Raw genomic sequence first — 72,089 nt, 5'->3', positions numbered from 1 at the left:
TAAAATATACATACTAAATTTTGTAGAACGTGTATAGTAGCTTGTGGTGGATATGTTACAGCGCAGCAAGGTGAAATTACTTCACCTAACTGGCCATCCGATTATCCAATTAACAAACAATGTACTTGGCAAGTTGTTGCTCCATTTCAACACAAAATAACAATTGAATTCGAAGAATTTAAACTTGAAGGAGACGGAGTTAGACATTTTTCTATCCTGATTTTTGAGCAATTTAAACAGCAGATAAATTATTAGTTTACAAAAAAATAGTTTAAAATATAAACAACTTAAAACTAACTTAAATTAATACAAATGATAGTTCATACAAAAAAAAATTAAGGAAACTTGTAAGTACGACTATCTTGAGATTCAAAGTGGCCTTAACTCAGGGGCTAACCTGCATGGAAAGTTTTGCGGGGAAGAAAAACCGTCTTCAATCACGTCTACTGTGAACGAAATGAGAATAACTTTTGTTTCGGATGACACTGTCGCCAGTCATGGTAACTTTGTTTTTGTAAACAGAAGGAAATATACATGCATGACTTATATTTTATTGTTCTGATTAGTTTTATTATCTTATGGTAATATTTTTTTTAAGTCGTTTTATGTAGTCTACCTTTTTAGGTAAAATTTTTGTCTATGTTTTTGATTGTTCTTAGTTGTTTAAATATATTAATTTTGAAAACGAAGGTTACTAAGTTTGTAGATAGTTTTGTAAAGTTAAGTATTAAGAAAAAAAACTGCTTTTCAAACTTAAAGCCGGTTAAAAGTAGAGCTAAAAACTAAAAAAAAATTGTTTGTAAAAAGTTATAAAAGTAACAAAACAAGTAATGTCATACTTTCTTTAAACATGAACTTTTTTATTATTTTTATTTAGAAGTGCTTAAAACTGAATATTTTAATACTTTATTAATTTTTTAATTTTTTATCTAAACAAAAAAAAAACACAAAAAATATCCAATTCAGTTTATTTTTAGTTTGTACTAAATCATTTCACGTTATTATTTATAAACTTTACAATAGTTGAACAAATGAAATTGATACTAAGCTGTCATTGCATGTTGTTCTTCAATTTAAAAAAACTATCTACAGGGTTTAGAATCTTGTACCATTTTGACAAAGACGAGTGTGCAAGCAATAACGGAGGATGCAACCATATTTGCACAAACACGATAGGAGACTACTACTGCAAATGCCAAGCTGGCTACCTGCTACAAGTAGACCGACATACATGCGCTGAAGGTTCGTAAGTCAAAAGTAAAATAAGGTATTCACTTTTTTATACAATGTTTGTATATACGTTTTGTTCAATTTACTTTAAAGTAGTTACTTAAAAACTATAGAATAGGAGAAACTTAAAATGATATTAACTACTACTACTAATTAGGTAAATGTATGAATTTTACAATAACTGTTTCACAATACATGAATCTTCATCTTAAATTAATTCCTTTGTTAAGGATGTTTTAACCACATGATCAATAGTACTAACTTCTTATAATGTTTACATATGCAATCTTTAAAGTTTGACCGCATAAATAATTATTTTACACCATAAAACTGAGAACAAGTATACTCTTTTTATATGAATAAGTTTTAAAAGGTATGAATAAAAAAATACTTATATTATTGAAATTAGTTTTTATTTAAATTAAATTTTTCTCGTTTATGATGTTTTCTAAATAGGCAGTTAAGACATATAGTATAGTCTAAGCATTACTGCTTTTGAGTTAATATAATAAAGTATAATCTAAGCTAAACGAAAATATAATTTATTTTTTTATAATACTTTGTGTACTTTGTTGCAGAATAAAAAAAGCTATAAAGTTTTTACAAAACTAAAACACCAAAAAAACACTGTATACAAATATTGTATTTTTCCCCAGCAACTTGTGAGCACGAGATAACTAATCATGTAGGAACATTGTCGAGTCCTAATTGGCCTAACAGATACTCAAGTGGTGAAGACTGTACTTGGCACATATCAACAGTAAAAGGTCATCGCATAAAAGTTGTCAGTTTTTGTTTGTTTACTTTTTTTACACATTACTTTAATTATACATTACTGTGTATAAAGGCATATGTAAGTACAGGCTTAGGCTCTATAAGACTTTCGACGATGTTTTCTTTTTTTTACAGCCATAACTTTGGCAAGTTTTTTAGTACATTTTAGTATTTAGAATAGGGTAGGCAAGTTGCGGTCTTCGGGCAAAGTCCGATCCGATAAGCAGAACTCTCTAGTCTTCAACATATTTTTAGATTGAAAATAACAATTGCAATGTAACCAGTTTTTGAATTTTTAGAATATATAACTTTAAATTTGCTTTAATTTTAATTGTGAGAAAACAGTCAAGCTTATCTAAAAATAGTTCAACTACTAATTTGCTTCTAAGTATTTTTTGTTATTACTTCTTTAAAATTTACAATTTTCGCAGAAAGACTTTTCTCTAAAAAATTTGTCCTACGACTTTTTTTTGTAAATCTGGCCCGCTACTTGTAAAGGGTTGTCAACTCCTAACTGAGACATAAGTTTTTACAAAATAAAAATAGGAAAAACGTCAATTGAAATATCTTATTGTAGCTTTTCAGAGTTAACTTTTTCTTTGTGTTAAAAAGGAAACTGAAATATAAAAGTTTTTGACATCATTTAAAAAAAAAAATTACTTAATCTTTGTACCATTTTTAACTACAAAAACTGTTTTCATTAAAAATAAACGTGTTACTTTTTTCAGAGGCCTAAATTTTACAAACGTTTTAGGTCATTCGAATAATAAAAAATAACTGCGCAAAAAGTTTATAACTATGTAAAAATTAAATATTTCTATAAAAAATACACTATATGAAAGACTATTAGAAGTTATATAACATGCTTGAAAACAAAAAAAAAAGAATACTGTTCAATTCTTAATCTAATTACTAAGCTGACTGATAAATACTTTGAAGTCGTATTGCAACAAACTAAAAGTTCATAATAGTTAAACAGACAAAAAAGCTTTCTTATTAGGTAATTAACTTATTCTAATATGCAAATAAATTCAAAATATACTGCATGTTTTTAAATTACATTATACTGCATTTTAAAAATACTATATTTATTTTTAAAACGTTTTAAATTTGCCGAGATACTCATAATTATCTTATACCACACACGGGAAGTATAAAAGTTAAAGATATCTTATCTATCTCATTTATTTTCTTCAAAGTATACAGTGACTAAATATGCAATATGCGCTTTTGATTTTAAATTTAAGTAAAGCTTTTAGACATAATTATGTGTTTTTATAGCTGAACTGAGTAAAAATAGAATATTTAATATTCACAATCTAATTTCAAAAAGCAAAAAAAAAATAGAGGATATTGAAATATTTATCAGACCTAAAGTTTATACTGGGAATATAAGATATAAATAGGAATAGAGACTTAAATGTTATTTTAACAAAACTATTTTCGATTTTTTTTTGGTTAAGGATACCAAAACAAATACCGTAGCAAGCTAGTTTAAATGAAGACTGGCGAGTGACGCATTATGCCGTAGTAATAAACACCTGAGGCGTTCAAAATGAATTAAGGTTTTTTTCTCACCTTGAACGTTAACAACAGATGTTTGACGAGTTTGACCTGGAAAGCCAACCAGAATGCGATTATGATCACGTTGATGTTTATGACGGGCGCAATGTCAGTGCCGATAGAATCGGTCGTTTTTGTGGTAGTCAACGGCCTCAAGAGATGATTACCAGCGGCAACGAAATATTCATTAAGTTCGAATCGGACAAATCAGTTGAAAAGCTTGGATTTCGCGCCTCTCATACGACAAGTCCGTATATTTTTTTGTTTTGGTGATACACTTTATACGTTTTCGTACATTTTAAATTTGATAGTAGTAAAATTTTGAAAGCACTTATTTCAAACTTAATCTATCTTATCTGAAACACATTTCAAATTTTTTACAGTAACTACTTAAAGGCTCACATGAAACTTATCGATTATTATGTGATTATCTTATAATAACTTAAATTAAAAGAATTTTTATAAAATCTTTGCTTGCGGCATTGATGTGTATGACAAGATAATGGTTTTTGTCAAAAGTTTTATACAAAAAAATATAATAATTGCAAAAAAAAACAGTATTAAAACAAACACAGACAACAACGAAACTGTTTAGTTTTTAATTTATAACTAAACGGGACGTAGAATAATTTTAAAAATCTATAAATATTCATACTGAAGTTTGTTTAGAAATTTTGTATGACGTAATGCTAATTTTAAAGTTTAAAATGTAGCAGTGATCCAAATCAAAAATACCCTGTTGAGAATACTAGTTTGAAACTTTATGACAAAAAATGTTCCTAGTAGTTTTTGGATTTAATAACGCCTGAACTTTTATTTCTTCCTCTAAATATTATTAGCTATTCAACTCATATTTTAAGTCAAATTAAAAATTTGTCTATACTTTGCTATGCACATTTTTTTTCAACTTCTCAAAATTTATAATAATTTTGTGTGCGAAACTTTTCTTCAAGGTCAACACAAACAGTTTTAAACACCATGTAAAAATCACTTATTAAACATTGATTTACAAATTTAACAATAACTCGAAATTGAAAAGTCTTTCTAAAACAGTAAACAAAAATTTACCAGTATGCGGTGGAAATCTTACAGCGAGCAAACAGGAGAAAAGCTTGTTTTCCCATCCTCAGTTTGGTTCAACTAACTATAATGATGGGCACGACTGCAAGTGGATCATATCAGCAGAAGAAAACAAAGAAGTCGTACTCACTTCACAAAGCTTTCATGTAGGTTTAACTTTTTTTAATCTGAGTTTTTTTTATTAAGACGGGATAAAAGTAATAATTGAAAATTTTAAATTGTTTTAGGACTTTGTGTATTTAAATATTACAATTTTAATTAAACTTAAAAATTATACGGTACAAATTATCGTGTTCATTCTACTTTAGTTAAATTTTTAATAGATTGAAGATGAAAAAGATTGTAGTTATGATTATGTCGAACTTTTTGACGGAAAAACTACAGACTCTACTCGTATTGGGAGATATTGCGGTAAAAAGGTTAAAATATTAATTTTTATTAGTTTTTAACTGTCTAAACAAATTTCTAATAAATTTCAGGTTATCAAAACAGTCCGTTCGAACGGAGCCGATTTGCTTATTCGTTTTCGCTCAGATGACACTATAAATAACAAAGGTTTTAATTTCACATACAACACCATTGATGAGTCTAAACCTCGACGCAAAAATCGATCAAAAACTTCCGAAAGATCAAGCAGAAGAAGAAGAAGAAAACGTCGTAGAAGAAGACTTACGTGAACTTTGCACCTTCAAGTTGAATAGCAAAACGCTGCCTCTTGTTTTTACCAAACTTTGTGCTTATTGATACATTCTAATCAATAAAGCAAAAGAGCTCCGAACACCAAATTTTGTTAAATATTAACACTGTTTTTAGTAGTAAACATTTTTACTGCGCTGAGCGCTTTTTAACGTCATAATTTAATTTCTTTTTCTTTTTTAGTTAAATTTTAAAGTGTTTTCAGCTAAATTCATCGCACTTAAGTTTTGATACAAATTAAATGTATTTTTTAAATACTACTTTACACTTTAAACAGATTATATCAATTTTATGCTAAATTACTAACTTTTTTATTTTTCATATTAATTCAAAATTTTATTTAGGTTTTACAAGCATTTTTCAACAGCAATTTTATTATTTTACTACTCAAATACTAATAAGATACGATGAAAATTAAATCCCTTAAAAAACTGTAAAAGTGTAAAAACAAAATAAAAAATGTGGTAGTTTGAATACATAAACGCATTTTAAAAACAAACTTACTTTACACTTGTTTATATCCATAATAACTTCCAAACTTTCTTAAGTATTCTTATGTATATAAAGAGCAATTAACTTATACAACTTCGCTTAATTGAATACATTTAAGCCTACAATACTTGTTTTTACAGCTGCTTGTATTTGCAAACTTATTATGCCAGTAAGGCGTGGGCACAACTTTTATGAAGTCATGAACCCTGCTACTGCTAATTTATTGGCGGTGAGTGTACAGGTGTTTTTGAGCTAATTACCAGATGTTTGTTGCCGGCTGTCGCATTTTCATTTTTTTTAACCACTCGCTTATAGATGTGGTGCACGTTTTTCTTTTGTGTTTGCACCTAATTAAATTAGTTAATGGTCAGCCATAGTTTTTGCTCTTGAAATATTTTTAATGCTTTTATAACAAAAAATTCTTAAGTAGCAAACTTTACAAATTAATAACATTTGTTATTAAAGAAAAAAAAAGTTATCATTTTAACTTCAAAATTTTCTAGACAATTACTAACAATTATAAAACATCATAACATTAATATCGTGTTTTTTGTTATTCACTAACACTTTTTTTTTTGAATTTTAAGTCTAAGAACCAGTAACAAAAAAAAATAATACTCAAATCTTCTTAAATAGCTAAAGTTTATTTAATCTTTAAAAATAACGAAGTAATCATAGCTTTATTTGTATAGAGTTTAACAAAAATTTAGATTCCTACTTTAATATTAACATAATCTTGTAAATTTAACAACTTACTATGAATTTACCTAACGCTAAATATCAGTCAAAACTCTCTATTTTTTTAATTTCCCACAATAGTATACATCTAAATTTAAAATATATGTTACAATAAATCGTTGTCTTTTCAAATGAATTTGTTAATATCAGAGACGTTTAAACATCAAAACACTTTCACCAAGGTATGTACTTTACATAAAAAAATTACTTGGAAATCTATGTTGATGTAAAACTACACTAACTTATTATTAGTAATAAACTTAAATAAAACATCATAAGTTAACTGTATTATTCAAATAAAAGACTTTTGACATTAGTCTTTAATTCTAATCTGGGTAATGAATAAACAAGTTTATTGTTCAATCATCAATATTGAACATCAATTATATCATTAACTTTTAATGTAAACATGGTTTTTTCTTATCTTGTATAATTTTGTATGCCTATGCAGGTACTTTAAATTTTTTAATTATTTTTATATTTAGAATATTAGGCTAAAAAGAGATTAATAGGTTAAAAACATATCTTCATATAGTAAAAGTTTTAGAAAAATAAAGGCTTTAACTTATAATTTAAATCAATTACATATAAATCAATAAAATCAATTACATATGTTAAAGTTGTTGAGGTTAAAAAAAGTAATAATATATAAAATTTATACTGTTTGGATAATTATATTTTGAAAAACTACTAGCTTATCAAGGTAGTAAACTTTGGACAGACTTATCTACTAAGTTAAAAGACCAAGGCCATCTTGTAAAGTTCCAGGTTGAACTAAAGGATAATTTATTAAATGATCAACTAATTCAATGGAGTTTACATAAGATGAACAGTAACTTTTTATTTATTTATAAATAGTAGATTAATATTCATTTTTCATTTATATTAGGTATTTATACTTTTTTTGAGTATATTAGTTGGGTTTCTATAGCATTGGTCCAGCCTAGTTTGTAGAGAGTTGTTTTTTTTTTTCTGTTTGTAGTTTGTTAATGTGTTAGTAAACAATTTCATTTTATAGTCTACATTTTAGCTGTGTAAATAAAATTATAAGTCTCTAAATATATTTTTGCCAGTAAAACAAAGAAAGTTAAATACTTAAATCATGAGCTGAAATCACTGATAAAATTTAAAACTAGTAACAGGTTGACTTATTTTATGACTATTAGTGTTTTTTATTTTTTTTTTTTTTTTAATCTAGAAAAAGCTTATTTACTATTTTAAGTGTTTTTTGTTGTTGTTTACATTATTATTTTGGTATAGTTAAGCTCCTATATTTAGACTGTTGTTCAAGTTTGTAAAAACTGATGATTTTAGTAAAAAGGATATATTTATTTTATACTTTTTATCTAACTTAGCAATTTTTTTTTCTTCTCGGAAACAGCTTTATTTTACTTTTTTTTTTTTTTGAATATTGCAGCTTTATTTTATATACTTTTTTTTAATGTTATAGCTTTAGTTTATTTTTTGCTTATTTTTTACTAAGTTGAAATAAGTTGATAGTAAAGTCTAAATTTTTAAACATACCTTGAAGAAAAATTTCAAATTTATTTATAAAAAAAAAAATCTATTTATTTTTTTCTCTTCTTTAACTCATATAAAAGGTTAAATTATTTGCTAAAATGTTGAAAATTGTTAAAATAAAAGACGTTTCAAATAGAAACTTTACCTTTTGACGTAGAGTTCAATATAATTTATGTGTATATAATGTTAGAGATATGTGTGTTTTAAATATTTTTTTTTAGAAAAATGTTTATTGTTGTAAATTTTAATACTTTAATTTTTCATTTAATTTTTCGTTTTAGAGTTTAGATTTCGACTGTAAAGGTTTTTTTTCATTTGTAGCTCATTATAATTTTGATTAAGTTGGGTATGCAACTCGATGACCGAGAGGTCTTTTTGCGTATCCAGGTCCTTGAACCAAAAAATTTTTGAGCAATTTTTTGTTTTTGTTCAATAAACCACTACTGTTTTATAATTCTACAGGTCATGTCATCTATAACTGTAACCAAGTACACATAACAAACTTAAAGAGTTTAAATGAAACTATTGTTTATTTAAAATAAAAAAAATATTATTAAAACTTTGTAGACAATAATGTTAGTTCTTAAAAAGTATATGTAAATTGTTTTTATATCATAAATCCAGATCAATAAATAAAAAAAACAATTTATGAATGTTTTTCGTTTTTCTTTTTGTTTAAGTTTTAATGTTATCATTTTAAGTCTAAGTGGTATTACCTAATATTTAAAGTAAAAATGTTTTGTTTATTTTTTTTGTTTATGTTTATACCTATGTTTAAATTTGTTTAAACTTTAGTTTAAAAAAAAAAAAATTAAAATCACTATTTTTAGCATTTTGAACTAGTTTTCATTAAAAAAGAATTATATCATATGGTGTCTTTAGTAATTTCAAACATTTGCTTTTATATAAGCTTAGATAGTTATATAAATTTAATTTTTTATGAGTTTTGCTAAAAAAAGATTTAGTAGTGTAAACTTAATTGATATTTAACTATTATTTTTCATAGTAGCAAGATTATATTACATTTTAGACGTTGTATAACTCTGAAACTATTGAAATCGTTTGTTTTCAAACATATAATATAATAGTAGGTAACAGTAATATCTACAAAAAAACAAAAAAAAAAATGATAAAAGTTAATAAAAAAATTCAACTCGTGCGAAAGTGTCATCTTGCAAATTTTCACTTTGTGCATATTTGATAACTACCGCTTTTATTTACCTGATCTTAGCGCAGTGAACTCGTTGCGGCAAAGATCTTTCTGCTAAAGGCTTGCCTTTTATGATTTTCAACTTAACTTGTGTTGGTATTGTGAACTTGCTAAATTAAGCTGATACAAGTCGTCTTTCAAATGAATGTCTCTGGACAAAAAACTTTGTGTAGTTTAAAATTTTTTGCTCTCTTTCTTCTTTACTTAATGAACTTAATAGCCTAAACTGCTTGTTACTTAGATCAATCCAAATTTTTATCTTGTCAAACGCCCAATAATCAAGTTGACCAGCCAAATGCCACAATTGGCTTTTCTAAGTTTTTCTTGCTTCCTTAATATGTTATTATATAATTAAAATGTTTTTTGTTTAGTTTATTGTTATACTAATAAGCGTTTTCTGTGGAAATAGACAATGTAGTTGAGGTTCATAAAGTAAGTTTAATTAAGCTAAAATTAGCACAAGTTTACAACGTAAAGTTCATGAGTTAATGAAAATATATATTTTTTTAACTAAATGAAATATAATTTTAAAATAAAAAAAAAGGTCCTAAATAAATATAAGGGTAGTTTTAAAGCTTATACTTGATATTACAAAAAAAATCAGCAGTTTATGGGGCCATAAGATTTAAAAAGGGGGCACAAAGCCATAATTTTAAACGTACACTAGATATTCTTGAGTTGATGATGAACAGCATAAAACAAAGGGTCTTAGGTGTATTAAAGAGTAGTTTTTTTGAAAGTTCTTGTCAGAGGGGGCGTAGCTTTTATAACTTCTTAAAAGGGGGCCTTAGGAGAAAAAAAAATTGGGAAACCGTAGTTCAAAAAGTAAGTTTTAACTAACAAAGAAAAAAATTTGAAAAATTACTGTTACTGAAATCAATAACTTTTGTAAAACTAGTTTAAATTTCTTTTATGACTAAAAGCACAAATAATTCACAGTCACCTCTCGAGAATCTACGCTTTCGTTTAGTTACGCACTCTCGTTTAATTACGCATTTTAGAACTATCAAGAAATAAAAAAAAAAACTCTTAATATCGTAAATTTAGTGCAAAGTCACCAAAATTTCGCTAAAAATAAAATAAATAAATTTCATATAAGGTATGCAATTTTTGAGGAAATCAAGTTTTAATATCTATTAAAATGAAAATTAATCAACGCATTAAACAATAAAACTGATCTTTTGTTAACTAAGTTCGATCTTATAATTTTGATTGAGTTATATTATCTTTTAAGTGCAAAGCTATTTACAATGTATTAGTTAGCGCCAAAAAAAAGCTCTCATCTTAATTTAAGCGCGTAGTTAATATGTTACATTACTTTTTTATTTTATAGTAAGCATTTATGCTTAGCAAACAGTTTTAGAAGCTTATAAAATATTTTTTGTTTCCCTTTTCGAATAATATACACAATTGACTTTAGTATTTTTAACTAAATCAAGTCGTGACCTCACACTCCAAACAACAAGCAAAACCGAAAAACAAAGTCAAGCGCAATTTACAACTGTACAAAGTAGTACTTGTTAATAAAATATAAGAAACAGACAATACAAAAGGTATATTTGATACCTTTAGTTACGATCTCTCGTTTAGTTACGCACTTTTGCTGTTGACACAATGTGTGAAGATTCACGAGAGATGACTGTACTGAGAAAAATTAAAGAAATCTATTACTTAAACTTCATTTAAGTTTAAAACTACAATATAAGTGTAAACTTACACAAAAAATAGACTAGTACTTTTGAGTTATACAAAAAAATACTCTAGAAAAACTTAAAATAACGTCGCGGTTTCACGCGACTATGCCTGCCTGATGAGTCCTAATTAGGACGAAACCGGTCGTAGGTTGTCCCGGATGCTGTTGTTGATCTTGCGATAAAGTTCATTAATTAATATTGGTGGCGCGAAATATCTCAACTTAGTTTATGATGGCCGTAATAACTACTGGTTAAAACTGATCAAACGAGCACAGACTATAATCTCACATTAAGCTGACAATGTCTGAGACGTTGGGCTGTAAATTATTTAGCTGTGTCAATTTTTCCAATTTTACTCACAAACGGTCGCTTCAGTACTTTCTACTTAACCCCGCTTTGTTAGATCCCAACAGCGGTTTCTCGCAACAAAGCCTGTCTGATAAGTCCTAATTAGGACGAAACCGGTCGTAGAATTTCTCGGATGCTGTTGTTGTTAATCTTGCGGTACAATAGTTGTTACAGAATAACTTAGCTGAAGCAGATTTAGTAAATATATCAAACCAATTTAAGATTAGATATTATCAAAGTAAAAAGCTTATACAAGCAGAACTCTATTTGAATAAGCTTTTTATTTTGTTTGATAATCCGTTAAACGGAGAAACCTGGAAACTATTTAAGCAACAAATAAATCTTAGACACAATTACAAAGTATCATAATACATAAAAAGGTTTTTATAAAAATTGTTTTACTTGTATTACATTTTTGTACATTAAAAAAACATTATACGTGAATTTCGCATAGGCATAGCCAACGTATATTTTTGTTTGCAAAATTAAAATTTTTAAAACTAATCACAATAAAAGTATGTGTATATTTTTGAAAAAATTGCTGTAATTATTTTACCCATAAGAAGTTACCTATAACAATTCATACAGTTAGTCAAGTTAGATATTTTATTTGTTCACAATGAACTCATATTTGATGGTTTACTTTGGTTCACAACGACAACAGAAAGGTTTTTTTTTTTGTACACCAGGTCCTAGGACCAATTGCTTTGAGCTTTGTCGTTAAATAAAGATTCTCCTTTGTTTAAGATAATACTATTGTTGGCTTACCTTAAAATTGATTTTCTACATATAAACACCTCAAAGAGACCATAGAAAGCTTAAGCCATAAAATTTTGACTTTTACTTAATAATAAATATACAATGTAAAACTAAAAAAAGTAAAAAAATTATACAACTACGTTACAATATTATATAACTCCTAGCAGGGGCGTCTCGTGGGGTGTTGCACTGCAGCAATTGCACCACCTTAAAATTTTGTAAGAAAAAAATAAGTATCTATAAAGTTTTATTTATTTTTTGAAATAAAATCTCTTATAAAACTTTAATTTAGACAACAACCATTTTGCTCACTACACTACCGCAAACTCTTAGCTACCTGCCGCGAATGAACTCAAAAAAGCAAAGTTTCTTCAAGAGTTACCGCAAAATCAATATCTTAATATCTTGCGGTAAGTAAACTAAATTGAAAATTCCCTAAAACAGTACAGGCTTAAGTATTATTCCACAAGCTATTGTAAACAAAAAAATAAAACAAAGCTAAGCAGAGTAGAGGCAACTCAAGTAGAGGCGACTTGAGCAAGGGCAACTCGAGCACCGGCAACTCGAGCACTGGCAACTCGAGCACTGGCAACTCGAGCAGAGGCAACTCAAGCACCGGCAACTTAAGCATGGGCGACTCGGTAATTTTTTTTTTAATTTTTTGCACCACCTAAGAAAAATACCACGCAACGCCTTCGAGTTTTATGTTAAAAACTATCTGAAACATGCTACTAAAAATCGTGTTAATATCAAAGGAAAATATTATCACCAAAACTCTACATACAAGCTTATTGTATTTGGCGAACCGGTAATATTAAGAAGGCTATGTGAGCGTGATTGCGATTATGTATATGTCTTCTATATCTTCAAAAATTTTGGTGCATAAAATCGTACTTTTGTGAATATTTTGTAGTCGAGAATTTGAAAACTGTAGGAAAGTAGACAAATAAGTTTAGACTGCCAACCATAATAATAAGAGAAAATAACAAACATTTAATCCATGATTAATTATTTAACTTTATTAAGACTGGCAGAAAAGGTACTAAATACAAGTGTAATGGTGATATATAAGTAAACCCAGTTTTAATAATTACAAGTTGTTAGCATAAGAACTTAATTTTAGTAAATGCGTCACATCCTTATGGCAAATGTATAGTATGTGACCGAGGCAGAGAAGGGGAGAAGTTAAAAAATTGAACAAAAGAAATGATTTAAAAAAACATTTGTTTTTTAAACAAAAAATTTTTAAATGAATATACAAAAAAAAAGATAATAATTAAGTTGCTAAATCTTTGGAATTTGTGCAGCATTGTGTAACGAATGTGATAAGTATTATGTTGGCAGAAATTTACGCCCTTATTAAAAAGGTGGTGCTCTCATAGACATAGCAGGAAAAATATGATCTTTAGTGAAATATACTTTAAATTACACTAAGCTAAAAATTAAAAAAGTAACAGGAAGATACTTTAAAGAAGCTTTTTCAATTACGTTTATACAAACAATATAAAAAATTGTTCAATTAAAACTTTTTAGAATACAATTGGGTAAATAAGCAGTAGGAAACAATAAATATGGGAACGGATCACTTTTGCACGAGCGTCACTTTTGCACGAGGGGACTTTTTTGCACGAAGACACTTTTGCACGAGTGGACACTTTTGCACGGCGTCACTTTTGCACGAGGGGACACTTTTGCACACAGAGTCACTTGTGAATGGCGACATTTTTGCACAAGGGAAGTTTTTCACTGCAGCATTTTTGCACTACGATACTTTTGGATGACGTCACATTTTTATGGTGACATTTTGCCCAGCGAAATTTTTGGCATGATGACTTTTTTGCACGGAACATCACTTTTGCATGCAGGCCGATTAAATGTTATTTAGCTAGTACCGAATCTGTAACATAAAAAAAAAAAAATTATAACAGACTCATATCAAAGACAAAAAACCAAAGATTTAAAATATAAAACAGTAAAAATTAATGTTAGAAACAAAAAAAAATAAAAGATAAACTAAAATTATTTATTAAAGATTCATAGCAGGGACTAAAAACTTGATTTACTTAAACACTAAAACAAAAAATACTAATGGTTTAAGTCTATTTTGAATTCTAATTTATTAATTAACAACTATGCCTTTTTATACTTTTTATTTTACTATTACAAATTTATTGTCCATTTGATGGACCTAGGCATTAAAGCCTAGGTCACTTAAACTGAAAGACACGTAACAAAAAAATAAAAACAGCACAAACATTTTATTTATTAAAACAAACATAAAAACATTATTTAATATAAAATTTAAAGATTAACATAAAAAGCAAAATTTTCAACCAAAAACTTATACTTATTTACGCTTTGATGTATAACGATCAACATCAAATATTTAAATGCATTGACTAACAACAAAAATAAAAACCTAACGCCTCAAAGACATTAACATTAGACTGGCCAGATAAATAATAACTAAACACATTGGAAAAGGACTCATTATTAATAATGTAAAGGTGCTGCTAACAAAGTACAACTATAAACTAAGCTTAAAATTTAATTCACGGTTGATAAAAATTACTTTTAATTTTAATAACAATAATTTAATTCAAATCAAACTTTTTTAACTTTAATCGAAATTCTTTAATTTTTTTGCAATAAACTAATTCATTTGGAAATTTTTTCCATATTTCAACTGACCGATAAAAAAAAAATTATGCCAAGTTTTATTATTGAAATAATGTTTGCATGTAATTTTTTTGCTATTTTCTCTCAGTAAGTAATTAGTTCTACAATGTTCAAAAAATTTTTTTATATTAATTGTAGTTTCACCGTTAAGTAGTTTATAAAAAGTAATGAGGTCAAATCCAAGTCTCCTGTGTTCTAATGATTTAATACTAAGTTTTGTTAGTCTATTAAGGTAAGAAATGTTGCAGCAGTTGAAGACTAATCTGGGATGTTTTCTATGAACAGATTCTATATGGTTAATATCTTTTTTTATAATTATGAAACAAGATTGGTGTGTTAAAAGTTCACGAAATTCAGTTTATTTTTTTTAAACTATTCAAAATTGTTATAAATCTAAGTTAAAAAAACTGTACTTATCTAGTTTATTTAAACTAAAATTATAAATATGTTTAAAATGAATTATAGTACGTTATTATATTGCTCTATTTAAAACTTCAAATAAAAACTTTACAATAAAGTTTCATTAAAAAACTATCACATTCTATTCATTCAAAATAATTTGCGTTTAAAAGCAAGTTTTATTTAAGTTGATGAAAATAAAATCTTATACTGAATTTGTTTAAAAGTTTTATTTAATTAAAATAGAAATTAGAAGCGTGCAAAAATGAAGCTCCGTTCAAAATTGAACGATTAATTAAAATTTTTGCAGTGCATAGATATTTCCGTGAAAATATAACGCTATGCAAAAGTGACGCATTGCAAAAATGTCGCCATTTAGATTTAACGTCGTGCAATAAATGACGCCGTGCAAAAATGACCTTGCATGCAAAAGAGTCGCCGTGCAAAAGTGACCCTGCGTGCAAAAGTGTCCCTTCGTGCAAAAGAATCTCCGTGCAAAAGTGTCCCCTCGTGCAAAAGTGACACCCAACCATATATATAGATAAAACAATATTACTGTTTCACACATAAATAATTTTATTTTGAAGAATAGCTTTTATTAATGCGACACTAAAGTTATTCTTATATTTTTTAAGAATTTTCAAGTTGTTTTACGGATAAAAAGTCTAAACTTTTAAAATAATCCTAGTATTTAGCATTTTATGTAAAAGGCAGGTTTTCATATCATTTTTAAGTTTTTCTTCGTTAATCAAAAGTAAAGTGGTACAATAGTGCATTTTTTCAAGTTTTATACTTTCTTAAACTTATTATAGCTTCTGAATAATATTTTTTTCTTTGATTTTAAAGTTTTAAATTGAATATTAAAAACTGACTACATACAGCAAGCTAAAAACTGAGTTATCATCTATTAATAATTGAACGACAAAAAACGACGCTAACAATTATTAAGTTTAGACCTTTAATTCAAGAAATTACTGAACCATAATTAAAAAAATTAGAATATTAACAATTTATTCTCTTAAAAAAAATATTTAGACTTGAGACTAAAATTTTGTATAAATATTGATAAAGTTTTTTTGTTTATTTTGCTTAATTTTTAGACACGATAAAGTCTAAATTCTACAATTTAATATTTGTCTAGTCCAGGGTTTCCCAAAGTGGGGCAAAATGTGCAAAGGGGCCATGAGGCCGAATTTGAAACTTACACTAGATGTTCTGGAGTTGATGATGAAGAACAAAAAAAAAGGTGTCAGGCGTATTTAAAGGTAGTTTTAAAACTTATACTAGATACTATGGGATGTTTAAGAAATTTAGGGTCCATAAGCTGTAAAAGGGGGGAAAGGCCACAAGGCCATAATTTTAAGTTTATACTAGATATTTTAGAGTTGATGATTAAAAGCAAAAAAAGGTCTCAGGCGTATTTAAAGGCAGTTTTGAAACTTATACGAGATATTATGTAAATTTTCAGAAATTTAGGGGCCATAAGCTGCAAAAGAAGGGGCACGAGGCCATATTTTGAAACTTAGACAATGGAGTTGATAATGAAGACCAATGGTAGTTTTTTTTAGAAATCTTTTCAAAGGGGACCATAGCTAGCTCTTTTAATTCCTTTAAAGGGGGGCCTATAAAAAAAATTGGGAAACTCTGATTTAATCTAATAAGTGATGATATAAAGTTTTTATAACTATTACTTCTATTAATTATCTATTTTAATTTTGTTTATTAAGTTTTTATAGGTGTTCATGATACTTAAACTTTAATATTTTCTACGTATTGATGTTTATTTTATTTTTTAAACTTATTTTGTTTCATTTCTTTGTATTTACTTTCTATTTTTTGCTTGTTTTTTTAAATTGATTGTTATTTCATTTATTTTTAATTTTTAATTTTAGGTTTTGCGTGAAATTTGTATATTTTATCAATAAATTTATTTTGTTTGCTTTTTTGTTTCTAAATATAACATTCTTAATTTGAACTTTAGTAACCTTTTAATTAGCTAACCACAGAAATCTGCAAAATTGTGGTCTTGAAAATTGTAATCAACAAAAATGTGATCTAGAAAAAAGTGATCCAAAAAGTTTTACCTTAGAAAACCATTGGGTTGTAACTGGTATTTTTGATGCGAAGTACTAGCAACTTGGTTCACTGAAGAAGTAATCCTAAGCCTGCTGGCGGAAGATGAAATTTCTAAAAAGTGGTTTCTAGCGAGATCAGATGGCGGATGCACCATCTGATCTCGCTAGAATTTGTTTCTTCTCAACAGCGTTCTTTATTTTTTGCCTCGTGTTGAAAAACTGCTACACTTTTCTGTAATCACACTTCAGCTTGTTGAAAATCCAAATTATTGTGGTCTTTTCAAGAAAGGTATTGTTGAAGAAATATTCTTCCAAAAGAACTAAGTTTTGCCTCGTAAAACTCTTATTGTTTTCTGTAGCATACACTGCAAAATCATTTTTCCAACAAAAAAATTCTTTGTTTATTACTAGGTTGCTTTTTCTAACCAATTTATTTTTTGACTGTCTCCGTTGCTTGCACGGTTTCTCTAATGTTTTAAAATCACTCGACAGCAGTTGGTAAATAAATAGTCAATTATCAACTCGGCAATTGACTCGCTTTGCGCTCGATTTCAAAGTTTAAACGTTTTTATTACTTCACTTTACATTGCGATCAATGTCTCGCCCAACTGCAATGGGAAAGCACATTTTGTATTCAATTTTTCTGTTCTTTTAAAGAACCTTCCATTTCGTGGATTCTGAAATGCCCATGAGTCTTGGTTTTAAATCAGTTTTTTTATTATTTTCGGTTGAACTCAAATGGCTCTGCTTTCTTGAAAAAAGTCTTCAGTGTTGGGAGACCGACAAGTTCTATAAAATACCAGATGCTTATTTCGTAAAAGTCAAGCCCGGATACAGATCCACCAAGTTTTTAACGTTGAAGCAAACTTGTTCGTTGAAACATTTCAATAATTAAAATGAATTGTTCAGCAGCCTTCCAAAGTCATTTATTTGTTTGACATACTTTACATCATTTGTTAACTGAACCAGGATTCCTGTTTCTGAGCTGTTTCATGAAATTATCAGGGTGATTGTTTTGTTTGTAGCATGGACTACTGAACGAAATGGTATCAATCAAGAATATTTTTGTCAGTCTCTTAAAATATAAAGGTCTTTCAAAAGTTTTAACAGCAAATTTTTTTTTGGTCATTTTGAATAATAACAAGACGACTAGCTATCATTATTATCGTCTGATATAGCAGTTACATATTCACATCTATGAATGCGTTTTCAAAGAACTTGTTGTTGTTGTACCTCGATTATTGGGATAGTGACGTTTTCTATGGTTTTTCTTAGGGTATAAACCTTTTTGTCTCCTAACGTTACCTTTTAGCTTTATAATATTTAATACGTAAAAAGCACTGTTTTTATATTAACCAAACTTTCATTCTTTTCTAAACAAAAATGAACAAAAATAAATCTATTTTAGATATTTTAAAGTCTAAAGTTCAAATTTGAACTTTTTTGTCTTATCTAAATTTATAACTAGTTATATCGTTAAGGTATAAAAAAAACTATCAAAGTGCTTTATAAAATACAAATTTAATTTTAGCGACGTACTTTTTCTGGTTTTAATATTTAACAAATGAGTTGTTTATAAAAATCTGAACCTGGCGATTAACGTTGTAAAGCTTGTGTGTTTTTTACAGTTGCTGTGTAAATAATTCAGTAAAAACAGTTATTGTATATTTGTTATAATTTTTTAAAAACGTAACAAAGTGCTCAACTATATTTTATAAGTTACTTGTTAAAAATAGTATATATAAAATGAAATATAAATACTATAAAGTTTTAAGTTATATTTTAATAATATGCTTTTTTATATTAATTTTTTCTAATAAAAAAAGTTTTATAAGCTTTTACAATCTTGATTTAAATTTAAAAAATATATGTTAATTATTGTGACTAAAAAGGTTATTTAAAACTTATCAAACTAGTTTGAATATTACTTAATTTAAAAAAATCATTATTATTAAAAATTAATTTTAGAACCTCTTTTCTTTCACTCAAAAGTAAAACAAAATAAAAAATGTAGATAAAGTAAATAAAGTATGACAAAAATCAAACCTTTTTTTAATGTGAAATCAGCATGAGACTTAAATTTATAATCAAATAAGTTACACACATTTTACTGTTCTTTAAGTCATTAAGAACATCTTTGTTTTGGCTTAATCATACTCAAGATTTAAGATAACATTGTCTATTTAATCCATTTTTAATAAAAAACGCTAAAAATAATGTTATTAAATACTTAGATTTAAATAAATATAAACCAAGTTTTTTTTTTGTTTAATTAGTAGTAAACTTACTTTTTTTTTTACACAAAAGATCTATTATAAATAAGTAGTATAAAAACTAATAAGAAAACTAAATATAATCTAGCTATAGATAGACTGTGTTCTACAAAGGTTTGTTATAAAATACTTAGACGTAGAACTGTAACAAAGTAAATAAAAAAAGTCGAGTTTCCAAAACTTAAACACCTAAAAGACTTAAAATTTATATTTTTTACTAAACATTAATTTTAGCTTGTAAATAATTTGTGTAAAAAGAATAAAACTGAAACTTTTCATAACTAATATTTTCAGCATAACATTTTTGTACACAGTACAGTACTCTCACTATTTTACTCTTCATAGTAATAGCCATTTTAGTAACTACAGGTCAAACTAGTAAATATGTAACTACATAAAATTGTTGAAAATATTACAATCAATTTATATTTAAGTTATGAAAATTCTAAATGCAATCAATAATTTTAAGCTAAATATTTTCATTCATAGTGTTGTGTCATCTTAGTTATCTTTCTGATCATCTTAGTTTAAAATATGAATTTAAATAGAATAAACTTTAAAAAACCTAGAATTTTTTGCAATTTTTACATGTAAATATATGTAGTTTTGATAAGATCGAAACAAATTCTAAATTTAAAGAATATAAACTTTTTTTCAAAAATAAAAGAAAAGAAGAACAATTGTTTCACATACATGCTTTTGCATATAATATTCAGCTGTTAAATTCCAAATGAACTGAATGTACAAATTACATTGATAAACAAATTATACAATAAAAGAAAACATGAAATTTTGTACACAGGGTTGCCACTTTACCTGGAAACCTGGAAAAACCTTGAAAAACCTGGAATTTGACAATTTGGCAAAAATAACCTGGAATTTGAGAACCTGGAAAAACCTGGAATTTTGATCAAAAAACCTGGAAAAACCTGGAATTTTTAACATTTTCAGTAGTAAAGTTTAGATTTGACACAAAATATCTATTGTATGAATAAGATTTTTTTGTAATCATCAAAAAAAAATTTTATTAAAAAACACATTTAAAGTAGTTTTTCAGTGTCTTTATAGTTTTTATACTATTTAACACAGTTTCTTATGTAAAAATTAACTTAAAACTTAAAATAGACATAAAAATGTGTACTTTTGAAAAACCTGGAAGAAATTTGGAAAACCTGGAAAAAATTTGGAAAAAACGAGTGGCAACCCTGTGTACAAGAAGCATTTTAGTAGAAAAATTAAGCTTCCTCTTAAACCAACAACTAAAAATAACAAAACTACAAATAACTTATTATAAAATAAAATATTTTAAAACTTATTGAACTTAAGAGAAGCTTTATCATATGTCCACATGAAGATATAAATTCACTTCTCTTATTCAAGCAACGCTCTTACTTCAACACATATACAAAGCAGGAACAGGTCAAAATTGCTAAAAGACAAAATTGCATGAAGGACTAAATTGCACGAAGACAAAATTGCATTAGGGCAAAAAAATGTAAGATACTTTTACACAAAAAGACAAAATTGCCCCAAGACAAATTTGCACCAAGGGTCAATTTTGCACAAGATACAATTTTGCATGGAGGGTCATTTTTACATGAGAGTAAAAAAAGATTTAAAAATAAAAAAGATAAATGTGTAAGGGTTAGGGGTACCAGTGATAGTAAAAAAAACCAGAAACAATTTATTAGAAAAAAAAACGTTACCAACAAAAGGTTAGGGGTAACTAACAGTGATAGTAAAAAAAATATTAACTAACAAAGTTAATAAAATATTAATAAAAAAATCAACCCATGCAAAAATGTCTCTGTGCAAAGTTGTCTGCTCGTGCAAAAGATAGCTGCAAATGTGTGCCCTCATGCAATTTTGTCTCTATGTGCAATTTTTTAAGCTTGTGCAAATTTGACAGCTACTCATACAAAACGACTGTTATTTCTTTTAAGCAGAGTATACCTACTGGATTATTACAAATGTCTATAGTCTGTGCTCTTTCTTCCCAAGTTATTCTAAAATTCATGTTATTGTGCTTAAGGTCACAAGTGTACTTTAAAAGCTCAGTCTCCTTTTCATATCAACCACCTTTAAAAGATTTGAGCTTTTAGAGTACATTTATGACCTAGAGCACAAGAACATTGATTCTAGAATAATTTTAGAGGTGATAGTTAATGGTAATAACTCTGTGTGTAGGCTGTGCTTAAAAGAAACAACAGCTGTTTTGTATATGCCCTGAAACAAGAGGGTTGCTTAAATAAGAGAAGTGATTTTATATTCTTATGTCTACATATGAAAAAGATTCTAAATAAGTTATAAAGTTTTTTATTCTATGGTCAGTTATTTGTAGTTTTGTTATATTTAGTAGTTTGTTTAGGATAAAGCTTAATTTTTTTACTAAAATGCGTCTTGTAAAAAATTACCTAATTATTTCATGTTTTCTTTTTTTGTTAAAAGGCGTAGGGGGTCCACATTTATTTTACAAGTTGATCTTATTTTATAGAGTTTTATTTGAAATAGCAGTCATTTTTAATGCTTGAAAAATTCAAAGTAACTTTTAAGATATGAGCAATCAAAGTTGGTGACATCAATAGGTTCCTAATGGAAAGAGCAAACTAAATACCTGAAAATAGATCATTTCACTAAAAATCTATCTTCTTCATTTTTTAAACAATCTTCTTCAAATTTTCACAAAAAAGATCAAATGTAGAAATTTTTCAATTTTGAAAATTAAAAAAAAAAAAAAACACTTTAACAATCATTTTTAATATTTTATAAATTCCAACATTCAAAGTTTTTTAAACTCTATAAAAAATGTTTCCTGAAAATTTGAGGTCTCTAGCTCAAAAAATGAATGAGAAGATAGATTTTTAGTGAATTTTTAAAATTACAAGAAATTTAATCTCCAAAAATTTGAGGTCCATATGTTTGTATTGGTAGGGGTAGGGAGTACTTGGGTGATGTTTGCTAGACTTTTTTTTCTTTTTGATTTAGATGTGTTTTAGCATTTTTAAGAAGAATTTGATATTAAAAAAAAAAAAATTCCCAAAAAAAAAATTCCGAACCCAAAAATTGATTTTGACCCCAAAAATCACTTATTTTCATGATTTTTGACTTAAATAGTAATAAAATCACTTATACATGTCCTATACTTATAATTTTTATCTTAAATTAAAGTTTACAGTTATAGGCAAACATTTAAAGGCATTTTAACAAAAATTATCTTGCCTATAATACATTATAATTTTTTAATGTTTGGTTATTTATTTTGTTGTTATACTAATTGAATAATTATCTAAGAGTTTTTTAAACACTTATGACTAAATGAATTATGACATCAAACATCACGCTAATATACATACCAGTACCACATCATTTAAATCTTTAAAGGTAAGTAAGAAGTTTGTTTAAAATGTTAAAGTAACTGTTACTTTTGGAATAAAAAATTTTAAATAGAGCTATGCTTATTAAATTTTTAAAAAGTACTATTTTATCGAAAACATTTACATATTTTGTGTGATTATGACATCATAATGTAACAAAAACAGTTGAAATGTCTTTAAATGTTTGCCTATAACTGTAAACTTTAATTTAAGATAAAAACTATAAGTATAGGACATGTATAAGTGACTTTATTACTATTTAAGTCAAAAATAATGAAAATAAGTGATTTTTGGGTTCGGAATTTTTTTTTTTGGCAATTTTTTTTTTTTTAATATCAAATTCTTCTTAATGATGCTAAAACACATCTAAATCAAAAAGAAAAATAAAAATTTTACAACATGACCAAAAAAATGTGGTGTACTCCCTACCCCTAGATTGGAAACTTTTTATAAAAATCACAATGTCTCAAAATTTAAATATGATTTTTTAATTCTATGGAAACTGGCTTGTATTTTGTACTTTAAGCTTTCATATAAGATCTCATGTTATTTTTAGTAAAAATAAAATGCTGGACCCCCCTGTTCCTTTAATTTGTTTATTAATGCAATTTGTACATTCATTTCATTTTGAATTTTAAGCTGAAGATTATATGCAAAAGCATATACATGAAACATCTGTACTGTTTGTATTTTTTATTTATTTTACAATTTGTGATAATTTATTTAAAAGCTCTTTAAGTTGGCTCTCTAAAAAGTGATTTATTTAATCAAAATTATTTTTTTAATCTATATATATGTATTCTTTAGAATTTTTTATATGTATATAACTCATTTAAAGAAATATTACAGTTTCTTTTTAGTCATTCTATTTTCAATTTAACAAATTTTCTAGGTTGCCCCACACTAGAGACAACTTTGGATGTTTTGAAATTAGAAAAATATCAGAATAACTTGAGAAAATATGAACTTTTTTTTAGAAACCTGGCTAATTCGGGTAAGCTTAAACTTTTTGAAGTCTCAGGAGATTTTTTTTCTAGATCTTGAATGAGATATAGTTGATCCAATTGCAATAATTTGTTCTTTTATATAATTATATTTGTTTAAACGTAAAATGTAGAAGCATATATACATCTTTTCTTTTTAGCATATATACATCTTTTCTTTTTATCATTTAGGAGAAAAATATACAAATATAACATATAAGTAGTTTATGTCACATGTAAAAGTTTATTAAGGATTTCAAAAACTCAAGATGGCTTAATATAGTTTAAGCTCAGGACAACTTTTGGTCACTCAGTGTTATAATTATGACTCAAAGAATAGCAACATTGGAATTTCTAACAATAAATTTATTTTATACTTATAAACGATCAACAAAAAACATCGGCAAAAATCAGCAGAGCAGAAGCTTGGACTTTTGTTTGCAGTGAGACAAGCTCAGGTTAAACAATAGGGTTGGTCATGCCAATTTAATCATCAGACCACAAGTTTTGTTAGACTGAGACCAGTTTTGTCCTAATGTACCAGATGTCTTGCCTAGTGGACAATGTTTTAAACGTTGCACGGCAAATGACAATGCTGACGTCACTTATTATTGCCAGAAAATGGTTGCTTCATGTGAAAGCATGATAAACAGTCTGTAGATTGACAATTACAAGTTTTTTTGGTTATGACTGAAGGACAGAACCGGTCTCAGTCTACCAAAACTTGTGGTCTGATGATCAAATTGGCATGATCAACCCTATTGTTATACTTATAAAAGACAATAAAATTTAAACTTATAAGAACCTAGAAAAAAATAAGTAAACCTTAATAAAAATTTAAAATTAACATTGGCCACCTTACCAGGAAAAGAAATTGTAAATTTTATGATTAATATGGTTGTTTAGTATATTGAGCTGAATGATAACAAACTTGTGTCTAAAAGATTAAGTTATTTTTGAAATAATTTGTCAATGATTTCTGCTTTACTTTCTATTAATACTACTCTATATATATTGTATTACTACTAAGGAATTAAGTGATATATAAAAATAATTGTGTTTTATAATAATGAATAATTCAAGAATATATTTTGCTCATTAATCTGTTAAGCATAGTTTTCAAGGTTGCAAAAAAAAAGAAGAGTGCTGTGAAGCCTGGAATTTGACAATTTAGACTAAAAGAACCTGGAATAAGAGAAATTGAAAAAAAAAACCTGGAATTTTGAACAAAAATCACTAAAAAACCTGGCATTTTAAACACAGTTTAAATGTTAAGTAGTAAAACTTCAATTTAACAGAAATTTTTTGTCATCATCAAAATTTTTATTTTATTAAAAAACACATATGAAGAAGCTTAAAGATATCTTTTCAGTTTAGTTATAGTATTTAACACAGTTTTTGAACTTTGTTTCCCTGTGAGTTTGGTTTATTTTTAATCTATAGTGTGTATAAAATTCTTTAAAAGATAATATAAATACAGTGCTTCCTTACTTATCCGTTTCCTTATTTAATTATCTTTAATAAATATTTTTGTGTTCTTTTAACACCTAAGATTTCAATAAAAATTATATTGAGATTTTGTTGAGGTTTGGCCTGCAGAATGTCAAAATTTGCGGTAAGAAATTAAGTTTAGACAGCTCATCTGCTGATCAACTTGTTAATAAATTTTTAAGCATAACCAAAGGCTACTCAGAACATTAAATTGCTAATTGAGATGAAACAGGATTGTACTTTAGAATGTTCCTGGATATACCTTAGCATCAGTACACAACCAGCTTGAACAAAAGAAAAGCTAAAGATAAGGTGACAATAAATGCCTGTGCAAATATAATAAACTTACCCTTAAAAATCCCTGTTGTTTTTACAATCTGAACAAAGAGGCACTACCAATTCCAAGATTGGTTTTTTAACTGTTTTGTTCATGAAAAAAAAAGACTGAGAGAACTTTGATAAAAAGAAAAGTCAGTTTTGTTCTTTGACAGTTGCTCTGCTTGTCCAAGTGTGGAGGGTACATTTTGGCTGATGGCAAAATTACTGTCAAGTTTTTGCCTCCAAATGTAACTGCACTCCTGTAAATGTAACACAACCAATGGGTCAAGGCATGCTTAAATCTTTTAAAAGGCTCTAGAAAGTTTATTCTAATAGATCTTGTATTGCAATCAACCTTCAGCATACAATTTTTATAATTAAATTGACATGATAAATATTGTTGATACCATGGCATCCGCTTAGGATATGGTAACATCTTCTGCAAAAAGGAACTCATAGAAGAAACTGTTGCCATTACCAAACTCTTCTATGCAATAAAATGACCCTTTAAAAGAAAGTTTGATTTTATTTTATAGAGTTTTATCTGAGCTCTCAAACATTTTAATCGCTTAAAAAAATTAAAGTAATTTTTGATATATAATCCTTCAAAGTCAGTGATCTCCATAGGTTCCTCATGGAAGGTGCAAACTAAAAACACAAAACTAGATTAATTCACTAAATATCCTACTTTTCCTTCATTTTTTAACCAATTTTCTTCAAATTTTCACAGGAAATACATTATTAAATTTATAAAAGATTTGCTTTAATTTAAAAAATAAAAATTTTATGAACAAAAAATAATCTTTTTTTTATTTTCTTATATGAAATTTTTATTTCTTAATATTTTTAAAATTTCAACATTAAAAGTCTTTTAAACTAGTTTAAGGCCTCTAGTTCAAAAAATATGAAGGAGAAGAGAGATTTTAAATGATTTTTTAACCTTCTGAGAAAATTAACCTCAAAATATTTGCAGTCCATACATTTGTATTGAATTTTTTTTTCAAAAATGTCAATATCTCAAAAATTAAATAATTATTTTTTTATTCTACAAAATTAGCATGTAGTTTGTACTTCCAAAGCTTTCATGAAAGAGCCAAAGTTATTTTTAGTAAAAAAAATAGTTGACTCCCATATGCACTTAAAGTTATTAAAATGTTGTTTTAACCAAAATTGATAAACTTTGTTATAGTTTTTTTGAGCCAAGTTATAAATGTTAAACAAATTAAAAAAGTAATAGTATTAAGTTGAAATGTTGCTTGAGTAATATTTTGGTGATAAGAAGTCATATAGTAGGACTCATATAGTAATATGTCAGGCTAAATGCTCTTTTTTGAAAAATTTTCAAAATTTTAGTTTTTTTAGTTCAAATGAAATAAAATTTCATTCAAAAAGAGAACCTGTTTTTAGAATTTAGTAAACTATGATTTTGTTTTTTAAATAAGCATTTAACTTTACTAAGTATGGGAATATGTCAGTTTTGTTCAATTTAAATTCTTGAAAATTTCCAAATTTCTAAAAACCAATTTAAGAATGTACTTTTTTTTTTCAGTAGACCTTTAAGTTTGGAAATATCTAATGGAAAATTGAACTTTTTTTGCTTTATCAACTTCCTCACCAGTAATGTACTTTTTAATTGACAAGCTCAAGGATTGTTTGCAAAAATTCAAGAATACTTTTTATTGAAAGTGGTTTCATAAAGTGGATGTATCTGTATTAGAATAGTTTAAGATATTAAAAAATTTAGAAAAAATGAGCTAGCACTTGAAAAATAAAGTGCTTAATGTTACATAACAATTCAAGTTCTGAAAGCTAAATTTTTGTGATGTATTCCTGCAGCCATATCTAATTAAATAACTCAAGTTGAAAAACAAAATCTAAAATTCTAAAAAGAAGGCTACACAGTTACAACTAGTTGTTTACATCATTTCATCTGGCTATTTGCTTACCTGAGAGCCGACCCAACAAAAGTTTGTGAAAATGTAAGTTTTAATTGGTCTTATTCAAGGAATGTCAGTTTAAATTTGTAGATTTTTGTGAATGAACCCAAATAGGGTTGCCACCTATTCAGGTATTTCAGACTAACTCACTAAAAATTCCTTTGTTTTTTGATCAATTAACCTCAATTTTTTAGGAAATGTTCCTTGCATAAACAAACAAATTCTATTTTAAGAATTATAAAAAAAAATTAAATTCAAGAATTTAATGACCAAAAAAAGTTATTCTTTTTTCAATTAAAAATTTTCAGGAAATGTTCCTTGCATAAACAAACAAATTCTATTGTTAGAATTAAAAAAAAAATTGAATTTTAGAATCTAATGACCAAAAAAAAGTTGTTCTTTTTTCAATAAAATTTTTTTTGTCAAAATTAAGGCCATAGGGGGGGGGGGGGGTAGGCCATGTTTTTTACAAGTTGATCTTATTTTATAGAGTTTTTACTAAGCTTCAAGTTGCTTTTTACCGTTTTTAAAAATTCGAATTAGTTTTAGGTTTTAGTTTGAGTTCCTTATGGGGAAGCAAAAACTAAAACGGCGAAAAAAGACTAATGCATTCAAAATCTATCTCCTCCTTCATTTTTTAAGTAATCTTCTTCAAACTTTTACAGTCTATTCTTTATACAATAACAAAACAACGTTATTTGTGACTTTAAAAAATTTCAAGTAAAAATACCTTTTTTTTGAAAAAAAAAAACTTTTGATAAAAATTCACTTTTTTTTTTTAATTTTTGTCATAAAATTTTTATTTTTCAAAATTATTAAAATTCACAAATAACGTTTTTTTCTCATAATGTAAGGAACATTTCCTGAAATTTTGAAGAAGATTGCTTAAAAAATGAAGGAGAAGATAGATTTTAAAGCCCATTTTTAAAAACTCGAGAAAAACGGCTTTAAAGTTACCCTTTATATACCCTTTATAAAGACAACCCTTTATATAACCGGTCATAAAAAAAAAAGTTACTTAATATTTTTAAAATCTAAAAAAAGCAACTGAAAGATTATGGAATTTACTATAATATAAGTCTATATGTTATTTTTGGTCAAAAAATGGCTTCTACCCCCCTATGGCCTTAAAAATAAACATTCAATAGAAATGTTTACTATTTAGTTAAAATTAAATTAAGAAAGTTTCAGAAAGATTGGTTAAAAACCGTAGGAAAAATGGATTTTTAATAAAATACTCTTTTTTGCCTCTTTACTTTGGTACTTTCATAAAGAACCTATTTCTGATTTCTGATTTTGTACTCTCATATCTTTAGAATAAATTTGAATTCTACAAAACGGTAAAAATTAATTGCTAGCTTAGTTGAAGATATTTAAAATAAGATAACCATGTAAAAAAGTTGTCTGACCCCCATATGCCCTTAGTTAAGACCAAAGACTTTGACTATTAGAAGTTGGTTTTATTTGTAGAGTTTTATCTTAGCTATCAAAAATTATTAAGGCCATAGGGGGGGGGGGGTAAACCATGTTTTTTACAAGTTGATCTTATTTCATAGAGTTTTTTCTAAGCTTCAAGATGCTTTTTATCGTTTAAAAAAATTCAAATTACTTTTTGAGATATGACCAGTCAATGCGGACCGCATAACAGGTTCCCTATGGGAAGGGAAAACTAAAACAACAAAAAAAGACTATTTCATTTGAAATCTATCTCCTCCTACATTTTTCAAGCAATCTTCTTCAAACTTTCACAGTCTAATCTTTATACAATAACAAAAAAACGTTACTTTGGAAATAAAAAAAAAAATTGTAAAAATGAATTTTTTTTGAAAAAAAAAAAACTTTTTTATTTAATTTTTATTTTTTTGAATTATTAAAATTCTAAAGTAACATTTTTTCCTTTTATTATAAGGAATGTTTCCTGAAAATTTGAAAAAGATTGCTTAAAAAATAAAGGAGGAGATAGATTTTTAGTGAATTTTAAAATTTCCAAGAAAATTGACCCCAAAAAATTTGCGGTTCATACGTTTATATTGGAAAATTTTTACAAAAAAATAATTATCTCAAAAGTTAAATGATGTTTTTGAATTCTATAAAAACTGGATTGTAGTTTGTACTTAAAACTTTCATATAAAAGCTAATTTTATTTTTTGTAAAAAAAAATGTTGGATCCCCCCCTCTATGGCCTTCACTACTTATCATAATTCAAAGTAACTTTTGATATATAAGGGATCAAAGTTGTGATCTCAAAAGGTTTCTTATAGAGGGAGCAAACCAAAAATTCATTTGCACTAAAACTACGTTTTATACTTCATTTTTGACCATTCTTCTAAAAGTTTTACAATAGGTTCATTAATAAAATTTAAGTCTTTTTAATGCAGGATATTTTGTTCATTGTGAAAATAAAACTTTAATAAACAATATACACCTATTTTTTGGTGTTTATCTAAAATTTTTGTTATTAACCTTTAAAAAATTCCGACATTTAAAGTTGTTCAAACTGTTTAAGGAGTATCTTTTTAATTTTTGGTCTATAGCAGAAGGTAGATTTTTATAAAATTTTTTCTATTTTGTTAAAATCAGGGTTGCCACAAGGTCAGGAAAAGTCAGGAAATTTGACAAAATTTAAAAAAAAGTCAGATTTTGTCAGTTTAAATTTACAAAATTCCTTATCTTCCAAAGCCTTCAAATGGTACAAAATTAATTAAAAATCTTATAAAGTCAGATAAAAATTGCAAAATTTTCCTAGAAATTTACAAAATTGTTTAATTTTCAATGCTTAATCTGGTATAAATTAATAAAATATCCTTTTTAAAACTGCAAAATTTTTCTATTAACATGTTGAACAAGTACCCTACTTGAACAAGCAGTTTTTGTAAGCTTTTTAGTATTGATGATCTGTAGCAAGGACACTTCTATAGTGAAACTGATATATCTACAAAAGTTTATCTAGCTTAATTTTAGAATCCAAGTATTTATTTCAAGTAAATAATTGTGTTCTTTATATTTAAAAAGTACTTTACTTCTTACTAGTTTTTTCAAAGTTATTTAAATTTGTAAAATAAGTTAAAAGAGAGGTATATGCAATGTACAAGTTTACTTATTATTGTAAAATTTCCATATATGTAGTCTTGTTATTTAAATACATTTATGTTAGGAAATGCTAAAAAAATTGTGTCTTTTTTCAGACAAACTGTGTTTATAAGTTAATATTACAAGTATTTTGCTGATAGAGCTGTTTATTGCAAATACATCAATCATACACAGATGGTTCAAGTGATTTAATGGAAGTTTGATGATTGAATTTAGCTAAAAAACTGTTGTTTCAACTTGTATTAAAACTAGATTGAAAGCTTTATATAGTTTTAAGTGTTAGATTATGTATTTAGAAAAAGTTTAAATTAACAGTTGGATTTAGAAAAGTCTGGAAAAATTTAGTAAAAAGTCAGGAAATTTTTCTCACCTTTATTTGTGGCAACCTTGTAAAATTAACATTGAGTACTTTTTGGTCCATTTGTTGCATTAGAAACTTTTTATAAACATTACAATATCACAAAAAAAATCAGTTATAGCTCATAAAATTTTTTTATTTCTAATTTTCTAATAAATTCAGGTCAATTTAGGCTAGCTTGATTTAACTTAGCTGACACTTTAGTCTGTTATAAGATCAAAAAAAAAAGACAAAAGTTATCAGAGCCAAAGCATTGAGTATCATTCACTGGAGACAAGCTAAATACTTGTTAAGGGCATGGGGGTCTAATATTCTTTTACTAACATTTATCTTTCACTAAAATTAAGGGCATAGGGGAGGGGGGGGGGTAAACACCCTTTTTTGGTTTTTGATCTTATTTTATATAGTTTTTACTAAGCTACAAGATGCTTTTTACAGATTTAAAAAATTCAAAATAATTTTTGAGATATAGCTGGCCAAAGTCGGAGGCAACAAGAGGATCCTTATGGGAGGCGCAAACTAAAACGGCAAATAACTAAAAATCACTAAAAATCTATCTCCTCCTACGTTTTTTGAGATAACTACCTCAAATTTTCAGGAAATGTTCCTTGCAGTATTTAGAAAATTCTGTCGGAAGGAATTTTAAAAAAATTATTAAAAAAAATTTTATAATAAAAAAACAAAAAAAAAAACTTTTTTTTGTTTATTTATTATATAATTTATTTATTTTTTTTTTTAAATTCCTTCCTACAGAATTTTCTAAATATATCAAGGAACACTTCCTGAAAGTTTGAGGTAGTTATCTCAAAAAACGTAGGAGAAGATAGATTTTTAGTGAAATAGTCTATTTTTGCCGTTTTAGTTTGCGCCTTCCATAAGGAAGCTATTGTTGGCTCTGAATTTGACCGGCTATATCTCAAAAACTGTTTTGAATTTTTTAAATCTGTAAAAAGCATCTTGTAGCTTAGTAAAAACTATATAAAATAAGATCAAAAACCAAAAAAGGGTGTTTACCCCCCCCTATGCCCTTAACATTGACAAGATCTTAAAGTTTCAAATTTATTTTTATAGGTACATGAAATTTTTTTTTTTGATATTTTTCGTAAAAAGTTTCTTATTCAAACTTATGAACAGCAATTTTTATCAACAATTTTTCTAGGAAACTTAAGAATTTTAATAAAAGTCATCTTTATATATATATATATAGCTAGAGACTTTGCATTTTCAAGAAGTTTGCAATATTTGAATGAAAAAGTCAGAACAACATAAAAAATAAATTAGGTATATGTAGTATTCCTTTAGCACTAAAGTTCTAGACAAAACTTATTTTGGAGACAATATTTACAAATTCAGGTCTGTAAAATAAAAAAAAAAGACAATGGATAATTTAATTGTTAGTGCAAAACAATTAATATATTCAAATTTATAAAATTTACAAAAATCAATACGTCAATTTAACATTATCATTAAATTAACAAAAATAAAAATTTTAAATAGCAATCTTTATAATTACAAGTATTGATATGTTTTATATAGTTTTAAATATAACTTATAACAACACAAATCAAAAATGGCATTTATTAAATAACAAATAAAAGTATGTTAAAAATTAACAAGCAGAAATGAAAATAATAGCTATAAATACTCTAAGTTTTAAAGTAGAATTTTCTAAAATGCGGACAGGTGTAAAAAATTTCTTGTCATTTAAATACATTTTTTTTTTGTCAGCAAGTACTATCTCAATTTTTTCTAGGTTGCAGGTTTTACAGAACTTACCTACATTCTTTAATTCTCCAATCTTATGCAAAATATTCCATTTAAGTTTGTAGCATGTATTATTATTTTTTAATTTCCAAATGTACTTGAAAATTTCTTTTCTTTTGTTTTTTTTCTAATGTCACTAAAATTTGTGTACCATCTCTTTTTGAATAGACCTCCTGTAGATCCTATGTACTCCTTGATTCTGTTCTGACTAGTGATTGTTGCCTTGTATAACACATTTTCCTGCAAACACTTACTATTTAACAGGCAGGAATCTTTATTGCGACAGTTGCACATATTTTTCTCTATCTTTCTTATTGATCATTTTACTTTGTACCTTCTTATTGTGACAACTTATTAATGATTTAACTTTTTCCATACAACAGTACAATACTTTGCAGTTGTTTCTGTTAAAAATCTTTATCATGCTCTTGCTTTTAAAATATTTATTAATTAGCTCCAAGAATTTTTTCCAATGTTAGTTTTAACTGATTGGCAGTATGGGGGATTAAAGAACATAACTTTTCTTGTTCGTTTTTTTTCTTTTTGTCTACAGGGTTGGTTTTGTTTTCATAGACAAGTTAGTGTTTGTAGTTAATTGGTGTAAAGCAACTTAGTAGCTATGCTTTGCATTATCAAAGGTTTGCGGGTCTGTAGACAGCCTATTCAATCTTTTCTCTATCATTTTAGATAGGTTTTTCCTGATTATTGTTGGGTGGTTGGAGTTATTGCTGATGTATTAGATTGATGATTTTTATTTTCTGTATGGCATATAACAACTGTTAGCTAGATCTAAGGTAATGTCCAAGAAGTTGCATCTTGTCATTTCCATATCTATTGTGATGCTATAACCGATTTCTTTAAAGATCATTATTGTTTGCTTTTTTATATTCTCAAGATGCTGGTTGTTTTTGTATTTGATGATTGCTAAACCATCATCCCTTTTAGGCATATTTTGTTTGACATGTATGTTTTTCCCAATCTATCAAGTATGTATAGGCCAACTAGGTCGCATATTTCAGCACCAAAATATGACCCCATAGGGATGTAAAAAGATGAGAGTTGATCTTTCTTAGTCTTAGTTGATTTTTATAAATTTGATAAGTTTGAATATATTAATTGTTTTGCACTATTTATTAAGTTATCCATCGCCTTATTTTTTATTTTACAGGCCTGAAGATCCCTGTTGTGTGAAACGACGTTGCCTTTGTATAAATAAATTTAATATTAAAAATAACTTAAGAGATAAATATTTACAAGTAAAATCAAGTTTAATTAAGTTTATACTGAGAAAATTAAAGAAATTTTGCACAAAAATTGTCCAAAGGAGTAGATTTATACTTTAGTGAAGTAGTCTTCTCACCTTTTTGGTATGCACGATCTATAAGGAACCCATTAACTCTCTAGATTAAAGCTTATTATTTTTTAATAACTATTATGTTTTTGTTGTAATTTTTTTATATTGTATTAAATTTATAATCTCATGTTTCAATCTTGCAAGAAATGTATATTGAAAAAAGTATAATTTGTTAGCTTTTGAAATTAAAAAAAAAAGTAAAAGTTAATAACAGGTATACATTTAAAAAATAAAATTATCAAAAAGTATAATAGTTGTAAATGAGGATAATTTTTTTCTAACAGTTTTTTTTTGCAATCTAAGTATTAAATAAATTTTTGCTTAGAAATAAGTAGTAAGAATTTGACAAAGCAACTTAGTTATATCTAACTTAAGATACTTATGTTTTTATAACAATAAAGCTTACAGTTTTGTTTGAAATAGAAAGTTATTTGAGTGTTTTTGAATATAATATTTTTATTTATAATGTTTTGTTTACCCAAATTTTGTCTTGAGTTTCTATATATTTTATAAAGCTAGCTGCAAAATTTTATATAAAATGATTTATTTTTATTTTTTTACAAATTTTTTATTTCTTAAATCTTATCCAAATTAATTAATGAAAAAAGCTACATGTATTTAAAAACTCAGCTTTAAAATATTTACAGGGTTTATTCAGGATAACTCACAATATTTTGAAGTTTTTGAAAAGATCAGGGTAATTCAGGGTAGTGTTATTTCATTTAAATCTCAAGATAGATTTATTTGATAAACCTATTTGAGGTTTAGTTGATCTATTTTTATAAATTTTGTAATTTTAAACAATTATGTTTATTTAGTCATCAAATGCATCGGTATATATAGCAAAATTTCTTTTTATTATTTATAAGAAAGTTTAACGTAAGGTATAAGCAGTTTTTGTCAGAGTCAATTTTTTTTTTTAAATCAGGATGACTCAAGGTAGGTCAAGGTCACTTGACAGTTTTAAGGGCATAGGGGGCCACACCTTGATTTTTTATAAGTTGATCTTATTTTGTAGACTTAAATCTGAGCTGTCATACACTTTTTACTGCTTAAAAAAATTCAAAGTAACTTTTGAGATATAAGCCTTCAAAGTCAGTGACGTCAATAGGTTCCTCATGTAAGGCACAAACTAAAAACACAAGTAAAAAGATTATTTCTCTAAAAATCTAACTACTCCTTTGTTTTTTAACCAATCTTCTTTGAATTTTCACAGTAAATCTATTATTAATATTAAAATTGATTTAATGCAGTAATTTTTTTAATTAAAAAAATTAAAACTTTATTAACAAAAAACCACCTATTTATTTTGTTTTTCATCTTAAGTTTTTATTTTTTAACTTTCTTAAAATCGCAACATTAAAAGTATTTTAAACTTTAAAGGAATGTTTTCATGGAACTTTGAGGTCTCTTTAGCTTGAAAAATGAAGGAGAAGTTATATTTATAGTGAAATTTTAAATTTACAAGAACATTTACCCTGAAAATTTTGTGCTCCATACATTTGTATCTGAAACTTTAAAAAAAAGTCTATATCTAAAAACTAATTAACATTTTTATACCCTTTAAAAACTGGCTTGTAGTTTATACTTGTAGCTTTAATATAAAAGCCAATGTTATTTTTTCTAGAAAAGTGTTGGATTCCCCTATGCCTAACCACTTTGAATAGTTTTTTGATAAAAAAAAAACAGGCAACCCTCTTTTTAATAAAAAGCTGTATAAGATTAAGATTAAAAAAGGGACTGAAATCAATATATTTTTCAATATAATTATTTTCTAAATATAGGTACATATAAATATGTCTTTAACTAGAATAGAAATTGGAGATAGAGTAGCATTGAATGACGAAAAAGCAACTGTTCGTTTTATAGGAGAAATACCACCTACAAAAGGTGAATGGCTAGGTGTTGAATGGGACAATCCAAGTCGTGGAAAGCACAATGGAAGTAGAGATGGAATTCAATATTTTAAGTGCAATCATTCAACAGGTGGATCATTTATAAGAGAATCTAAAATCAGTTCTGGAATGTCATTTTTGAAAGCAGTTAAAAAGCGTTACATAGATGACAATATTGAGGAATTTGAAACAGTTTCATTTCAAACTAAAAAGGTTGAGCTTGTTGGATGTGATTCTACACATGATCTTAATTCTTTAAAATCAATTTCACTTTTAAATTGCAATGTCTCGTCTGCAGGAAACCCAGGAGAAATATCACCAGTTTTGTCAAATGTCACAACAGTAAATTTAAATGGAACTCTAATGTCTTCCTGGGAAGATATTTCTTTAATAATTAAACAGTTACCTGAACTTCTTGAAATAGATTTAAGTAGAACTAGGTTGCGTTTTAAAGGTAATTTAAACTTTTCAGCTTCTAAAAAAATTAAAACAGTTATACTCAATGACTGTAGTTTGAATTGGAAACAAGTTGTAAAAATATGTTCAATGTGGCCAAATGCAAAGTTACTAGGTTTGTCACATAACAAAATTAACAACTTTGATGACCCTATTCAAGAAAATTTTCTTAGTAGTCTAGAATCTTTACAAATCAATAGCAATCCTATAGGTCAATGGAAAAAAATAAAGTTTTTGAATAACTTTCCAAACTTAAGTATTTTACAAGTGAACAACTGTGGGTTTGAGAACTTAGATGTAGAAGAGTTAGATCTGTTATCTCTTAAGACACTATCATTAAATGACAACAATTTCAAATGTCTTTCAGTTTTTAATGAGTTTAACAAGCTTTCAAACTTAAAAAACTTGTATTTTCTAAGAAACAAAAGTGAATTAAAAAAGGATAAAAGTGAATTGAGTGAGATTATTATTTCAAAAATTTCTAAGCTGAGACGGCTTAACAATCAAGAGATAACATCACAACTTAGATTAGATAGTGAAATTAGCTATCTTAAAATATTTGGATTTGAATGGCGTAGTAGTGGAGGCCATCAAGATCCAAATAAAAACTATCCTAATCAAAACTTTTTGAGTTCTCATCCAAGGTACATGCAACTTCTTATTACTCATGGGGCTCCTCAAGATGTTCAAATTTTTAAACAGACCACAGCTCTGAAAGGTAATTTAATTGAAATTAATTTAGTCAATTCGTTCATTCCTGACTCAAAACCTTTTGTTCGCAAGCTTCCAAAATCTATGAAAATTTCAAGACTAAAGCTTATGGTTGAAAAATTAATGAAAATATCAGATATTAAAAACTATAGTCTGGTGTATATAAGTAAAGTAGACAAAAAATTTGTTGTTGATCTTGACAGAGATTCTTTAACTCTGCATGATGTTTCTATACAACCAGGCGATTACATTGAACTAAGAAAATCTTCTGTAACAGACATTTAATTTGAAACAAATGTTTTGATTGCATACAGCTTAAAAAAAATATTATCTGACAACTTAATTTTTAATTAGTTAGCTAGTAGTGAATTACTGTTTATTAGTTCTTCAAAAAATTTTATTTTGATTTATATAAATGTCAAACAAGTTAATTTATTTTTATTATTTGTTTATGTTATTAAGTATTGTAGATTACGGAATTCAATACATAAATAAAATCTACTTATATTTAAATTTGTAAGCTAATTATGAAAATTTTATTAAAGAAATTGTATATCATAATTTTAGAAATATGTTTTGATTTGTCTGCATACTCTAAATCTTCAAAGTTGTAAATATAAATTTATGTTTTTTCAAAGTAAAAAAGTTTTTGATATAAATTTTACAAGTTTTTTTCAAGGTAATATATTGAATGTGGTTGTTTGAATCTCTTGAGCCCCTCAACTAAATTTTCGTTAAGTAAAGTATATTATTATTAAATGAAAAAAAAAACTGATCTGTTTTGTAACAGAGCTACTGCGCTACCTGCAGTAATTTTTAATCATAAAATCTGTTAGTAAATAGTTCCAGAAGAGCAAAGTTTGTTTTATTTCTACCCTAATTCCAGCAGTTTTAATGACACATGCATGTTTGCTTTGAAAAGTTGAAATCCTGTTATGATAAATTTTTGAGATTGTATTAAAATTAGGTTTGCCAATTATTAAAAAATGTTTGAAGGTTAACTATAAAAAAAAAATTAATAAAACATTTTAGAGTATTTCTAGTAATGAGAATGTTTTTTATATCAAAGACAAAGTGTGATTTCGTGTAATGTGTGTTTTTTAGAAATATTAAATTTAATCTCATCAAATAATAATTTAAGTATCAATTAATTTACTCATAATAGTATCATATAATAAGTAAATAACACTTCCAAATGTTTTACCGTAAATTTTTAGTCCAGTAAGTTGTATATGTCAAACTTTTTATTTCAGAATCTTTTCATAGTTAAAAAAGCAAAATGTTTTTGGCTCGTGCTGCAACAACCCGCGTAATGAGACCTTCAAACTTTCAACAATTGAGAAATTCTTCAATGAAACCCAGAGTTTTTCAGGAAAAAGGTGAAATTCACGTGTTTGAGTCCGCAGCAGATGTAGTGCCATTCAACCCTTTTCAGAACAAATTCAAACTTTGTGCAAAGTTCTGCGTTTGGCTTGGTGGTCTTTTTGCATTTCCATTTTTCTATGTCAACCACTCAATGAGGCCGAAAAAATAACTAATATTATATATATAATACTAATTGTACTAAATTCAATGTGACCATGATATATCAATAATAAAAGTTTTCTTAAAATTAGTTGTAAAAGTTGTTCTGTTACTTAATCGTTTATAACAAGAAATATGTTGTCTTAAAAGTTTTGTTCTTCACTAACAAGTTATTAAACATTTTAATTCGTGTAGAGATTTATATAAAATTTTAAAATTAATGTAATAAAAACATTTTTTTAACCACATTAAAGATATTCTATGTATTTGTTACTAAAGTAAATTAAGAGTAGCTTGAATTTTAGGACAGCTCCTTAACACGCAGTTTTTTACTAATATACAATTCAATAAGTTTTTAGTAAATCTTTTTGAGTTAGGGTTAGAGTCTAATGTTAATTCAGATAATTACCAATACGTTCTTGATTTTATTTATTGTATTTTAATTTTTTCACCTTATTTTTATAAACTTTTCTCTAAACCAATCCATAGTCTAACCGTAAGACTATGGATTGGTTTAGAGAAAAGTTCATAAAAATAAGGTAAAAAAAAATATTAAAATTACTCGACTTTCAGTATGTTTTTATACTTATGTTAGGCATGTGTCAAAAAATACGTGAAATTTTCAGTAAAAAATTCCTGTAGGTCTAATTAACAAACCTATACAAGACTTACTATATCCTTGGTGTATGACTCAATAACTGAAAGGTTTATCGTAGACCAGGTCCTAAGACGAAACTTTTTGAGCCTTTTTATTTGTAGTTAAGATAAGGAATTTAAAATTTGTTTGTTTATTAATTAAAAAAGATGATTAAATTACTCAGGGTTGCCAAAAAACATGGAATTTTACAATTTAGGCTAAGAAAAAGGAATTTTTGAATAAAAATCACTAAAAAACCGGGAAATTTGAACAAAAATTATTGAAAACCATGAATTTTTAATAACTTTTACATGAAGTAGTAAAATTTCGACTTGACACAAAAAATCAATCCTATAGATTAAAAAAATAATTAGAAACATTTAAAGAAGCTTAAAGATATCTTTTCAATTTAGTTATACTATATGATACAGTTTTTTTACCTTAAACTTATTTTTTAATAGACCCTAAAACGTGCAATTTTAAAAACCTGAAGAAAATTTTGAAAACCTTGAGAAAAATTTTCTAAAACATTTGGCAATTCTTATTACTAAAACTAGAATGAATCATCGTGCGTCAAAAAGACTCAAATACAGTAGTAATTTAAAATACTTTTTTCAAAGTAATAATTTTTTACAATTTTACTCAAACATAATTAGTTTTGTGCTCAATTAATATAAAATCTAAAAAAATTAAGCTGAATACTGTTTGAACTACAAGTTATAATATACCACGTCCTGCCTTTTTTGCTAAGGTTCGTATTCAATTAGTAAAAACGAGCAAGAGTAGTTTTTTGTGTAGTATATGTTTAAAAACTCAACATTTTAAATACTGATTGAAATTAACTTATAATAAAAGTATCCCTCAAATAAGAGCAGAAAAACAATCAAGGATAAAGAGATTGTAGTATTTATATGTTTATCAATATTTTTTAGAAGTTTAGAAATGACAAAATTATTTAATCCTATTTCAAAAATAGTTAAATTTGAACTTAATTAGCCTACATTAGTATTAATTCAATCAATGAAAGCAAGTCAGCGGACTGATTCAAATTATATTTTTGTTTCTGTTAATGACACAACAATGATATTTTATTCTTTTTAGTTATGAATTAGACTTTTCTAAATAAAGCTAGACTTAATATTTTATTTAATTATCTATAATAGGGTTGGACAACTTCTCTGGTCAATAGATTAGATGTGATTACCCTTTGAACACAGCAGACTGGGTTTGTTTGCAATAGAATTTCGCGGCCAGTTTTACTACTTAAGAGTTATATTAAAAACCAGTTTTAATTTATCTAATCAGCAAATTGTATTGATATGACCATGGAATTAGCACCGGTTTTTCCAGAAACTTATGTTATACATTTTAGTATTTTATCTGAGAATCATTTTCTTTGTTCAGTACAAACTTTTTATTAAAAATTTAGTCATGGATTCTACCTACTAAACTTTTTATTCATCCCTTTTCTATGACAAATTTAAACTGAGAATCAAAATTCTAGAAAAGTTTGTTATTTTTAACTATTAGAAAGAACATAAACACAGTTTGAAGATTGGTAACGGTCCATAGTAGACCTTCATTTTGATTGTTAAAATGAATCATTTTATATTTGAAAAATAGTGGCCATAAATCAAAGTTTTTAATTAGTAAAGAGATTAAATTCTTATTTAAGTTAAATCAAGCCGATTTAAAGAGTTAAAAAAAAACTAATGTGAACTTAATGTTTTCATCATAGTAAACCTTCAGAGATTATGGATTAGGTTATTGAAAAAAATAATTAAAGATTAAAATAATCAGAAAAAAAATTCTGCTCAGTTTAAGCCGTAATTTTTTTCTAAAGCTTCTTTTTAATTTTCAATTAATATTTCCAACGGAGAGTGTCTTTTTTAAAATCAAAACTTTATTTTTCATACGTACTACCAATAACAAGCTCAAACAAAATATTTAAAATTTGAGTACTATTAACTTGCATCATTCATAAGTTTGAGATAAATCCGTCTAATTGCGAATAAAAATAGAAAACTTATTCTTATAGTAGGGGTGGGCAACGTTTTTATCGAAGTGGAAAAAAATAGTCTCTGGTGGGCAAAAAAAAACAATTTCATTTAAATCAAAAAAATCAAGTATCTGACTCATTTTGATAAAACAATAATTCTATGTCACTTTTCTTTCTTAATTTACCCTAAAGTAGTTTTCAAATCTCTGGAAGATGTACCTAAGACCTTTTGATCTTTACTTTAAAACTGGAATGTTTAGTGTAAGTTTTAAAATTTGGTGTAGAGAGCCAGATTTACATGCTCGCAGGCTGGAATCCACATAATTTTTCTAAAAATTAGCGGACCGGTCATTTTCACTCTAAGGACCAGATCCGGCCCACGGGCCGTTTGTTGCTCATCCTTAAGTATGATAACTTTTGTTCTATTACTACTTTTTCAAGTTATTTTTTTAAATCATTAAATACAATCCTACAAAAATTGGTTTGAAAAGAATTCAAATGAAAGTTTTTATACAAACTATGATTCTCTATTTGTAATTAAACGAGGCGTGGATCCACCGTGGTTCTAGAGTCTGATCTTGCCCGTTAAACCAAAACCTCTGTAAACTTTATACTAACTTGTGCAAAACAACAAAAATAAGCTTTTTTAATACTTATTTTTGAAATGCATATTGTTTATTGAACAATAAAAAAAAGTGCTCAAAAAGTTTTGTCTGAGGACCTGGCTTACACATGGTCCTTAATTTTGAAATAGCTTACTAGTTTACATTTCCGTACACAAAAGTGCTCATCGTAAATATACAGCTTTGTTTTAAAGGATAAAAAAAATTACATAGTTTTTTGAAACTATACGACCTGAATTTTTTTATTTTTAGATATAGTCGTGTCAAACATTTCGGTAATTCTGATCCACAGAAGAGAAAGTTTGCCCTAAAAAAAAAAAAAATAAATAACTTTTAATAAGTGAAGTTTTATAGGTGAAAAAAAAGTAAATAACTTTTTTTTTTGAAGTTTGATTTATTTAATTATCTGGATTCGGATCTTAAACAAAATAAAAAACCGTGACCTGATAGATGACTTGTAACAAAGCAAGTATGAGCTAGTTTTATGTTTAATGCATAAATGTAATATATATATCATTTATCGAACGACAAAAACGAAGAAGGTTTAAAACAATTTATCCTAGGACCTTGTGTACAAAAAAACCTTTCGGTTGTCGAGTCGTACATAACTTTGATACAGTTAAACGTCTTAAATATTTAATATTTTAATATTTTTTCATCTAATTTAGTATATTTGATAAAACTGAACTAAAGTTATACAGTTATAGCAATAGTTATTTGATGGAACTTTAGATCTTCTTAATAAAACTAAATTTTCCAAACTAAAAAAAATTTAAAGTTCGACAGTTTAACGATTAAATTCTTCTTATGCTTTATTGAAGTTCATAAAAAAAAATTCTGAATTTACCTTTCAAATTTTTGTTCTTATACTTTCATGAACAGTAGCTTAAATGTTACCAAAACGTTAGGTTTCTGTAAAAAAAATATTTAAATACTTTAACTCGTAATTTGATCTGATAAACAAAGCTCTTAGCTTAAAAATAAACTATATGTTTTTTGAAAACTAACAGACAATTATGTATATATTTCAACAAATAATAAGGAAATAGAGCTTCTTACCAAAAATATAAAGTAAACAATTGCCGAGGACGATACTATAGAAGTAGACTTAATCATACCACTTTAATATGATGTTTTAATAAACAAATTTTTAGACTTTTTTATTCACACCTGATGTATATTATCATTAATGTTTATAATATTTCTTGCGCAACTAATAAAAAGTTAAAAATTGTTTGTTTTTGAAAAACTAAGAAACTTTAAATAGCATCATGAAACAAACTACTTATGCTCCTAAGTTTTAAGATAATATCTAATAAAACTAATCTTATTAAAATTTTTGTAGGTTAGTATCAAAGATTTTAAATTTAAAACCATTAAATTCAAGTAATTTTCTATAACAAAAACTAGCCAAAGCACTTTAAAAGCTCTTTCTATCTAAAAGTTGAAACTTTACAGTTTTTAAGTAACCAGCTGTTTGGTACTAATAACGTTAATGTCAAATATATGCTGAAACTGAAATATTATGTTAAAAATGTTTAATTTTAACTTTTAAAAGCTGATGCTTAATTTAAATATGAGTATAACTTACATTACTCATTGTAATTCTTAATGATATATTTCCTCAAATTCTTTAAACTGCTGTTTAAATATTTTTTATTTACACAATATATATATACTTTGAAGTAATTATTGCAATTCAGAAATAATAGTAGGGCAATCTATAATTCAAAATATCAATTGTTATTAATAAATGTAAAATTTTGTGTTTTTAAACTTAATTTGAATTTTTAACATTTGAAACACAGCCATTTTAAAGAAATATACATGACATTTTCATAGTTTATTTAACGATGTTTCGACTTTATATTAGTCATTATAAACAAAAAATTTACTAATATACACTTACTTTAATAAAAATTGTTATACTCGACTACATCTTTGATACCTTAATTAAAATATTTTACTGATAAAATTTTGTGAAATAAATGAACTCCTAGTTTAACTAGTTTGAAATTATTTACTAAATTTGAAATTAAGTTGATAAAAATAAAAAAATAACCTTAACTAATTTTGGCTACAGTAGTTCTATTTGTTCTCATAATCTTTATGGTTGATTATTATTTAAAAACAAAAACCTGCTCCTTTTCACATAACTGTATGTTTTATTTATTCAAAAAGATTTTCAATTATTTTATCGTTTTTGCTTCAATGAAATGAAATTCAGCAAAAACTTTACGGATTGTTAAACATATGTAAATTATTGAAAACATATAAAAAAATAACAATAAACAAACTGAAGATCTGTTCTGTTTAACAGAATAGTGAAACAATTGTATCTGTAAAACGTTGTGTTTTATTAATATATACCAGCACCTACAATTCGTTGTAGAGAGCCTCTCTATTTCAGCATGTACATAACAACAGAAGTATATATATAAATGTATATTGTTTATTGATAAATAAAGGAAGCGCTCAAAAAGTTTGTTCTAAGGATCTGGTTTACGAAATAACCTTTCGGTTATCGAGTTGTACATCACTATATATGTTTTTCGGTTATTTTAAACAATCATTTGATTTTTACTTTGAAAGTGTTGCTATGAAACATGGGTTGTTGCAGAATAATTGCTTTGTTCAGTAATAAAAAAAGATAAAACATGCAAATAAGGTTCGCATGCTTAGAAAAAAGTGTGTCAACTGTACCTTAGGGTGCATGTGTTGCCCGACCTAGGAGTTAAGCTTATCTATGTTTTTGAAGAACTAGTTCATTTGAATTTGTTTGATCATACAACCTTTAAAAATTAGTTAAACTAAGGTTGCTAATGCTTTATATCATCAGATAAATCATGATAAGCCCCAAACATTTAGAAAAAAGAATGAGTTACCTATACGTCCTGTTTAGTATTAATTAATCAGAAGTTTATCCGACAGCGAGGTTTAACAGCCTTTGTTTGAAGTAATTCCATGCTTTTTTATTCTAGACTGCAGTAATCAATTTCTTATCAAACCGCCAGAACAATGGACTAGCAACAAAGATTACTTGGATACAAAAGAAATAGTAAATTACATGAATGTTGTCAACAACGCTGCCGGACAAGGTGTTAAATTGTCTAACAATTTTCTAACTTCTTCGAGAAATGCAGACACGCAAGACAATCTACAACTTATAGGATAGGAAGGATGTACTAAATCTAAGAAAAAAAAAGAAAATAAACTATTGTTATTTCTTTTACTTTTGTTTTAAATAAAAAAAGTAACTAACTCTCAACAAATATTTGGGGGTAATGTATTTTTTTAAAGAGACAAAGCTATGAATAGATGTTTAAAAACTTTTTGTAGGTAAGTAATAATACATTCTAAAAGTTATTAATAATCGCAAAGTTTAAAATTATAGTAAAAAAAATTGACCAACTGCCAAAAATAACGATAAACGAAACTTTCAAATACCATAGATCTTTTTGGCTAAGAGCTAGAAAACAAAACTTTTTGTGTGAAATTTTTGTATGATTTAAATTAAACTAATCAGAAAATTAAACTAAGCTCTACTACAAAAAAAAATTGAGAATAAAAGATTCACCCTATGTACCTGCAAAAAACTTTTTGTTGAAACTTTTTAAATAAGAATAACTGTTAAGTGGACCGACCATTTACAAAACTACATGTGGTATTCTGCGACCTATTTTTTTCCTGATAACGACTATCAGAAAGAAGTAGTCACGATTATCATTCTTGATGTGCTGACGGCATTTAAAAGTTTTACAACTAAGTTAACTGCTGATAAAGCCAAAATTAGTGTAAACTGTAGTTTAAAGTTAGAGCTGAAATCTTTAAGATGACGTTTAGTTAAAGTTAAATATTTGTTTCTAGTTTTTCTGGCTGAATATTAAGCAAACGCTGCAATGCGAAAATTTAGTTTGAATTATACAACGGTCGACAGTTAATGTCTTTCTGAATAGTCCTATTGAGGATAAAACTGTCGTTCATAGAAAATCGTTGATTGTCATGCAATTTATTTTAGTGCAATTATTTAAGTAAATATTGACTATTTTACTGAATTAAATCTTACAACAAAAATCCAAATACTGTTATTATATATAAATGAACTATTTAATTTAATTAGTCAGCACTTAAATATTAATTAGAACTAAGCATTAAAACATATTTTTGAAGAAAATGAAATTATAAAAGAAAATAAGGTAGAGGTAATACTAAGCAAAAGTTTAAATTTTCAAGTTATCACGATCAAGTAAATTATTTTATGTTTTCAAGGGGTGCACGAATATTTAAACTTGGACACTTCAAATCCTTTAAAAAAGTCTAAGAGACCATATCTCAAAAAATTATTTATATTTGAAAAAAGTTAAAAATGCGGTTGTAACTTTAAAAACTATCTACGGTTGCTCTTTTTATTTTGCAAACTTTTTGAGATATGGCAAAACTATGCTTTAAAATTAAGTAATTTTTGAAATTTAAAAAGTTCTCTTTTATTTATATAAATTTTTTCATTTTTTTTTACTATCATAAACTTAAAAATTAGACCTACAGCTCCTATTTATATTTTTTCAAGTATGTATTACATTTGGAGTTGTGGCCCTTTAAACATTTTTTGAGATATAAGTCACAGTACTAAAAAAGTTTTCTATATATAAAGATCATAGTCCACCAGGTCTAAATCAAAGTAGTTCTAAAACCTCGGCAGAAAATATAGAATAGGCTTTCGAAATAAGGTTTTATACTACTAATAACAGCACACGAACAAACCTTCATGATAACGACTTGTTTTTACTCACAACAGTTGTTGATCCACGGTATTGACTTGACTTTTTTTTTGCTAATCTCAAACAGAAGGTTGTAAGGCTACTGAAATCAGAAGTAAAAATCAAGGTTGCCGTGAGACTGGTCAAAGTGGACAAGTTTTTCTAGTACCGCCTAATAAACCTAAAAATGTTGTTCCCAATTTTTTTTGTCGTTCTTTTTACATTTAAATCGGAAACAAGTGAAAACACTCACGAGAGTGAGCAACAAGATTCTGTTGATCAAAATATTAACACAGAAGTTATTATTTTTTGGCTAAAGAAAAATTTGTCTGCTGAAGAAGTTAAAGAAGCTGAAGTCTTGTCTTGGTGGAACTCAAACATGTAAAGATACACTCATCTTGCCAGGTTTGCAAGAATCAGCGTTGCCAAATTTTGTGACAAATCCAAAATTTTCTACTTAACATGTAAAAAATTGTTTAAAACCCCAGGTCTTTAGTGATTTGGTTAAAAATTCCATGTTTTCAATTTCTAAATTCCAGGTTTTTTGGCAACCCTGAAGAAGGTATCTTTCGGCACCACCATCTTCTGTTTTTTCTGAAAGGTTTTTTTTCATAAGCTGGTAATTTGTACGAGCAGAAGCGAAATCGATTGCTAGCAAAAACCACCGAAAAACTGTTATTTCTTCATCACAATTTGAAAAAAAGAAGGATAGGGTTTTTTTGTAGCTTAATAGCATTGATATGAGTAAATGTTATTTACTAAATTACTTATTTTTATATATTTAAACTGTTGCTAAAAAATTTATCGTTCATCTTATAGTTCGAACTTTTGTAAATAAAAAATCAATGTAAAACTTATCATAAAAAAAATTAATCATTTTTTAAAGCATCGTAACATTTAATTTCTTCTACGCCATACAAGGTACAAAACTCTAGTTTAGTCGTATAAGTAGGTTAAAATTTGACAATTAAACTGAGATTTCGTTTATGTTTATTTTTTACAATGTTCTTTTCCCTAGTGTTCAAATAAAATATTTAGACAATAACAATGTGTGTTTTTTTAACAAAATATTTGGGTTAATCAATTTTTATTAATTAATGGAATTATAACTAATAAATCTTATAAGTTTGTTCGCTATTTATTCTACATAACACTTAAAATATTTAGGATCTTAAATTGAAAAAAGATCCGGATGGATCCTAAATAGTGGATCCGGTAGATCACTACTTTAAACCAAAATGCATATAATTTATTTTAATGTGCAGAGAAAATAATTGAGGAGTTATGAAAATTACTCAGTATTTTTCTATTTTTATAGTTATCTAGCCTGAATTTTTAAAAGATATCGAAAAAAAATCAAACTAGCTAGAGTATGTCAAGTGACCATAATAACTTAAATTGTCTTTGAATAATCACTATTTCAATAACAAAAAAAAAAGTAAAGTTTCATTTATGAAAGATTAAGTAATTTCTTACATAAGTAGTTTTTCTTGTAAATAAAATACTTTTGAATATGACACATTTTAAAATTACAATTAATCTTACAATTTATGGTTGTTTTACTCATGGTATAATAATTTTTTAGAATAAAATAAAAACTTTCTTATAGAGTATCGTATTTTTTATCTAAGCTTTTATTATAGAAAATATTACTTTGCTAAATTCATTATAACAATAATAAAGCTAATGATAATAAATTTATTCTTGCACTTTAGTTGGAAAAGGTTGCGCAAATAAAATAAAACAACAATTATAAAAAAGTATTTAGTGGATAAAGATTTAGCCATGCTTAATTTAAAGGGTAAGCTAAAAACGTAGCTCAATTACGATTATGTGAAAAAAATAAATAGAAGTTCAGTAGATTCTCATGCAATAGTCAACAATATTTGTCAACACATGCTAAAAACAAAATAAAATTATTCAACAATTTAACAGCACCGCTTTATGCAACACGCACCCAAAAAATAAAAACAAAGCTAAACAAAATTTAATACAAACTTTAAAAAACATTTTTCGTTTAAAGTATAAATATTCATCTTTTCAGTAAAGCTGTGTTTAAAGAAAGAGAAAAAGGTGTAAGGTTAAAAGCTTCTCAGTATTTTAAAACATACAACATAGTATTTATAACATTTTTAGTGACACTTAAGATTAAGATATAATATACAATTTTTATATAATTACAACAACTAAGGATTTATAAAAAGGAAAAAGAACTGTATTCTGCATGGTTAATGTTCAAAAGATAGGTTCAATTACTATACTATAACTAAAATATAATGGAAAATTACATGTTAACTTATATGACATTAATAAAAGTATAATAAAAAAGTACAGTACAAATATTAAATTGCAGGTTATTAATATAATTAAAGTAGCTATTCATAAAGCATTATAAAATTTTTAGTTTTTTATAAAGCACTTTGAATTTCAACAAACCAAAATGCGTTTTTAATAAAAAAATTTTTTTTCAGAGTTTTTAGTGTATACAAAATCTTTAAATCTTTTAAAAACAAAAAACTCAATATACTTGCTCAACTGTTTTTAACTTATCATAACTTTTCATTGTTGTTTTTTCGGAACTGCTTGTTATTTTGCGGATGGTTCGGGTGAAGGTAGGGTTGCTGCCGAAACTTTTTTAATTCAAAGACCTCGGCAGTGGTAGCACCTATGATAACAAATTCGTATATTTTACAACTCGTTACATTTTATGTTTTAAAAAAATTGAATATTTACTCTTTAAATAGATGATTTATTGGTAACTTACTAAAGTTTTTATTTAACAAGTGAAGTAATTTTATTTGTAACTTAAACAAGTTAAATATTATTTAGTCAGTTTTTACCTTTTCAATATAAATCTTGGTATTAAGTTTTAGTTTAAGAGTTGTAACTAGTAAAAAGCTGTAAATCAATATAACCTTACCTTTGTTTTGTTATCAACTATAACTGTTAATATAGAAACTTACTTATTTTTATTCAATACATAGTTAAAATATCTAAAACTATTTTATTAATCAAATTTATTTTTCAAAAATAGTTTACCGTTTTAGGCAATAAGTATTTTAAATTCTATAGAAACTCTAAAGTTTGAGGAAGAAAAAAAAACAAAAAATATTTACATAAGAAAAAAATAATTTGTCATCAGAAAAATCAAAATCAAACCTACTTTAACAAAGCAAACAATCTAATTAAGCAAAATTCACCTCTTAACAATTTTCATTTAGTTCCACGCTGTATGTTATGAAGCCAGAGAGTGCATGCAAAAAGATTACAATTAAAATATTGCGTGAAATTGTTTTAATTATTTATAAATTTGTTGTTTCCATGCAGATTAAATAAACTTAACAAAGCTTTTTTAACTAGAAGCGATTTGAGTAACACATATAATTAATTCTGTTATGCTTAAATACGTTTGAGCATTAATTTCAATTTTTCTTGAATACTGAAGGTAATTTGGTTAAGTATAATAAAAAGTGCTTTTACAAAACCTTAAATATTTTCAAAATAAAATATTTTAAGAATCTAATAAAGTATATAAACGCTAATAAGTTATTGATAAACTTTAGAGCAAATAAATTAGACCAATTTTTTTAAGTAACTATGTTTTTACTATTACGTTTAGATCCCACTTATAATTTTTTTTGATATCTTAATATTTACATTAAAATAATCTAGCAAAACGTTTGAACTAAAAGGGGATAAATTATTGGATGTAAGTTAAGCCACACAATCTAGTCATTTGATCAATCTAGTGATTTGAATTTTTAATACAAATTTTAAATAATTTCATTCTGCACTCCTATTGTTCATTGCAAACATATGAATGCTTATTAAGACGTGAATTATAATGAAAAAAGTAATTTTTGCACATGAAACTGTAAAACAGAATTAAATCAAAATAGTTTCATTTAAAATAAAACACTTTTTACCGTTTTGTCTTTTGATTTATCTGCAAAAAAATTTAATATAACACCTGTTCGAATATACTAACTTATTTCACAACATAACTAATAAACAATAAAACCCGACATTTCACTTTCAAAAAAGCTTACCTACAAGTGGAATCCGTTAGTCATGCAAAAACTGCATTATCTTTGAGTATTAAAACAAAAATTTTACTTTTAAGCTACAATCAGATTAGTTTAGTTGGTTACATGACTATTCAAATTCGGACAACTCAAATTCCGACAATTCAAATTCTTAAAAAAATATTAAAAGGACTATATCTCAATAAGTAATATAAATTTGAAAAAAATAAAAAATAAATATGTAGATCTTAATAATATCTGAAGCCACTTTTTTTCTTTTTTTCAAAATCTAAAATACTTTTCAAGATATTTTAAAATTACTAAAAATAACTATGTTTTTTACTTTATATAAACCATATCTCAAAAAATATTAAATGTTTTGCAAAAAGAAAAAAATGGCCTGTAGATATTAATATGATTTACATATGCATTTTTTATTTAAGTCAAATACACATTACGTTTTTATTTTTAGTTGTTTTAATCTTTTATTAAGAATTTGAATTGTCGGAATTTGAATTGTCCGAATTTGAATAGTCGTGCACCCAGTTTAGTTAATACAGAAATAAAAGTTGATTTGTCTAGTATAACTGATATTTCTAACTTTTTGTATTCAAACATTCTAAAAAGTAGTTAATTTTAAACCGTGCAAATAACTATATTAGCATTGGAAAAAAAATATTTTAGTTAAACTTAGTATAAAATCACGTAACTTTAGTTTACTTAAGTTTTTTAGTCAAATTTAGTAGCTCAAAAATATACAATACAATTCATCTTTATAGTATAAGATTAATTTATCTATACTTTTAAATTTTATGCAAAAAAAATTTTACTTGTTTTTAGACATATGTTAACTTTGTTAACTAATGTTAGGTCACATTCAGGGTTGCCAAAGGTTTATTGCATATTTATCCAGGTTTTTAAAAAACAAGTTTTTTGGTCCATTTTTGGTATGAAATTAAACTTAAATTTAAAAAAAAAACTGTCTTAACTAGTATAACAGCATTTAAAAGATACTGTAAAGCTACTTTAAACAGAGTGGCCACTGGTTTTTGAGAAATTTCTTCCAGGTTTTTGAAAGTACACTTTTTGATTTTTAGTTTTAAGTTGCTTAGAAACTGCGCTAAGTAGTATAACAACATAAGAAAGAAACTGTAAAACAACTTTAAATGTGTTTACTAATAAAAACGATTTTTGATGATGAATTTTTTTTTTCTATATGATATACTTTTTGTGTCAAATCAAAATTTTAATACTTAACATGTAAAAATAGTTTAAAATTCCAGGTTTTTTAGCAACCCTGTATATTAAATACATTTTAATACATAAACTATGCACAAGCTAAACTTTATGCATCACTAATCCAATAATAAGTCTAACTAGTAACATTTTTTAGATTTTCTTATGAAATCTTTAAAATATTTCACCATTTAAAACTAGTATATCACCAAACTTAAGTTATATACCAGTATTAATATGTTGATGAACTTTAGATTGTTTGGAATTATTGTTTGTTTGGTTGTCACCACCACTAACACCGTCTTCAAAAGCCTTGTTTATTTGTGATGTAGGTGTCCTTACTCTGTAAGAAGAAGATATTTGTTTATTTACTTTAATACTTCTGAAATATTGTTTTTATTAAGTTATCTACGGGAGCTGGATAATCTTTTAATTCGAGATGTTGCCGGATCCGGATAGATTTAAAATTTTAAAGAATTAATTTTTGTGAGTATTTATTTTGTTTTGACAAGGAAATTAGTTAAATTTTGAAAGCATTGCTCATCAGAAACAGAAGATTAGTTTTTTAAGAATTAATTCTCAATTACACTTAATTCTTTAATTTTTAATAACATACTATTATGTCCTAGCTAATATTTAGAGGTAAAACGATTTAAAACAATTTAATAAAAACTTAAAACAGTGCAAAATAAAACTAAAACAAATATTAGTGTGTCACGAAAAGGAAGAAGCAATATGATTATTAAATAATCAATCAAAATGCTTTTATCGACCTAGTTTAGTAAAATGTATGCCGAAAAAAGAAAATTTTAAAATTTACCTTTGGTTTTTTTATTAAAACCTTTTGTAATTTCTAAAGCAACAAGAGAATATCTATAATTATTTGTAAACCTTTACAATTAAATCATTACTAATTGTAAAAGTACATAATACTAAGGATTTAATGTGAGCTTTTCGTTATAATTTTAGTGCAATTTAAAAAAAAAATAAAAGCTTTGTTTCCACAATTTTTTTTTTCTTTCCATTTATTAGGTAATTAATTTTGTTTTTGAAATTATTATCCGATAGATCACCAATTTTATTATCTATTGAAAATTTGACTGATGTACTAAAAATGATTGTAATAAGTTATATTAATATAACTGTAAAATTCCTAAAAAAATCATAATTAAATTTTATCAACAAAAGTTTTTTAAACTATCTTATTGTAAAAGCATTGATAAGCTCACTTTCCGCCTCCGCCTCTAATTGCCACGGTAGATTGTCTCATGCTGGCAACCTGACCCCCTTGTCCTGGTCTGATCGGCTTGGCAATTTGCACTTGCCCCCTCCTTGCCATGTTCTTCGCTCTAACCGCTTCTTTTATTCGGTCTACTTCGTTTTGGTATCTAGTAGTATTTTATTTAGTAACAAGTGTTTAACATTTAAAGATAAAAACAAACATACCGCTTTCTATCTCTGAGAGCACCTTCTTTAGCATCCCTCAATGCACTTTCTAGTGCTTTAACTCTTTCAGCTGTAGCTCTCAGTCTCTTTTCTAACTTAGGAAGTTCGCACCTCAGATCTGCATTGTCTCGAACGAGCTGTTTGATATCGGTTGTGCATTATAACTTGACATCAAAAGTTAACTGTAATTCATACTTAACGAAGAATAATCTTTGCAGCAGTAAACTCCAACTAAATTGTGCAAATCAAAAACAAACCTGCTTGTGAACTTTTGTCAATTGATCCAGGTTGCCCTCGAGGAATGAAATTTTTTGCTTCTGGACAATCGAGCCACCTACATCGTCAACATCTTCACCAGATGCTTGCTAAAATTACACATTGACACTGTCTACTTGTAACTAAACATATTTTACAAATGCTTGCTTTTGTAAACTTGTAACTAAAAGCAACAGCTTTAAAATATTTATGTGACATAGTGATGATAGCAACATAGCTATCATCATTAAACGCAAGAACATGTAATATATTTCTTTTGATATTTTTGAGCACAATTTAATGATTAATAACTTTTTATAGTTCTTACTTTTTATATAGCTTTTTTATTAGTTAATGCGTCATACAAACTAACAAGAACAAAAACAGTAAAAATTTAACCAACAAAGTTTTTCTTAATAATTAGTGCCCAATAATGACGCAAATAAAAACAAGTAAACAAAAAAATTCAAAACCTTTTTGAGTTTTTGGTTTAGCTCCCGAACAAAGTGTTTTCTCAAATTATGTAGTGATTGAAGTTCTTTGCTCACGGTTTCCTCTAAACCCTAATATAAAATAAATATTAGTCTCTATAAATAACTTATAAGTAATTTTGTAAAAATAAAGGTACACGATTATAAAATATCTACAAAAGCTTATGAATTTAAATGTTATTTGTTGTACACTTTAATAAAAGAGAACTATTAAAAAAATAATGTCATATTCTAATAATCCTCCCTATAAAACCAGAAAATATCTTGTTCAAAGTTTTGAAATATTTTTCTAAATGAAGTCAAAAAGCTTACTAAAAAATATATATAATAACTTAAACAACACAAGTACTATTATAGTTAGTTGTATAACCATATTTCTTTACTTCAAAATCAATTAAACACTTTTTTAAATTAGCATTTTAAAGTATATATTTATTTTTTTATAGTATGACCAGTTTAACAAGTTTTAATTCAATAAAACTTAACTACAAAAAAAAAAGCTTTTTAATTTTGTTTACCTTAAGATCTTGGCGAGCCTGTTCTCTTCTATCAAACTTAATATGGAGTTCACGCAATTTTACCTCTTTATCCTTTTCATTTTTCTTTAATTTTTCGTAATCACTTTGAAGTTTCTCATTTTCCAAAAATAATTTTTGGTGATTGCTGTTTATAATAAAATATTATAATATCGTCTTGAGTATTGTTTTTGGGTTGATGTTAAAAATAGATGTTGTTTTAATCAGGCCACATTTGTCAACTACATCATCATTGAAGCACCCGTTCGAGGGTACAATTGAAAAAAAAATAAATTGACGCAGCTAAATTGTATACAACATCTAAGGCCTTTTGTCAGCGTTAATGTACTCACAAACAGACTCAATGAAGATTAAATTAAATAAAGACGTCAACAAAACTAAATATAGCAGAATATTTGCAAGAAAAAAACATCAAAACCGCATAATTTTTGAAATATGCTCAAGTTAGCCTGGAAGAGTGACAATTTCGAAATTTAGCGAGAACAAACACTTAAAGATTAAACAAATAACTAGCAACGTTAAAAGCACATTTATTTATAACTATTTTTCATACTGAAAAACTTAAAACATATATCTCAAAGGATATTTAATTACAACGGAATCATAAATTTGTATAAACAATAAGTATTAAAAAAACTACAGAGCTTTTTTTCTTAATTTATTTTAATATCAAAAATTACCAGCCCATATCTTATAAAAACCTGTTTCAAAAAAAAATCTTTAAAATGTGAAAAAGCTGACGTACTCATTAAGAGCCTCAATTATTCTCATTTTTTCTTCAACCTCATCTCGGAGTTTTGAAACTTGTGAATGATGGGCTTCCCGCTGAGCTTCTAGTTGACCTTCGAGAGTTTTCTGTAATTCTTCAGATACCTTCCTCTCATCCTGCTCCAGAAGTTTTATTTCAAATTACAAAAATATCTAAGCTCTTACGGTTTTCGGTGTTTGTACAAAAATAAAAATTTGATAATAATTTTATTAACTTAGTTGACTACAGATATAATGTTAAACGAATGTATAGTAACTTTTTAAGTTTTATAATTTAAATAATTATTATCATGATAAATATTTTTATATTTATAAATGAATACTTGTTTAAACTAAAAACAAACGCTATTTTTTTTCTGCTGATCTTCCATTTGGACTTGTTTTACCGTTTGAAGCTGAGTTATTGTGTCATTTCTCATATCAACTTCTTCTTCAAGCAATCGTTTTTTGTTTTCTATTTCTTTCATGTATTCCAACATTGAACGGGTTTTTGCTTCATGCTGTAAAATCATTTGTTATTGAGCTTGTTTTATAAATTTATCTAAGTTATCAGACACTTTTACAATAACAAGGAAACTTTTGATACATGAGGGTTCAAAGTTGTTAAGTTCAATAGTTTTCTTAAGTTAAAACGAAAACTTAAAATAATTAATAATAATGATTTTACTAAGAATCTATTATACCCTCAATTCTTCTTTAAAATTTATAGTTAGTACATTATTCACTTAATATAAGAAATTTATTCTGTTAGAAAATAATAAAAATTATAATTTTTTTAATACTTTATCTAAAACTTTATTTCTTAATACTAATTCAAACTTGTGAAATCTTTTAAAATATGTTCATAATATTTCATAAAAATTTGTGACCTCTAGCTCAAAATATCAAAATTTGGATATTTATTTTTTTAATGTTTAAATAAAATAAAAAAATTAAAAAAAAAGTTGTACATACAATTAAATCAATTTTTTTTTCAAAGCTAGTTATATTTCAAAAAAAAAATATCAAACTAATTTATAGTTGAAAAAAACTTTAGGCTTTCATATAAGAGTTTATGTAAATTTTTTTAAAACAAAATTTTGACTCTCCAATGGCCTCAACTACTAGAATTAATACAGTCAAGTGTTCATTAAAAACTTAAGATATATAAATTATAAAAAATATATTTTTAAACTTCAATTAACTTCAAATTAAAAAACACATATTAAAAAAAAAAATATTTAGCTATAGTACTTACTTAATAGATTCATTATGGTTAAAAATAATTTTTAAATACACGCTGATTATTATTTTATAGCAGGATCAATTTTTAAACACATCATTACTAACTTGTTGTACAAGAAGTTTTGCAGAAGCAAGTTCTTGTTCAGTTTCTTCCAATTTTTTTTCGTTAACACCTGTTTTTTCTTCTAGGCCTGCACACTTTGATGCAAGTTGTTTGACGTGAGTCTTGATTCTTGTAGCATACAATCTGGTCATAGTGCTGGAATGCTCTTCATCACCATCTCCTATAACATCAGGAAGTGGCTGAAATGGTATGTAACATTTTATGGTCAATTATGTGTTTCTAAAAAATCGTTGTTAAGCTCATTAGATCATAAAAACGCTTTTTAGCTGTGAACAGAGAAAAAAAAGTGTTGAGTTTTTATAGTTGGTTGTGTTTTAAACTATTTACTATAATATATTGTCTGATTTTTTTTCAAAAAAAAAATTTAGTTATAATATAGTTTTTTTCTTAGTTTAGTTAAAGTGCAAAAGTATTTTAGAGTTAATTACTATATATATACAAAAATATTTCAGTTGGGTTTGGATTTTTTGATACTTTAACTAATGTTTTTTTTTAAATAAGCCATTTTTATCATCTTAAATGTTATCATATTTTGTATATTTTAAGTGTTTTAAGCCTGACAGCCTTATGTAAGTAAAAGGCTAGATTTGTTAGAAAAAAAGTAACTCGCGTGCAACTTAAATTTTTAATTCAAATTACACAAACGATTTAAAATAAAAGTGTAATGAAATTATCATTAAATAAGCCTCAAAGTTTAGTCATTTGAAAATTAACTTTTATTATTAAAAACCAGATTTTATAAGAATTTTTTCTCAAATTTATTTTTAGATTGATTGATTGGCCACATCAGGCCCGCTTACCGTAGTCCCTACAGCTTAGTTTTATTTTTATTTTGTACTTATACTACTTACGAGATTTGTGGTGAGGCGTATATACACAGAGAAACATCAATTTTTAGCAATAAAATACGTCTAAGACTTATTTTGAATAACAGTCAGTTAATTAACTAAGAACTTAGTAGTTAGTTTTAAAATACAAATATACTTCACCGACAAATACTTTTAATAAAAATATTCTTTAATTACAAATATTTACTTGTTCAACATTTCCAATAACAACACCGATTTCATTTAAATCTCTCATAACATTGGTCATCATATCGCTTACACGTCGCTTATTAAGTTCATTCATCTCCTTTAAATGCAAATTTTCACTCTTCATACTTCCCATAGCTTTCTAATGAAAAAAAAAACAGATTTATTAAAAATAACTTTAGTAAAAATAGCAAACTATCATTTACTTTGTTTACTATTTTGTATTGGTACATTTACTTTCAAAAACACATGACATAGCAAATTAAACTTTGTGAAACCTCTAAACATACTCACTTAGAAACCACCAACATTCTATTTCTTCCAGAAAAAAATGCAACAACAATTGTTCTTTACATTTTTTTACGTTACATATTAAAAAAAAAAAGCACAAAATCTAAATTACTTTCTTGTTAGCTAATTCCTCAGATATTTGAACGAGTTCCTTGCCTTTGTCTTCAGCAATTTGAACTTTTCTGTCATAATTAAGTGCAAGTTCTTCCAAAGCTTGCAACACGTCTTGTACTTCTTCTTTAGCAGATTCATTTTCTGTCTGAACAGTTTTACGTTTTTTTGTTATTCATAAAAGATTATTCATACACAAAAATTGTAAATCAAATATATAAGTTTGTTGAAATAAACATGATAAGTGCTAATTGCAAAAAGTGATATTAGGCTTAAAAAAATGGTATCTTATTAAATTTTTAAAAGTAGGTAGTTAAAACTAATGATGTACTTAAATTAAAATTTATTCAAGTTTTAGAAATTTTAAGCATTTTCGATAAAAGAAGTAAGATGTTTTTTGGTGTTCTAACATTGACATTACTTAAAGCGGTAATTGATAGTTATAGTTTATTTAAAAATACTTTTGAAACGAAATGTAAACTGACAAAGCTGTTGATTTTTAATAATTTTAAATAGTAGTTAACAAATAGTAAACAAAATGTAAAATTTGCTTACTTATTTAAAATGTACAAAAGCTGTACATACAGAACAGTTATTATTTAATTCATATTTTTTAAAAGACAACGAAACCAAAAATCAATAATTATTACCAGCTATAAGTATTGAACAATGCTTAATATTTTTATTGTTACATGTTGGCTTTGAAGTGCATGCTTTTTATTTATGATGATAGTGTAAAGAGAAAAAGTTAAAAACATATACTTATTAAAGTAAATAGTATAAATTATTGAAAATTGTTTTTGCAACTTTGGAAGAACGTATACTTTGGAACATAACAAATTAAATATGCTAAAAATTCTTGTTAAACGTAATGAATGTTCTTGCTAGTTTAAATTTCAGTTTTAATAATAAACAAGCAAGTTTATCATACTTATATATACAATATCTAAACAATCAAATAATTACAAGTGCAACAGTACTATCATTATTCAAATGTAAAGCAGCCTTTTACCGAAAAAACTTGTTTCTCGTTTTTCAAATCAGACATTGTATTTCTTTAACAAATAATTACCTACTTCAAAATTCTAACAATTTTAATTGTATGTGTTTGAATAAAAAATATAGCAAAAAAAAAATTAATACTTTTCCTAAATAATAAAATTTTAGAAACTAATACTTAACTTTTTAATAATATTCAAAATAATTAGAAAAACAATATTTATATATTTAATAATATACTAATTCATCGTTTTTTACAATAACCTTTTTTAAATTCAAAAAATTACAACTCAATACACACCTAGTTTATCATAAACTTCAAAAGTAAAAGCAAATAAAACAACAGGAAAACAATTAAAGTGGTCAAAAAGTTATGGAGTATTATATAAATAATAAAGTTATTAGCTTTCAGATTACTTATGCATCTCTTAGAAGTATCATTTATTTTAGCTAATTTCTAGTTACTACTTAATAATTCATATTAAATGAATCAAACTTGTAATCTCGTGACTTCTTCCTGTGCAGTTTCGTGTTCAGTTCTTCTTTGAGCAAGTAATTCCTCCTGCTCCACAAGCTGAGACTTTAAAACTTCAACAGTTTGTGAAATTTGATTGATTTCTTCATCCTTTTAAATCACTTGATTGTAATTTATTTCATATCAACAATTTGTATCAAAAATCGAAGACAAGTAGAATTAATTTTAAATTGGTAGTATGAATAATAACCTAGATGGATAAAATTGTTTCTACACAATCATTTTTATGTAAAACAAATTTTTAGTTTGACGTTTAAACATTAATACTAAATAAACATCTTAAGGCCTAATGTTACAGATACTTTTAAATACAACATAAGTGTATGGACATATTTTCATAAAACTAATTATACTTGCCTTGTCATCCATCATTTTGTAAAGTTGGCTGTTTCGGTCATCATCATTTACGAGAGATTCAGAAGTTGACGAAGCAACCAACGAATCAGAAGAGTGGATTTGTTGTTGAATCTACGCAAAAATTATGCTTGTAAATTAGTTCAAAGAAATTCTATCAAAACTATTGATTTAGTATATTTTTGACGTAATTAGTAATTAGTGGTTATTGTTTTTTGTTTTTAACTTACAACAAGTTTTTTTTTGTAAATTTCTTGCAGAATTTCTCGATATCTTCAAGGTTTTAAAAAAACAAGTTTTTTGGTATATTTTTAGTAAAAATTTAACTAAAGTTGAAAAAACTGCCTTAAATAGCACAGTAACATAGAAAAGACATTGTAAAGATACTTTAAACTTGTTTTTAAATGAAAATATTTTAAATGATATAAAAAATAAACTTTATAACAGGTTTTTCGTATCTAATAGAAATTTCGCTACTTTACATGTAAAAATAGTTTAAAATTTCAGGTTTTCCAGGTTTTTTTAGTGATTCTAGTTCAAAATTCCAAGTTTTTTTTCCAAAATTTTTCAAATTCAAGATTTTCCATGTTTTTTGGCAACCCTGTAACAACTTTTATTTGAAACAATAATTATGGTGAATACTTGATAAGAACCTAGAATTTAACAAGCAGATGTAAAATTAAATGAAACAGCTATTGCATTAAAAAACATTTAACAGATTATTCTTGTAAACAGTCTAATGATTAGTTTTTATTACTTGCGTTATAGAAGGAGTAGTAACATTTTCTTGAGCTATTGAAGTTAGTGAAGCACGATTTTTTGTATTAACTTGTTCATCAGTAGGAACCGTTTCTCCTGTGAAAAATCACTTGATTATTTTTACTGATTCAGTCAAAATAATTTTGTTTTAGACTATTCATCAAATTATATGTTATATTTTATGATCTGTTGAAAACTAAATATATTTCGAATAGCTATTAGATTACAATATACTTTAAAATTTACAAGTTTTAGTCTTTTTTTTCTGTCAAAAATAGATTAAAAAGAGTTTAAAACTAAAAATACTTAAGTTTTGAAGCTTTCAGTTCAGAATAGTCGTTAAAATAAATTTTAATAAAAAAAATTACAACCTTATTTAATCTCATAAGAACTTTCAAAAGAACTTTTTTTAAATTTCAAACACAAAAGTACAACACTTATTTGCTTTATCAAGAATATTGTACTAAAGGCCAAAAGGGGGGTTCCTTGCCCACCTAAGATTAAACTTATCTTGCATGGTATTAGAGAAAAAAACCTTTCTCTTAAACTATGCAAGACAAATTTATTTTGAGCTGGGAAAACAATAAATTAGCTAAAAATTAGAGATTTATTGAGTTAAAATGAAACTTTATGTCTAAAAACGCTTTGAGTAAATTAAAATTGTACCTTTTTTGATTTAAAGATATAAAGGGGGCTAAGATATCTAAAAAAAAAACAAATCCATAGAGTTCAATAAGTTTTTATTAAGGAACAAACTAAAAATGCAAAAATTTCAATTTTGTTAAACATCCGTCTCCTCCTATATTAGCATTTAAAATGATATATAATAAGTTAAATATATAACTAACTCAATACACACAAAAATTCTTCCATATTAAGATGTTTTTTTAATTCTAAAATGCGTAACTAAACGAGAGTGCGTAACCAAGCGAGTGCGTAGTTTCGCAAGAGGTGAATGTATATAGAGAAAAAATATTAATCTAAATATTGGTTAACTAGGTAATTTTTCTTAAGTATATATTTATGCCAATGAGGCAATGTTTTATATATACACGGGTTACAACTAAAATCACAAGACAATGTACTTTACTAATCTCAACTAGTCATTAAAATTAAATGTTTATTTATTTTTAACATTCATATTTTGCTGCAACTTTTTGTTTTTAGTATTTTGTCTTTGTTTAAAGCTCAGGGTCTTATAGTATGTAGCGCGGATAAGTCTTGTTGGCATGCCACGAAAATTCCTCATTTATACGGACAGCAAAGTTCTACTAGGATATATAAACCCAACAATTGGAAATGAAATATAAAAGACAACAAATGAATCAGGTTTATATTAATTTTGAGTATAAGTATTTTTGAATTTAGTAATTCTTAAATGTTCTTATCAAAAATATGTTCATACTGAAACTAAAGAAGAGTTTTATTTCATTATAGTTCTCATTTTGTTATCTACAGTGCACAACGCAGTTATCTAAGTTATTTCATAAAATGAAAAAAAATCATATAACTAAAAAAGTTTCATTATTTAGTAAAAAACTGTTTACATTTTTCTTTAAAGCGAACAATAATCAACATGCATTAGCAACATGCACAACAGTTAAAATTAAGGTGTGTTAACTGTGTAGTACACTGTACAACAAAGGGGTTCGCACTTACTCAATACATCATTCGAATTTTCATCCGGAACCACTTTTTTGATAGAATTTATTTTTATAAAATCTACGTACTATATAGCATACATGACTTAATTAAAATTCATTTGTTTGAAAAATATTATCTTTATCATATATTTCCATAAAACTTTAAATAAAAATAGTTTCTTGTATACAAATCAAGTATTTAAAGAATAAAAACATCAAAACTTCATGTTTAACTAGTTTACAAATAAAACATAGATGAAAATAAATACTATAAGTGATAAACTAAAAAAGAGTGTTTTCAAATAATTAAATTAGCTACTTAAATAAATTTAATTTAATAAAAACAATTAAAGGTTAATTTTTTTTTAGTTATAAATAATAAAAAGTTAAAAAAAATATCTAATAATGCCAACTTTCACTTCAAATTTTGCTTTTTTTTTTGTAAAATTTAGTCAGACTAGTAACTGTGAAAACTTTAAAAGAATGTTTAAATTAGACGTCGTTATAAATTTTTAGAGTATTTTACTTTAGAGCAGTACTTGAAGACAACTTTAATGATCAAAAAATAAAAATATTCAAATTATAATATCAAGCAAAAATATTGACTCACCATTTCTCCATCTGGTTAGTTCTTTTTCAAGATGAGCAACCATATTAGCAAACTGTTTGGCGCGATCTCTTTCCTTTTCATATTTTTTTCTCCATTGATCAGCAGTTAATTCAACATTAGCCTGCACAGAATTCTTAATTGTCTTTGCTCTAAAAATAAAAAAAATTCCAGTTACGGTTTGAAATATTTTCTGTAGACAATGCGTCCTATTTTTATAATATTTAAATAAACAGTTTTTGTTCTTATTTAACGATTATAACCCCTAGCTAATACTCATACCAGATTTATAAAGGGATAATTTCTTATACATCTTTATATCAGCAAAACATTTTGTAAGTTCAAACAAACTTCCTCAACAACAACAATAATTAATGGCATATAATCATTCGCATACATAATAAAAAATTATAACAGTAACATTACAATACTGGCCTAGAAGTTTATCTTTGAATACGATAATTATTCGTAAATTTAACTTTTACGTACAACTAAATTAAATAATGAAAAAAATATTTATTTAACTAAAATACTTTTCTCATTTATAAAAAACTAAATTTACAATATTTAGTTGCTAGATATTTCTTTTTTTTTGTAATAAGCAAATATAATTTAATTTACTATGTATTTGATGTTAACATTTAAAAAAGTAAATCAAAGATTTCTTATTTCAACATAGCCAAAAACTCTTCTTTAAAATTTAAAAAAAAGTAAAAATAGAGTGAATTCATTCTAAAACGAAAATCAATTTACGTAGTTGTAAATTTAGTATAGGTAAAGCTTTAACAATATACATTAAAAAAATTACTTAAATTTCAGTAAGAAGTTTTTAACAAAAATAGGTGTGTAATCGAATTTAAAAGCAAAATAATAAAAACAAAAGAGATTAATGTATATAAAGAATCAAGCGATGGTGCAAGTGGCGGTATGCGCAGCAACCTAGCAAGACAAATGAATAATAGATGAACTGAATTCAGTTAGCCTTGCAACAAAAATTTCCTTAGAAAAGTGACTTTGTGTGAAGTATTAAACGCTTCGCAGATAGTATTGATATTAGAATAAAATTATATGATAAAAAAAATCATCAACGACAATAATACACAACTATATATTTTGTTAAACGGCAACAATACAAATGTGACAAAAGGTAACTACTATACATTGTTGCTCATCACAAAACGTTTAATAGTTATAGTCCTTTAAATCAAAAAAAAACTTTATTAATTATGGATTATTTAAAAACATAAATAAAACTTAATTAAATCTTAGTGCACGGAATATTAAAAATAATTGCAATTTCAGCGTTAAAATTAAAAAAAGTGTGAAAAAAATGTTAAAAGCATAGTGAATCATAAATTACAAAACAAACTTGAAACTTAGCTACTTAAAACGGGAACAGGTCAAAATTGCATGCGAGTAAAAAAAAACAGAAAGATATATTTATATATACAAAAACATAAAAAAACTAAAATATAAATTAATAAAAGAACAAAAATAAAAAAAGTTACTGACCGAGGGTAAGGGTTAACAGTGATAATAAAAAAAAATAAAAAAAATAAATAAGTTACTGAACGAGGGTAAGGGGTAACAGTGACTGTAAAAAAAATTAAAAATAAGAATAAAAAAATTCAACACGTGCGAAAATGTCCTCTCGTGCAAAATTGTCTTCGTTCAATTTTGTCCGCTCGTGCAAATTTGACACCTACCAACTTGAAACTTATTAAAATAAAACCAAAAATTAAGACAATATTTACGAAAAAAACTAGCCATAGTTTTTCTCTAAGTTATAAACTATAGTTTTAGTGTTAACCCTGACTTCTAATATTAAAGAAAACTCACATTTAAATATTAAAAATACTAATAACTATTAATGACAAAAGTCATACCTGACACCAAACATCATAGTAGATCTTGTTTCAGCATCGTTATAACTAGCACCAGAACAACAGATAAATATGGTAGTTCTACAATTACCTCCCAAACTATCTTGCAATATCCTAGTCATTTTACTATCACGATATGGAATATGGCTTTTCTAATAATTTAATTTTTGTTAATTAGATAAAAATTAACTATTGTAATAACGAATTTAAATCAGTATAAAAACAAAATAATTACAGTTTTTTTTTCAATTTTAACAAAGATTTTAAGATTGTAAGATAACACAATTTTACATATAATTTATAAAATTAAAAACTTCTTAACATCTTAACATATAATTCTACACAAAATTAAACTGTATATTACATACTCTTCCATCCGCAAGAGCAGAAATGACCATTCCAAGAGCTGATAAAGATTTGTTAATATTTTTAGCTTCATCTAGCAACTGACCTTCAGCTCCGGTTTTTCCAACCTTTAAACCAAAGTAAAAAATAACTTTCATTCAATTTATTTTTTGAAGTAAAAAAACTAAAATATAAAATTATAAGTGGTTGAAGAAGTTAAAAAAACAACTAGTTAATTAAAGTTAAAATTATATTAAAAAGTTTCAAATTCATTTAGATTCAAATAGATTAAAAATATACGTACTGAAAGAATTAATTAAAAATCATGCTTAATATACTAAGAAGCTTAAGTATATTAAATTTGAGAAAGTTGTTATTAAAATTTTCAATCACAAACATAATTTTTAAAATGATCTAACTATCATTAGTTTTCTGTTAACTCTTTATTATTATTTGTTTATAATCTGAAAGATACTAAATTTATTAAGTGTGAGTTTGTTTGTATAAAATATTCTAATATTCTAACCTTTTCACTTCCTGCTAAATCCACTAAATACAATTTTCCTGTGAGTTTTGTTTCTGTTTGAACATTAACTTGTTTGACATTGATAAGAAATATACTGTGACTTCTGGAGCTGTGTTCGTTCATATCTACATTATTTTAGTATAATAAAATTATAAACATACAAGAACACCTTAGTTGAAGCAGAGTGTAAAAAAAGTTTAAATTGGGCATGAGCAAATTATTAACCCAAACTATATGTATACAGGCATCAACAAAACCTATGATTCATTAAGTTAAAGTAAATTAGTAAATGAATTTTCTTAGTTATGTATGACAAAAATACAGCTTTTGTTTCAAAAAAATTTGCAATAAATAAATATGTACAAACTCAGTTTTTGTATTTTATTAATTGAATCAACATCCATTTTTATTGATAAAAGCTTAATAATAAAAAATTCCAACATCTACAAGCTGAATCAACAGAAAAAAACTTAAGTATTACTTTAATTTACCTGTTTTTTTACATATTATAATAAATAAAATAATTTAATTATAATTATATTCAAAATTTAAAGTTAATCGTTTGCTGATAGACATCATATTATCTAAAAAACTAGCGGAGCAAGTAAGTGCACAGGAATAAATAATAGTAACAAAATTTCACAATGCTCTTTCTTTATTAAACTAACATATTTTCTGTGTGTAAACAAGTTAACAAACTTCAACAAAGCTCTGTAAAAAAATAAATACTGTAAGAATATTAGAAGCTGAAGTAGGTGTATATTTGTGTGTTTACTAATGATAAGTATAATTACTATAGATTGTTAGTTAATAATAGATACAATATATGATGTTGAATCCGACTGTTATAAAACTATATAACTTTTGTAATAATTAAATTAAAATTATAAAAAAAGTTCAGTAATAGAAAAATAAAGATAACAAATCAAACTGACTGTTATCTGACTTACTATGCAATGTATATGCATTTAAATTGTTTATGTTTTTGAACATAATATCGTGACGTAATTATTAGTTAAATTTTTGTGAACTTAACAAAAATTTAATTTTGTGCATTAGTATCTCTTTGACTTGCATGTAAGTAGTTAATATCTTGATTTGTTATTTCAATTTGTATTTTACTTTACTTATACTATAATTAAGAATTAATCAATACAAATATTATTTTGTTTTATAAAAGTCGGATATAACATTATTTATTGTATCTATTGTGATTATGCTTATTTTTAGTAAATACACATATACACCTAGTTATTCTTTTCTTACAGAGCTCCTTTGAAACATATGTTAGTTTAATAAAGAAAGAGTATTTGTTAGTTTAATAAAGAAAGAGTATAGGAATTTTGTAATTATTACAATAAATAACTAATTTATTTAGTTAAAAAATTTTTGGATCAAAAAAAATTGAAAGCTACTACCTAATTCTGACAGCTTATTTTCTAAAATGTGTTTTTTTTGTTCAAGCCAAACTAGTGTTTTTATTGAAAAGATTAAAATAAAATTTTTTTTTACCAAATTTCAGACAAATTTATTGCTATTTTTAGTTTTGTGCGATTTGGGTCAACTGTGAGACTCTAAATACTTTGATAATTCAAATTTTAATGGATATCACTAATATAATACTGCGGATTAAAACTAGCTCTAAAAAATGATTAAAAATTTCGAGTATATGAAATCATTGGTTTTAAGTAACTAACAATAATATTATTATTTTAGCTATATTTAGACTTCGAAAATAAAAATTTTAAGGGAACTGTAAATTTACAGGGTTGCCACTCTTTTAGGCAAAGAAAATGTTTGAGGTAAAAATACAAACAAAATACTAAAAAAAAACATTTTCAACAAATTAGTCTTAATTCATCGTTTAAACTTGACCTTATTATCTTTATTACTAAACAATATTAAACAGTAAAAAATATGGTTACTATAAAAACATTTATTTAGTCGAAAACAAATTAGTTTCTTAAAGAGTAATCAATTCCTAGTTGTGAATATAAAACTATAACTAAGGTCTATTATACCTTATTCAAACAAAATAATTTTCAGCAAATAAAAAAACAGGTAAATTATTACCTTCTAGTCAAATTAACACTAATATATACTAACTAGTTACTGCAACATGTCGATTTGATTTTCCTTCATCTATAGTTTCAAGTACTTCATCAGGAGTAGCCACAAATCTTTCAGTACAACCTTTTACATAAGGAACTCTATTTTTATCCTCATGCACAGACAAATTCTGTTTTGTTACTGGAAAAAAAAAGCTTTTTAAATTTTCATATAGAACTTTTTGTAATACTGTAAGTACTAAACTGCATTAAAAACATTTAATTACATACTAAAATTTACTTGCACAACAATTCATATTCTATTAATGCTGAGCTGTTGTCGAATATCTCTTTTAATAAACATTTAAAGTATAAAAAATGACCATCCTATTCTTATAAGTAGACAATACATGAGCATCATTTTTATGCGAATATTCTTAAGATATGGCTGAAATATAGTAATTTTTAACAGTTTTGAACTTTCACATTCAATAATTACTTTTGTAAAATTCGTTATCATGATAATCTTAAAAATTAGAACTACATTTTTCAAAGTAAAAATTTCTTTTGTGATCTTGCCCTTAACTACTTTTATAAAAACTTGAACTTTCATAAATTTAAATTTATTAGTTAGTTAAGTAACCTTAAAAATTATATTTATACCTAATCCTAAATTACTTTATAAATAGATAATTCATTGTATAAAGGTTTTAACGTTTTATAATATCACTAACCATCTAAGAGATCTCGTACTTTGTCTAGGTATATTTCAAAGTAAGAGACTTTAATATGAAACTCAAGATTTTCATCCATACCATATATATGATTGAATATATCATCTACTATGCGAGGAACAATTCCTCTTAAATTTTCATCATGCAGAACACCCTTAATATTTTTTTTGCTAATGGTTGTACTTTTTAAAGAATGACAAAAAACGGCTCAAAAATTTCAAAAAAACTAACTAAAAAAAAAATTAAACGTTTAAATTTTTTTGAAACACTGCTTTATTTAAAAAAATAATTTCAATTCTATAAATAATGTATATTTAAATGTTTAAATTACTTCCATGGTATGAGTTTTTCCGCTAGATGTTTGCCCATATGCAAAAATTGTTCCATTATACCCTCCAAGGACATCTAAAAAAAAATTATTTACTCTATAAACTCATTCTGAAATAAAGTTTACACTTTTAACTTTTTCTGCATACACAACAAAACTGATATTTATTAATTTTCTAACAATTAAATTGAGAAAGTTTAAAAAAAAAACTAACTTAATATTAATTTTAATCCTTTTTAAGATTTTTCAACATAAAATATTTCTAATTTTTAAAGTCAAAATAAATTAGAACTTAATTAATCATAAAAATGTAAGTTTTAAACCTTTAACAATAGGTTGTGCTCCTGCTATATAAACTTGTTCTTGTGTGGTTGCTGGGCCAAATACACGATCAAAAGTAAAAGTTTTTGTATTCTGAAATAACAGCAGACTATGAATATATTATCTTTAACAAATTAAAATACAAATATATTAACACAACTATTAATATTATTTTGCATCATAGATTCAAAATGATTATCTAAAACTAGTTTTAAAGAATGTGCATAAAAAATTTTGTTAGCAGTGAATTTATTTATTTAATAGTTTCATTTTTTAGATTTTTCTATTTCTAAAAGCTTTTTTTTTGATAGCTTTGGAAAGTTTTAATATAATAGCAACACAGATTATAAAATGTTATATTGTTTGTTTCAATTTTAAAAAAATAAGTGATATAGTGTGCATAAAAATTTTTAGATATCTAATATTAGATACCCTTAAAAAGTTTGAGAACTATTAATCTGTAGATTTAAAAAACTTTTTAATATCAAAATTTTTTTTCGCTAAATAATTTTAAAACTATATAAATTAACTATACACTCATTAATTAAATTTTGTGTTAAAATCTTACTCCTTGCCCAAATGTGACTTGCTCTTGTGAAGGAAATTTTGCTAAAAATTTGTCTCCTCTAGATTTTTCAGAAGAGTTCAGTGGTCTGAAACGACACATAACCTGCAAAAATTATGAACTATTATCTTAGGTCAGGGATCCGCAATTTGTGACTTTCAATTTTAAACTAATAATTTTTAGTTACCAATAAGAGAGATCTACTATTTCTATATTTAAATTAATATCTAACTTTTTAAACTTACAAAAATAATGTAAATACACTTTTTTTTTGTCAATTAAAGTAGTTTTTTACATCAGAATTCAAAAAATAACTACCCTATTAATAAAACAAAAACTTAATATGTGTTTTCCGCTGCACTACAATTTCTAAAACTTTTATTAAATAAAATATAAATTACTGACTTATCTTAAAAATAAAATTTACTTTAGATTGGCTTGAAGTTCATAATCTTACTTATTTGTTACCTACATAATTTGTTATACCATAAAGGATAAGAATTGTATTTCATTAGCATTTCAAAGAATTTATATAAACTACATTTTAATAAGTAAGTACTTTTTATAACTTAAAATTACTGTATTTATACTCAAAAAATACTATAATTAAGATAGTAAAATCTTCAATGACTTTTCTAAATATTTATTACAGTTAAGTATAAATTAACCTACAAAAGTTATAACTCCTGTACTTTGAATCTAAGCATGTGATTTTATAGTTTTCCTCAGATTATAACTTAAATTAAATTTAATGTAGAGAACTTTTTTGTTTAGGTTTACATTCTAAATAAAACATGAAAATCCCTTAGAAGTGAATATTGATAATCATTAAAATGGACTATATTTTTTAAACACAAATTCTAACTTAAATACAAATAACTACTTAGAGTCACAAACTACTGAATAAAAGTCATCTATTAAAATAGTCATGATATATTTATATAACTATAACAATTTTAGCTTAAAATTAAATTACAACTTACTTGTAACATTATGTAACAAACTTTATCACTTTTAACAATAAAAAATATCATTGAGTTATGATATGTATATAAAATTATGATAAAAAATTTAAAACTAAGTGACTGTTTTTTACAAACCAAGTTGAGCAATCCTTGAGAATATTAGTATGAAATTTAGTTATAACATGAAGTATAGTATATACTACAAAATAATTAATAAATTATTTTTAAGCTAAATTATTTAATAACAAATCAATTTATTCACTTTAGTTTTATCAATTTTTTTTTTAAAAAGTTAAAAGTATATAAAACAAGTACCTTTATACCACATTCTGAAGCATTTGCCATTTAGGATTTTATGAAGAACAAAACTATTTGTCAAAAAATGAATTCTGAGTACAATTATTTCCAAAATAATTACTATAATTTCATACTAAAATGATTAATTCTAAAAAAAACTCTTAGCTTATCTTTATACAGTCTGACTAAAATTTTTGAAGTTAAGTTTTGTATTTTAAACTATGAAGTTTTGTTTTTTCATTTTTATTATTTTATTTGGAAACTTAAAAAAAACCGATAAATTAAATATAAAGTACTGTTGAAGTATAATTCAAATATATGATATTATAACAAGGTTGCTTGATTTTGAAGGAAAACATCTGTGAATCAGCACAAACTTATTAATAAGTCTGATAAAAAAAATACTTTAAGCCATAAGGGGTAGAAGACTTTTTTAGACTCCTAAGCAAAAAATAAACATGAACAACCAAAAACTTTCTGGAGTTTTAAGAAAGTTTTAAAAAATAGAGCTTAAGGTCAAATGGGGGTGCACCTTGATTCTTTTAAAACTGATCTTATTTAGTAGTCTTATCTTAGTTGTGAGACAATTTTAACTGCTTATCAAAATTTAAGGTAAATATCAAGATATAGGCAATTGATTAGGTTTCTATAAAAGGCTCAAACAAACAAACAAAAAACTTTTTGATTATATACATAATTTATTGCAAAAAAACAAGTTTAAATATAACAAAACATATGTTTCAAAAAAACAACAAAATTGTTATTAATCATCAGCTGTAGGTTTGAAATAAATTGCACTTTAATAAACAATGATACAAAAGTTATACATAAAAAACA

The 72,089-nt window shown here is 25.7% G+C and overlaps 3 protein-coding genes across 6 annotated transcripts in view; 2 read left to right on the top strand and 1 right to left on the bottom strand.

Moving 5' to 3' along the window:
• The window catches only part of LOC145829915 (bone morphogenetic protein 1-like), a 21,536-nt gene extending 15,162 nt beyond the window's left edge, over positions 1-6,374 (top strand). The window contains exons 15-22 of the mRNA XM_082937790.1: positions 27-198; positions 341-500; positions 1,093-1,242; positions 1,887-2,014; positions 3,601-3,814; positions 4,639-4,793; positions 4,971-5,066; positions 5,127-6,374. Of these exons, the coding sequence (XP_082793916.1) occupies positions 27-198; positions 341-500; positions 1,093-1,242; positions 1,887-2,014; positions 3,601-3,814; positions 4,639-4,793; positions 4,971-5,066; positions 5,127-5,324 (1,273 nt within the window). The 3' untranslated portion in view covers positions 5,325-6,374. The remainder of the gene's footprint in view (positions 1-26; positions 199-340; positions 501-1,092; positions 1,243-1,886; positions 2,015-3,600; positions 3,815-4,638; positions 4,794-4,970; positions 5,067-5,126) is intronic.
• Positions 6,375-35,995: 29,621 nt separating this feature from the next.
• On the top strand, positions 35,996-38,711 carry LOC145849574 (tubulin-specific chaperone E-like). The gene has a single exon (XM_082954534.1). It carries the CDS (start codon positions 35,997-35,999, stop codon positions 37,545-37,547), a length of 1,551 nt encoding a protein of 516 aa, XP_082810660.1. The 5' UTR covers position 35,996; the 3' UTR covers positions 37,548-38,711.
• A 9,773-nt stretch (positions 38,712-48,484) lies between these two features.
• LOC145830222 (kinesin heavy chain-like) lies at positions 48,485-71,402 on the bottom strand. 4 transcript variants are annotated; one of them, XM_082938155.1, is made up of 26 exons: positions 71,271-71,402; positions 69,994-70,095; positions 69,428-69,518; positions 69,108-69,181; positions 68,777-68,930; positions 68,101-68,244; positions 65,995-66,119; positions 65,492-65,596; positions 65,127-65,275; positions 63,244-63,392; positions 60,989-61,086; positions 60,235-60,345; positions 59,839-59,967; positions 58,345-58,491; positions 57,943-58,083; positions 56,889-57,086; positions 55,904-56,059; positions 55,537-55,676; positions 54,774-54,918; positions 54,238-54,327; positions 53,767-53,874; positions 53,510-53,646; positions 53,293-53,451; positions 52,291-52,406; positions 50,852-50,891; positions 48,485-49,467 (listed from the first exon to the last, which is right to left on the bottom strand). In XM_082938155.1, exons 1-25 carry the CDS (start codon positions 71,298-71,300, stop codon positions 50,872-50,874), a joined length of 3,018 nt encoding a protein of 1,005 aa, XP_082794281.1. In that variant the 5' UTR covers positions 71,301-71,402; the 3' UTR covers positions 48,485-49,467; positions 50,852-50,871. The 4 variants fall into 4 exon arrangements, with proteins under 4 accessions (XP_082794281.1, XP_082794280.1, XP_082794282.1 ...); XM_082938154.1 differs by lacking the exon at positions 50,852-50,891 and adding an exon at positions 50,729-50,748; XM_082938156.1 differs by lacking the exon at positions 50,852-50,891 and adding an exon at positions 50,003-50,030.
• Between the last annotated feature and the right edge of the window lie 687 nt (positions 71,403-72,089).

The sequence above is a fragment of the Thalia democratica genome, chromosome 2 (assembly GCF_965202585.1).
Source record: "Thalia democratica chromosome 2, ktThaDemo2.hap1.1, whole genome shotgun sequence".
Classification (NCBI taxonomy): domain Eukaryota; kingdom Metazoa; phylum Chordata; class Thaliacea; order Salpida; family Salpidae; genus Thalia; species Thalia democratica.
This window is presented reverse-complemented; position numbering and strand designations above follow the sequence as displayed.

Excerpts from the sequence above, each read along its gene's own strand:
- LOC145849574 (XM_082954534.1), top strand. The coding sequence starts at position 35,997 with ATGTCTTTAACTAGAATAGAAATTGGAGATAGAGTAGCATTGAATGAC.
- LOC145830222 (XM_082938153.1), bottom strand. The coding sequence starts at position 71,300 with ATGGCAAATGCTTCAGAATGTGGTATAAAG. Across the intron at positions 69,519-69,993 it reads AAGTCACATTTGGGCAAGGA|AATACAAAAACTTTTACTTT; the intron begins GTAAGATTTTAA and ends CTGTTATTTCAG. Across the intron at positions 61,087-63,243 it reads ACTAACCAGATGGAGAAATG|GAGAAACGGTTCCTACTGAT; the intron begins GTGAGTCAATAT and ends GATTTTTCACAG.